The sequence below is a fragment of the Balearica regulorum genome, chromosome W (genome assembly GCF_011004875.1).
Source record: "Balearica regulorum gibbericeps isolate bBalReg1 chromosome W, bBalReg1.pri, whole genome shotgun sequence".
NCBI classification, from domain to species: Eukaryota; Metazoa; Chordata; class Aves; order Gruiformes; family Gruidae; genus Balearica; species Balearica regulorum.
In genome coordinates this window covers 7,872,376-7,944,464 of record NC_046219.1, presented here as the reverse complement: position 1 = coordinate 7,944,464, position 72,089 = coordinate 7,872,376, and the positions used below count along the sequence as shown (strand labels likewise).

The following is a 72,089-nucleotide window of genomic DNA, read 5'->3' as shown; positions in this document are numbered from 1 at the left end:
GCGAAAGCCTGTGGAGCAGGGCCCACAGGGGAGGGGAAGCCTCCAAGGTTGAGATTTCTCTTACTACCGTGGCGGGACAGGCCCGCACCGAGAGAAATCCCTGAGGGAGCTCTAACACAGGTTGGGGTCCCTCTGACTAAGTGCTTGTGATAGTGCACAATCACAACCACTGAGTCCCTGGGAGATGGGTACTTTTCCGAGTAAGAAACCAAACCCACGAAAAACACCACTGGGATGTATTTTAGAACATTGGAAAGATCTGGGAAGAATTGATCCTTTGACTCGGAAACAGCTGATTGAGTATTGTAATCACTGGTGGCCACTGTATACTTTAGAGAATGGGGAAAAGTGGCCGGAAAACGGGACGTTGCAGTATAGCACAATTTTGCAATTGATGCTATTTTGTAAAAGGGAAGGTAAATGGAATGAAATGGCATATGTAGATTTGTTTTTCACGCTGCGAAATCATCCGGAATGGCAAAGGCAATGTGAATTGGTTTCAGCTAGTTCTGTGGTAATGGCATTAAAGGGGCAGGAACCTGATAAAAATTTGAAAAAAGGTTGCTCAGCTTGTGATATTGGTAAACAGTGTTTTAAATGTGAATTTGAAGATGATGATGTTGAATTATTGGTTGCACCTCGTAGAAGGCTAGGAAATGATCAAGGGGATCAAAATCAGGAGGGTAATAATGCTTCCGCCCCTCCTGTGGAAGGGGAGGCGGAAGGATTCAGCCTGGTTGCTGGGAGGACAAGGGGAAGAGGGGGAGGAGATGGATTAACTCCCCTCCAGGCCCCTCTTCAACAGGCAGTTGGTAATGAGGGTCCGGTAATGGTAAAAGTTCCCTTCTCAATAACTGATTTAAGAGCACGGAAAGAAACTGCGGGCACTTATCGGGATGATCCCGAAAGGGTTGCCAAAGTAGTAGAAACAATAATCAGAACCCAAAACCCCGATTGGGAGGATTTCAAAGTAATATTAGATACTTTGTTGGAAGACACTGAAAAGAAAACGGTATTAAATACGGCCAGAAAACAAGTAGAGGGTGTTGGTGCAATGGGGTGAAAAGAGAACTGGCCTTTCTTGAAACTGATAAAATTTAAGCTGGGAAAACACTGGGTAACACATCAATTTTTATACATGCCCGAATGTCCGTTGCCCTTATTGGGATGAGATTTATTAAGCAAATTAGATGCACAAATAATTTTTAAAGATGGAGAAATCAGATTACTAATACCAGAATCAAAAGCCATAGAGGCGAGAGTATTTATGTTACAGGATTCCTCCAAGGAGGAACAGATTCCAGACGCGGTGGACAATGCAGTTACCCCCCTGGTATGGGCAAGTGGAGTTCCAGGACGATCCAAACTGGCAGAACCGGTAAAGGTGACTTTAAAACCTGGAGCCAAGCCAGTAAGACAAAAACAGTATCCTATTAAGTGGGAGGCTCGAAAGGGATTAGAGGAATTAATTACAAAATTTTTAGAGTATGGGCTGTTAGTAGAATGTGAATCAGAATACAATACCCCTATATTACCAGTAAGGCAATCAGGAGGCAAGGAATACAGATTGGTTCAGGATCTGAGGGCCGTAAATCAAATAGTTCAAGGTATACACCCAGTAGTGGCTAATCCATACACTTTACTGACATCTTTGAAAGAGGAACATAAATGGTTTACTGTACTGGATTTAAAGGATGCCTTCTTTTGCATACCTCTGGATACAAAAAGTCGAAGCATATTTGCTTTTGAATGGGAAAGTCCTGCTACAGGATGAAAGACGCAACTAACGTGGACTGTGCTTCCACAAGGATTTAAAAATAGCCCTACAATATTTGGAAATCAATTGGCAAAAGAGTTAGAAATGTGGAAGAAACAGAATCAAGGAGAAGGTATGCTATTACAGTATGTGGATGACATCCTGATAGCAGCAGAAAGCAAAGAAACATGTTTTGAAATGACCACCAGTTTATTGAATTTCCTGGGCCAGGGAGGATATAGAGTCTCCAGAAACAAGGCCCAGATAGGAAAAGAAGCAGTGATTTATTTGGGATTCGAGATATCTCAAGGACAGAGACAATTGGGAAACGAAAGAAAAGAAGCCATTTGTCAGATCCCCGAACCTAACAGTCCAAAGGAACTGAGAGCCTTTCTGGGAATGATTGGGTGGTGTCGACTCTGGATTCTAAACTATGGACTGTATGTGAAACCCCTATATGAAGCCCTGAAGGAATCCAAAGACCAATACCTGACTTGGACACCTGAATGCCACAAATCATTTAAAGAACTCAAAAAGGCATTAATGATGGCCCCTGCATTGGGTTTACCTGATCTAACCAAACCTTTTGAGCTGTTTGTGCACGAAAGGCAACATCTGGCCCTTGGAGTGCTGGCACAAAGGCTGGGATCCTGGAAGCGACTGGTGGGGTACTTCTCCAAACAACTTGACACCGTGAGTAAAGGATGGCCGGGATGTTTGCGTGCCATGGCAGCAACGGTGCTGCTGATTCAGGAAGCCCGAAAATTGACTATGGGTCAAAAGATAGTGGTATATGTACCGCATATGGTAATAACTGTCTTAGAACAAAAGGGGGGTCACTGGCTATCCCCTAGCAGAATGTTGAAATACCAGGTTGTCCTATTGGAACAAGATGATGTGGAATTAAAAACCACAGCAATTGTAAATGCAGCAATGTTCCTGTCAACAGAAAATCCTACTGAGAAATTGGAACGTGATTGCCTGCTAACCATTGAACAAGTTTATTCCAGCAGACCGGACCTGAAGGACGAACGTTTGAAGGATCCTGATCTGGAACTGTTTATGGATGGAAGCAGTTTCATGCAAGAAGGAAGGCGAATGGCCGGGTATGCTGTTGTCACCACCGACAAGATATCGGAGTCAGGGACACTACCTGCAAATACATCAGCGCAGAAAGCATAACTGGTGGCGTTAAAGCAGGCTTTACGGATGGCCGAAGGGAAAAGGGTAAACATATGGACGGATTCCAAATATGCATTTGGTGTGATCCACGCTCATGGAGCTATCTGGAAAGAGAGAGAAGTGTTATCAGCCCAAGGATCACCAATAAGGCATAAGGAGGAAGTTCTTCAACTCCTGCAAGATGTGCAGAAACCGAAGGAAGTGGCTGTAATGCATTGCAAGGCTCATCAATTTGGTCAGACAGCTGTAAATGTAGGTAATCGATCGGCGGATAAAACTGCAAAGGAGGCTGCTGAACAAGGTATCCTTGCACTAGTACCAGTAAAACAGATGAAAATTCCAAATTTAAAAGCAAGATGCAGCAAACTAGATGAACAATTGGCAGAGCACTTAAAAGCATCTCAGAGTATGGAAGGATGGTGGGTAACACCAGAAAATCAGGTAATAGTAACTCCACAAGTTATGATAGAACTTGCAAAAGAGAAACATGAGCAGACACATTGGGGTGTAGATGCTATGGTTACAAGTTTAAGAACATCTGTAATGTGTCTAGGATAGGAAAATATGAGTGGAAGTATTGAAAAGTTATTTCAAAACTTCCAAAGGGGGGAAATGTAACCGTAGGATAGGGGCCGTGAAACAGAAACTATAGAATCAGGTTGAGATAATTAGTTTGTAACCAAGGTAATAGGTAATGAAGCTAACTGACCATGGCCAGGTACAATGCTGCTATGTTCCATGTACAGTCCCTACCAAACTGAACAATAGGCTTGGAGATATTAATCTTATGAAGTAAGTTGTTATGGACAGGTGCACCTACAACAAGGATACTGCGCATGCCTGCATGAAGGGGGTCATCCAGCGGACACGGGTGCAAGACCACTGATGACCACCAGAGACCCCTTGAGGACCACCGACTCAAATCACTGAGCATGCGTGACGGGGAGGAGAATATGGAAATGGATTCCAAGAAATGATTATCATAGGACTGCCCTTCCTGAGAAAAACGATGAATATGTATGTTTTGATCCTACATAACCTGTGTGTTGGTGATCACCTGGCATGCACGTTGGGTGGAGCTATCCCCCGTGCATCCAGCGCTGCAATAAAGGATGCCTGCCTTTTAACACTACATTGGTGTTACGAGGTTTATTCCCGGGTTTCGGTGACACTATGATTCTATGATTCTATGATTTCACAGCTGTCATTCTTTTCTCCCCAGGTAGCTGAAGTTGAATCCGAGCTAAAGGACATTTTTCTGCTGTACCCGTTACGCCTATTGTAGTTATAGCTTTTCTTGAGAGTTTAATTCCCAATTTCTCCGCCTGTTGCTTATTCAAAACGCTAATTTGGGCTCCTGTAACAATTAAAAATTGTGAACTTAGCCGTCTTGGACCCACAGGAATATGGATGCAAGGTTCCCTGTCAGCGGACCATTGGCAGGAATTCACCATGCAAAGTGGGCGGCCCGAACCCCAAACCGCGGCTTCTAGGTTTTTAACTCTTGCAACTCCTCTCGCAGAGATGTGAAAGGGTTAAGGTTCCTTTCCCGGGCGGGCGTGGTTGCCGGCGCCTCCTTTTGTTCCTTAATCTTCCCCTCTAGCAATTCCACCAGTTTCCGGATCTGAGCCGTGGGTTGCCCATGCAGCATTGTTCGGGGTACTCCTAGTGCTAATGCCTTTCGCCAAAGGCTATTTCTTTCTGAATCATAAGTCCGGTCCGACCTGCCCCGGAAAGGCTCCGGTTCCCGGCGCGGAGGCTGCTCAGGGTGGGGTTTGCGATCGGCTCGTCGGACCCTCCTGTTCCCCTCGGCGCCACCCCCGGGATCAGTCCATCCCATCTCGCGCCCATAAATCGCTATATTGTGTAACGTCTCCGCCCAAGTCAAAAAGTGCGCGGGGGGGAGGGGGTTCTGAGGGTATTGCCGATTTTGCTCAATGGCTCTCTGAATCCTTTCTCTCAGGGATTGAACACGTATTTTCAAAGCGTCCGGCAATCCCCTAATAAGAGGTCTCAGGTGCCTAGGGTGTACTGGTGCAGCCATCGGTATCCCTTGCTGCCCTCTTTCATACATTGCCTGAATACAAGCGGCTTTTTGCACTCCTTTGGCTAGCTCCGACAATCCCTTTATTTTAATGGTAATAGGTTCCCCCGCCCGCTCTTTGGGGTCCACACCCCCAGCCCAATAAGCCACTCGGGATGTTAATGGCTGGTTGCCCTGCGGTCCATTATTCAGAAACACTCCCAGACCCCAAAACCCTCTCGCTTCGTCATCGCTCAACAGTATCTATCTGATCACTCCCCGTTAGAGAGACTCTCCACAAATACTCCGTTTCCATCTCTCCAGGTTTTCGGGAGAACTTTGCTTGCAATTTGCTGAGCTCGGGTCCTGACCAGGGAATGGTGCGGACTGTGGTTCGGGGGTTCCCACTTTGCGGACCCGTGTGCCTCTCTGTTTTAATAAGAGGTCGCATGTCCCTTTCCTCCAATTCCTCCATTTCCTCGGAGCTATTTTCATCAGGGTCTCCCCAGATATCCCCATCCCAGTCCTCGGGATCTGCACCCGCAATTAATTTTCGGATTTGGAAAATACTGGGGGAGGGCTTTTTCGCTCGTGCTAGCATTAGTTCAATTTTTTGTTGCAACAGACGTGTCTGCTCTCTTTCTCTTTGCAATTCTCCTTTCAAACAATCTATTTCTAGCTGTTTCTTCAGATTGTCCATGGCTAATCTTTCACAATCATTATTTTGTTCCTGTGCTTGAATCAAGCAGGCGCCTAGGATGGCACACATAGTTCCTTTACTTTTGCCATTTTGACTATTTCTGTGGCATTGTCCTGTCTTCTCCATGACCACTATTCTCCTTTGCCCAATCTAAACCTGGGGGAGAAGGATTACAGCTGTGCTTCCGTAATAACTCCTCTATAGACATCCTGCCGACTACGCCAATTTAAAATGTCACAGAACTGTAACCGATGTGTTTTGTTTTTTTTTTTAACTATGGTGATGGGATAGGTTGTGTATAGTCTTTGTAACCAGGGTGATGGGACCCAGGTGATGAGATTATTAGCAATAGTAAGGTAATGGTCAAATGATTGCGTTGTTAGTAACCAGTCTTGCTGCTATGGTCCCTGTACAGCCCCAACCTAACAGGTAACTAATAAAAACATTTTAAGAATGAGAACCTGAGAGCTTGGTGGTACCATGGAGCTGATAAATTGTGTAGTTGGTACATGAGCCAAGTAATATTTCATTTTCTGTCAAAATCATGTCCTTTGAGGGAACTTTTTTCATTATAATCTAATTATAATACCAAACACAGCTCCATTCTAAAAGCTACCCGCCTCCAAGGTACGACCACCCCTCACTGGGCATGGTCTCTGAATTTCTTTAAGTCTATAGCTTTAAAAGCAAAGCGAGAAAGTTTTACACCAATCATAACAAAGTAACTATGTAACTATGTGATGTAATTGTAACTATGTGTGTTTTGAGAATATAAATATGTGTATGTTTGTAGGCTAGGTGGGCATGTTAGGAGGAGAGATCCCCCATGCACCCCAGCACTGAATAAACCAATGTTGGCTTTCTAAACTGCATTTCTGTTTGGAAAGTTTTTATTGCAGTTTGAGCAGTAACAGGACCTCACAAACTCCATTTATACCCAATTCCAATCTGACCTGTGGACATATATGTTCACGTAGGCCTCCTATTGGCTGAAGACCTCAGCTTTGTCACCTGTCAACTGAAATGGCCACTGCCCTGCAGGCATAATTCAAACTGCGGCGGAAAGGTTTTCCTGCAGGCTTTGTTGGGGCAGGTGCATCTGCCATACATATCAACTAAAGAGTACCTGTCATATATATGAACTGTCATGTATATGTATCTGTCATATTGTGCTGGTTTTGGCTGGGATGATAGTTAACATTCTTCATAGTAGCTAGTATGGGGCTATGTTTTGGACTTGTGCTGAAAACAGTGTTGATAATATGGAGATGTTTTTGTTATTGTTGAGCAGTGCTTACACAGAGTCAAGGCCTTTTCTGCTTCTCACATCACTCCACCAGCAAGTAGGCTGGGGGTGCACAAGAAGTTGGGAGGGGACACAGCCAGGACAGCTGACCCCAACTGACCAAAGAGATATTCCATACCATATGACGTCATGCTCAGCATATAAGGGGCTGGGGGAAGAAGAAGGAAGTGGGGGAGGACATTCCGAGTGATGGTGTTTGTCTTCCCAAGTAACTGTTATGTGTGATGGAGTCCTACTTTCCTGGAGATGGCTGAACAGCTGCCTGCCTCTGGGAAGTAGTGAATGAATTCCTTGTTTTGCTTTGATTGCACGTGCAGCTTTTGCTTTACTTATTAAACTATCTTTATCTCAACCCATGAGTTTTCTCACTTTTACTCTTCCGATTCTCTCCCCCATCCCGCTGGGGGGAGTGGGCAAGCAACTGTGTGGTGCTCAGCTGCCAGCTGAGGTTAAACCATGACACATATATATGAACTAAAGAGGGCCCAAAGAGTTGTGGTGAATGGAGTGAAATCCAGCTGACGGCCGGTCACAAGTGGTGTTCCCCAGGGCTCAGTACTGGGGCCAGTTCTCCTTAATATCTTTATCAACGATCTGGATGAGGGGATTGAGTGCACCCTCAGTAAGTTTGCAGATGACACCAAGTTGGGTGGGAGTGTTGATCTGCTTGAGGGTAGGAAGGCTCTGCAGAGGGATCTGGGCAGGCTGGATCGATGGGCCGAGGCCAACTGTATGAGGTTCAACAAGGCTAAGTGCTGGGTCCTGCACTTGGGTCACAACAACTCCAGGCAATGCTACAGGCTTGGGGAAGACTGGCTGGAAAGCTGCCCAGAGGAAAAGGACCTGGGGATGTTGGTCGATAGCTGGCTGAATATGAGCTGGCAGTGTGCCCAGGTGGCCAAGAAGGCCAACAGCATCCTGGCTTGTATCAGGAATAGTGTGGCCAGCAGGACTAGGGATGAGATTGTGCCCCTGTACTTGGCTCTGGTGAGGCTGCACCTCGAGTACTGTGTTCACTTTTGGGCCCCTCACTACAAGAAGGACACTGAGGTGCTGGAGCAGGTCCAAAGAAGGGCAACAAAGCTGGTGAAGGGTCTGGAGAGCAAGTCTTATGAGGAGCAGCTGAGGGAACTGGGGTTGTTTAGCCTGGAGAAGAGGAGGCTGAGGGGAGACCTTATTGCTCTCTACAACTACCTGAAAGGAGATTATAGCGAGGTGGATGTTGGTCTCTTCTCCCAAGTAAAAAGTGATAGGACAAGAGGAAATGGCCTCCAGTTGCTCCAGGGGAGGTTTAGATTGGATATTAGGAGAAATTTCTTCACTGAAAGGGTTGTCAAGCATTGGAACAGGCTGCCCGGGGAAGTAGTTGAGTCACCATCCCTGGAGGTATTTAAAAGATGTGTAGACGTGGTGCTTAGGGACATGGTTTATTTGTGAACTTGGCAGTGTTAGGTTAACAGTTGGACTTTATGATCTGAAAGGTCTTTTCCAACCTAAATGATTCTATGAATCTATAAATTACATGTCCTGCACAGCACATTTACCACTAAAATAAACATTTTAGGCCTAGTCAATCATCCTCAAGACAAAATGGTACATTTTCAGGAATTGTTGACAAAACTACTAAAAACCAAGCAAATATGCTTTAACACAAAAGTTATCTAGCAGAAAACCAAAGAAATTCCAGAATTATGTCTGTTTGTTCAAAATTGTTTTGTCTCCTAAATCATATCACACACCATGTTCCCCACTGGCAATCTTTATTCTGGCATTTGTTTTTTTTTATTATATAAGTTGTCAACCCTGATAACAATCTTTTAATAAATTTGTGATGTAAATATAAAAAAAACACATTAATAGCTTGCACAACACAAAATAATGCAGGTTAAATAAATAACCTAAAGCACAGTATGCTTTCAGTTTCAAAATGACAACATGTTGGCTGCTTGTGTTTTCAGTCCCATGGGTGGGGAGCTTGAAAGGCTTTATAAAACTGGCTTATGCCTTTTCACCACCATCCTTAGTCCAATAACTCCAGCTGCAGTATTACCAAGGTTATGTCATGTACATGTCTGTGTGTAAGTGAATAAACATAGGAAAGGTCTTTCTTCACTCTCCATTCTTTTCATACAAAAAATCATTTGGTGCCATTAATTATGTTTATCCTCATTTAATCTTGTCACCTAAAATGAGGTCTTAAACTTTTTTAAAGCTTTGGTGCCAGAAAAAATACCTAAATACATGTTTGGACATATAAATAGTGGTCCGACAGCTCTAAAATATCAACATGTCTTCAGCTTCAAAGGACAGGTAGAATATTTGGTTATTTTCTACTGAAAACTACCATCTAAAAATGCAAACTTTCATATAATGGATCAAAATCACTTAATATGAAACCTAACAAAACCAAACATATTAAAAACTTTTGCACTTATGCATAGGTCAAATGCTTGATCCTAAAAATATTCAATCTGATTAACAAGAGTAGTCCCATCACATCATCTAGTATCTTCCTCAGATAAATAACATTATTCACTTTACTTATTTTTCACCTTACTTAATTTTCAGGATCTGCCCCAACACATCCTCCCTTACTGTAGTTCTGCTGAAAACCATGGAGATAGTTGTGAAAATGGTGGGAAAATGAAATGTATTTACCCTATCTCCATATCCTGGGATTCAAAAACACCTCAAGGGATTTTCAATCAGAAGAAATATGGTTCATAGAATCATGGAATGGTTTGGGTTGGAAGGGACCTTAAAGATCATCTAGTTCCAACCCCCCTGCCATGGGCAGGGACACCCTCCACTAGACCAGGTTGCCCAAAGCCCCATCCAACCTGGCCTTAAACACTTCCAGGGAGGGGGCCTCCACAACCTCTCTGGGCAACCTGTTCCAGTGCCTCACCACCCTCACAGTAAAGAATTTCTTTCTAACATCTAATCTAAATCGACCCTCCTTCAGCTTGAACCCATTACCCCTTGTCCTGTCACTACACTCCCTGATAAACAGTCCCTCACCATCTTTCCTGGAGGCTCCCTTCAGGTACTGGAAGGCCGCAATTAGGTCTCCCCAGAGCCTTCTCTTCTCCAACAATCTGAACAATCCCAACTCTCTCAGCCTGTCCTCATAGGAGAGGTGCTCCAGCCCTCTGATCAGCTTTGTGGCCCTCCTCTGGACTCGGTCCAACAGCTCCATGTCTCTCCTGTACTGGGGACCCCAGAGCTGGATGCAGTACTCCAGGTGGGGGGGTCTCACCAGATCGGAGTAGAGGGGCAGGATCACCTCCCTCGACCTGCTGGTCACACCTCTTTTGATGCAGCCCAGGATACAATCAGTTTTCTGGGCTGCAAGCGCACACTGCCAGCTCATGTCGAGCTTCTCATCAATCAATACCCCCAAGTCCTTCTCCTCGGGGCTGCTTTCAATCCATTCCTCACCCAGCCTATAGTCGTGCTTGGGATTGCGCCGACCCACATGCAGGACCTTGCACTTGGCCTTCTTGAACTTCATGCAGTTCGCATGGGCCCACCTTTCAAGCCTGTCAAGGTCCCTCTGGATGGCATCCCTTCCCTCCAGTGTGTCGACCACACCACACTGCTTAGTGTCGTCAGCAAACTTGCTGAGGGTGCACTCGATCCCACTGTCCATGCCACCGACAAAGATGTTACACAGTGCCGGTCCCAATCGACACCCTGAGGAACACCACTGATCTCCACTTGGACATTGAGCTGTTGACTGCAACTCTTTGAGGGCAACCATCCAGCCAATTCCTTATCCACCCAGTGGTCCATCCATCGAATCCATGTCTCCCCAGTTTAGAGACAAGGATGTCGTGCAGGACAGTGTCAAATGCCTTGCACAAGTCCAGGTAGATGATGTCAGTTGCCCTTCCCTTATCCACCAACGCTGTAAGCCCATCCTAGAAGGCCACCGAGTTTGTCAGGCATGATTTGCCCTTAGTGAAGCCATGGTGGCTGTCACCAATCACCTCCTTATTTTCCATGTGCCTGAGCATACTTTCCAGGAGAATCTGCTCCATGATCTTGCCAGGCACGGAGGTGAGACTGACCGGCCTGTAGTTCCCTGGGTCTTCCTTTTTTCCCCTTTTTAAAAATGGGGGTTATGTTTCCCTTTTTCCAGTCAGCGGGAACTTCACTGGACTGCCACGACTTCTCAGATATGATGGAGAGAGGCTTAGCACCTTCATCCGCCAGTTCCCTCAAGACCTGCGGATGCATCTCATCAGGTCCCATGGACTTGTGCACCTTCAGGTTCCTTAGATATTCTCAAACCTGATCTTCTCCTACAGTGGGCAGTTCTTCATTCTCCCAGGCCCTGCCTTTGCCTTCTGCGACTTGGGTGGTGTGGCTAGAGCACTTGCCAGTGAAGACTGAGGCAAAAAATTCCTTGAGTACCTCAGCCTTCTCCATATCCTGGGCTACCAGGTCTCCTGTTTCCTTCTGGAAGGGGCCCACATTTTCCCTAGTCTTCCTTTTATCACTGATGTACCTATAGAAGTTTTTCTTGTTGTCCTTAACATCCCTGGCCAGATTTAATTCTATCAGGGCTTTGGCTTTCCTAACCTGATCCCTGGCTGCTTGGACAATTTCGCTGTATTCCTCCCAGGCTACTTGTCCTTGCTTCCACTCTCTGTAGGCTTTCTTTTTACGTTTGACTTTGTCCAGGAGCTCCTTGCTCATCCATGCAGGCCTCCAGGCATTTTTGCCTGATTTCCTCTTTGTTGGAATGCATTACTCCTGAACTTGGAGGAGGTGATCCTTAATATTAACCAGTTTGCTTGGGCCCAGCTTTCTTGTTGTAAGCTTGACTTCTTCACCTTTTCTCACTGCCACCACACAGGAAAATAAATGCATTCTATGCCAAAATTAATCAAAATCAGCAATCTGTTGACAGTAGTGCTCTAGCTTCTTCTTTCACTGCTTCATCAGTCACAACTAAATCATGATGCCTGGTGAGGCACCGGAGAAGACATGGCAGTGTGTCAATATCTGTAACTGAAGTATTGTTGTTGCCTGGTAAATTATTAGCAGAGGGGATCGCTGACTGAGCAGTAATTCCCCAGATGTATGGAGCCATTAGGGCACATTACTTTCAACGCCCATTGGCTCCAGAAGACTGTAACAACAGCTTAACCTTAGCAAGGGTATAACATTTGTTCTGGACTATCCATGTCCAGGTCCAGAATGTATTCATGTGCAGCTTTTGGCTGTTTCTCAGCATGTGGCTGGGGAACTATCACTGAATAGACAAGTTATTAATGCAGTTCCCCAGGGAACCTGTGGCCCTAGGACAAGTCACAATTTTTAATCAATGACTTGGAAAAAAACAAAGTCATTACAGATAATATTTCCAACAGTCACAAAGACTGATGGAAGGCCAAATAAGAGATTATAAAATAATCATTAAAATATAATTTTAATGTCTGGAAGCTAGACACAGACTAAATGTAAAGTCACACAGTTTCCAAGTGATGACTGATGATTGGTCTCCTCTGTGCCCATTAGCACCCCCATGTGATTATTTATTATCATTTTTGGGCTGCAAACAACAGCCAATATTGAGCTATATGTATTCATATAGTTATGGAAGGTGTGACTGACAGAAGACAGGTATTCCAACTCCTATAGATTCACTGAGTGAATAGGCTTTATGCAGAACCGGAATACAATGCTACTCAGCTAGAAAGAGCTCAAGCAGTGATTTATTTGGGGGCAGTCATTAACAGGTCACACTAAGGTCATGCTTGAAGACATCAGTGCCTGGCCAGTCAATTAGGATGTGGAATGATCAGTTATTCAAAGCAAGGCTGTTTGTGTATAATTTCCCTATAGTTTTATTTTCCTTAACCTGTTGATCTTGGAGGTATACAAAATGAGAGTCCCTTATCATGTAGTCAGGTCATACTGTTTGCCAGACACAAAGTAGAAGAGAACGATTTTAGGTTTGGCCTTAGAATAAGCAGAGATTGTATGGCTGTCTCATTTACAATACCTGTAATTGAATCATCTATCAGGGATTTAACAAATGAATACTTGAATTTCACCTTAGCATGGCTGAAGCTAAGGGCATTTCCATGGTATCTGCTGAATACTCAGACATTCCATTTCTCAGACTGTGATGATGCATATTTTGCAGTGCCTAACACCATAAAACATGGCTCCAGCATTTCCATCTAGCTTTGAGTTGACTCAAGAGTTAGCAATGCAAGGAAACGCATTTTCGCATTTTACAAGGTATCTGTATTTAAAAAAAAATAAAATCTTCTGGTGACATCATTGAGCCTTTGCTTGCAGTACAGTAATAGAGAATATTCCTGCTCGTCCTGGGAAGCATGTAATAGTACATCTAAAACCAAAGAATATAAGTGTACAATAGCTAGAAAAATATGGTTTGGGTACCAATAAAAGAGACACAGTTCCAAGGGCAAACTTGTCATATTTCGATAGATTGTAATGTGTCAATATATTTTAACTAAACACAAAGAAGGCTCACAGGCAACTTGACCATACTGTGTAAATACTTGCATGAACCACGGCAATAGGATAATAGAGAGCTTGTCAGTCCATCAGACAAATATATGACAAGATCAAAAAGCTGGAGGCTATTTGTGAGGCAGTTCAAACTGGTAATAAAATGTTATTGTTTTAAATGAATGTGCTGGTTTTGGCTGGGATAGAGTTAATTTTCTTCATAGTAGCTAGTATGGGGCTATGTTTTGGATTTGTGCTGGAAACAGTGTTGATAATACAGGGATGTTTTAGTTACTGCTGAGCAGAGCTTACAGAGTCAAGGCCTTTTCTGCTTCTCACATCACCCCACAAGTGAGTGCCGACTGGGGCAAAACCATGACAGTCCTTTTTGGCACCCAACACGTGGCTCGAAGGGCTCGAGACAACTACGGGTTTGATTGGAATGTGCGTGCTAGATCAAATTTATAGCTGTTATTGATGTTTAGCTTGCTTGACTTACTGTATAGTAGAGTTACATTCTATCTTGAAATGAACGTGGCCACTGTGACTTTTGTGTTATATTCAAGTGCTACATACTTCTGGAAGGAGGCTACCTGTGTTTCTGCAATTTTTAATTATTATAGCTGTGTCAAACCAGTTGTAACTGCTAATGCCCATAAAACATATAGATGAGCTATCTATATAGGCACAGAACATATTGTAGCTTCTCAACACTGCATGGCTTAGTACCTCATAGCTAAAAAAGCAATAAAATTAGAACTTCAATGTGAGTATGTGCTAGCTCCAGTTACACTGGGTCATGCAAATATCCTTCCAATCCTACAGAGCATTTGTGGAAAAATTAAGATAAAATTTATATGGAATACACTGACTCGATGAAAACTAACATTGCTAGTAAATATTTCCACTACTAACAGAGATTTTGTGGATGCTAAGAAAAGTCCTGGCTCCAAAAAGTTAAAACGCAAGCCAGTGGAACATGATTCTATTCATCCTATTTCAACATCCATTCATCCCTCAGGATTTCGCAAAATGTAAATAAGAAAAGCCAAGTTACAGCAGTATACTTAAATTCACCATATATGGGCCCTATCTCCATTGGAATGATTGAGTCATCTGCAATTCCACAAAAGGGTTGTGTGTGTACTCATAAACCCACTATACAACTGCTTTGATGCCATTTGCTGTAAGAATGTTTCTTACTCTTACATTTCATCAAGCATCAGGGTTTCTCCTCTCTGTTTCCATATTTGTGTATTTGAAGTTGCAGAATTGCAGTGAACTTTACTTTAAATCCAGTCTTCTGCGTCCATCAAATATTTTATTGGCAAATAGTAAATTTATTTTGTTTGTAATACTGTGACTCAGTTTCTGTTCTCCAGATCCGATGAGAAGGTGTGCTGATCCTAGCACATGGAGAAGCAACACTGGAGAACCAGTTACAGGTATAACAGAGAATGCTACTTTTCATTTAAGAACAGCATCTTTTATAAGGTCATGGGCTGGTTTTGTTCTTTGTTTTTTTAAAATACTGGTTGATTATTGGAAAGTTTCAAGGAACAAAAGGGAAAATTTGGATGTAGAGAACATGCTGACTGACAGAGCTCTGAGCACTAGGAACAGAATGGAAGATACACTGTTTATTTTTCCTTATACTCCTACACTTGCATAGTCTATCCTTCCAGCAGTCCCAATATGTCTTGGACCTGGAACCAGCTGTGCTGCCTGGGAGGCTTAGTGTTGCATACTGGCACCATTGTACTCTGCCTAGTGCCATGTCAGCAGAATCCAACCTTACAGTTTCCATCTCTTTTGTAGTTCCCATATCTTTTGGGGTTCCCACCTCATTGCAGTCAAAGACTGAGTAAAGACTACATAGTTCAGATTGACTTCATTTTCTCTTGATTTAGGTTAAGTAAAAGCACCTTCCTGCTCCCAAACATTTTAAATTACCCTTTCCCCTCAAAAAGAAACAGTTTGAACAAATACATTTCATCAGCTATGATGCTGCATGTAATTAAATGTAAGCCTCCAACATATCAGCCTCAGTCCCCTAGTGTTGGTCCAAAGCACCAGGTAATGAATGTGGCATGTCCTCAAAGTCAAAATGAGGCTATTTCAGACATGACTAAAAAAGCCCTGTAACCTGTACACAGAATATCTCCTATTAATGTATAAATAAGTACATCACATTCCAGTGCATTTTAGCAGATTACTACTGCATCAGAGTACTAAAATAGCAGTGGTAGGGTACTAAAAATAGCAATGCTTTGTAGTAGGCTTGTAACAAAGTCTGTAGCACACTATATGTCTAAATATGCAGTATTTCAAATGATATCTGAAAAGTTACTGTGATAGCTCAAAAGGGGGTGCTACAGCACTGAATTTTATACTGCAATGAAGCATAGTGTAACTTTTACTTTTTGAAATTTCAGTACAGATTCTGGCTTCAACATTTCTGTTTCTCCACTGTAATTTCCTCAACAAGCCTTAAGGAGCTTGGAGATTTCTCTCTCAGGACTTACAGCCAGCATACGTTCACAGGGCAACATTTTCAAAACAAGGTATTGCTACAGCAAATCCTAGACTGCAATTTGCATAGCCTTGGTAAGTGATACACAGAACCATATTATAAAAGGAAAGTTTCCATTTATTGAATCAAATAAATCAAAGAGAATTTCAAGAGAAATCTCCAAGAAAGGTTCAAGCTCCTTAAGGCTTGTTGAGGAAATTACAATTACAATTGTACCGTAACCAAATTTGTGATGGAAAGGGTATATTGTCAACAGTAACCCAATGATCCAAAAAGTAAGATCACAGCCAGCTTTCTGAAATATCATGTTCAAGGTTATCAAATCACAGTGGTAAAGCCAAATTTCTGTATAAGCCCCAAATCAGTATCCTGCCTAAGCACCCCTATAACAGCAGGGCCTCATTGCAAACTACTTTCAATCCTGTCTCACATTGCAACTAACCCACTTCTACACATGCAGTCCTCTTCAACCAGTATAGCTACTTCATGAAGTTCACACCTTCATAATACAAAAAGGAATGGGGAGACTGAATCACATACAGTTCTCAAAAAAAAACCCCCAAAACCAAAAACACACCCACAAAAAACCCCAAGCCAAACAACAAAAAAACCCCAAACAAACCCTTCCCCCCCAAACATTGTCACTGCTTCCAATTAGCTAAGCACCAAGCAGCAACAACAGCTTACATGGTATAAATAATCATATGATCATAGCCAGAGATGTTTGATCACTAGTGTAATGCATTTTACATCTTGCATGTGTAACTAAGTCAAAAGATGAATCAGTAGTGGAACCAGCAGGCTTGGACAGTTATGCATCCCTTTGTGCTCTTCTAAACTTGTGGGAGGCAGGGAAAGGAATGATGCTTGATTGCTTTTATAAAGCCCTTGAGAACTATGATCTGGAAGGCTGATATAGCCTCTAAAATATTTTTTGCCTTTATGCTCTTTATAGATCTCTATTCATATCTCTCTATAAAGAGCATAAAGGCAAAATTTCTTATAAGCAGAGGATGACAGAGGCCATAAAACAAGATCACTTCAAAAGACATGTACTACTCTTTTCCAATTGCAGTTATGAGCTACTATTGGAATAGAGTTACACATCTGACAGAAGAACAGAAAGTTCTTAAAAAAAAGAAGTAGGATTTCTATGTTTTATTATCTACTGAATTACTACATTCCTTACAATTATAAATTACCCCAGGTAAAAATGATCAAAGGGAATCTGATTTATTAGAATGAATTAACTTATGCAATACTTGGCTACCATCTTTAATCTAGCCATAAAAACACAATAAATGTCCATTTCTAATACATTCAGTGCAATGCAATGACTCAGGTCTAACACTTTCTTCCATCAAAAGCTTGTAAAGTATACTTTAAACTAATAAATTCAGCTTTGTCGCACTTCGGTTGAACAAAGCAAGTATTGTAAGTCCTGTTATAAAATTAAAAGAGTGAAGAACAGAATATTTCAGTGACTTACTGTGTGTTCCACATTATCTGAGAAATGGCACTATAAAGCAATCTCCAGCTCTTCCAGGCCTACACCATAAACATACAGCTGTCATCTTTCCATCCTCTTTGGAGATTAAGCAACAGAACAAACATATCACAGCTCTAAGGAACTTTAACAGATTAAAGGATCTCCTTGCTGATACAAATGAAATTTAGACAGATCAAATAACATCTTATAATTAACATCATAAATATCCAGTTGACATCTTTTGTAGAGGCTGGCCCCTCTTCTCTGCATCCTGATTAACTCTTTAATAACATATCTTCCCAAAATCTCCTCTGACAAGAGGAGAATTAAAGTGGGCACACCAAAATAAACCAAAGAGCACCTCATGTTTGTTCCTGGTTAATATATATATATCTCTATCTCATCTCTTTATTCTGTATTATGTTTCATTCCGAAATACAGATAATTTTGCTTGAGGCTGACCTGGAACATGGGTTAGTATGATTTACAGCACAATTCAGACAAGTCTAGTCTATTACTAGATATATAGTCTAGACTACATTAGGCAGGATGACTGGGATGCATGAGAATTGAATACTTGTGAGGAAAAATGCCAAGCTAGTAGAAAGACAAGTATTTAACAGCTCAGAAGACTTACTAAACAAGTCTTAGTAAAATAATAGTATCCCCTTAAAATTGAACAAAGCAGAGGAGCAATTATGGAAAATGCTAGGTCACCACAGTAATACACAAATCTGATGAAAGCAGATGATTATAAATTTGTTCAATGTTCACATTTCATGTGGTCCAACACATTGGCTTTGAACTTCTAAATCCAGTAATCTGAATCAACCCTTTAAAATATTACTTTAAAATTAAAAGCTTTCTTTAGCCTCTATCTTTAAAAAGAAATGTAAGAGAGAAAAACATGGAGTCTTCCCCAGGTCTGAAAATGAAGCAGCACACTTAAGGAAAGACTAATACTAACACTCATGTCCGCCTGTTTTCTTAAAACAAGTAGACAAACAAGCCATGTACACAAAAGAGTTTGAATTTAAAAGACTATCACTTTTTTAGTCAATTTTCAATCATCCCCTCTAAAAATAATTTCTCTTTATTTCTATTTCCTGCTTTAGTGAGTAATTATTTGGCACTAGATTAACGGAAAAAATGTAACTAATAGAAAAATAACTGTAAGCTGAAACTTTCCAGAAGAAAATATATAAACAGCTAAAACCACATTTTTGCTGTCAGTGTCCTCCTGTATTAAGCTCAACAATCATAAAACTGCCATGACAATTTTTTAATTTTTTTATTCCCCCTCTTGGATAGTAAGAGTTCATGGTTTCAGAAAACATTGTGAAAACTGAAGTTCATAGCTTCTCAACTGTAATATTTACTTCTACAATACAGAATCAAAGTTAGAGCTGTGCCTCCTCAAGCTAGGGGGGAAAGAGGCTGCCTCCACATATTGTCAGACAGGTTTATTAAGCTGTTTTATAATGAAGAGAGTACAGAAGAAAACCCCATAATAAACATGCTCGGATCCTGCAATAGGACTTACCTACAAATGAAGCATTCTTGAATTTGAAGTAAAAATCAGTACCGCATGCAGAGATATTTTTGAGAAGTTTAAAATTAAACACAATTGAAAGTGTATTTCTCTTACACACAAAAAATTCCCTTTTATACAGTGCTTTTAGTTTCCAATATTATTTTAATTACACTTTTCAACATATAAAAATAAACCTAAAGGTACACGCTGAAAACTTTTTTTTCTGTTTACATATTAGCAAACAAGATTAAGTTTTAGATTCTCTTTAGGTAATAACACTAACAATATCTACAAATTTCAACTGTCCACACTCCATTCTCCGGTGAGAAAACTACATCTCTCTGAACTGAGTGCCTACTGATTTACATTATTTTAGCCATTTACATATCTCAGCATTTGTATCACTAAGTCCAATTCTCACTTTAAAATTATGACACCACCAAAGGCAATAATCCATTGCTATAAAACTGAAAATATCACCAAGTGGCAGACAGGACCCGTAATATGCCCCAATTTGCAATACTTTGTTGTTCAGAATTCACGTCTTTAAAATTATTTGATTTATCATTATAATGCAATTTTCAAACTAACAAAAAAAATTCATTACAAACTAACAAAAAGACAAGTGATGCAGAGATGCTTCAGATCTAAAAGTAGAAGATACACACATCACTATGGCATTACTGCTTGCAACAGTCATACACATGAATGAAAAAAATAACTGATCACAGTAATAAGGACTAGTATGCAGTATACAAGAATTTGTATCATACAAAGCAGCCTTTACTTATTATCTCTTCCTTAGACCAAAGAAAAAAAATCACAGAAATCCCTAAATCTAAGAACTATTACAAAATACCAGTTCAAGCTAAGGGCAACACAGATAAACTACCATGTAAAAAATAGATTTGCAGAGTTTCAAATTAATTTCAGGTATTGACTTAGATGTAACTGGGATGGAGAACACTATAAGCAACGACAAGCATGCTTCAGACTGCAAAATTTACCTTCTTAGCAGCAAACGCACTCAAATTGCCAACTCATTTCAGAATCCAAGCTGTATGTAGGTTGTCACTGTTAGCCAGCTAATTTAAAGCTAGTTCAGATGTATCTATCTGAAATTGCAATCAAAGAAATTAGCAGGCGACTAATGAGTAGGCAGAACCCATGTCTCACTGATTTCTCAGGCATTGTTCAGATGTTTCTAGTTTCCAACTTCAGTGCTTTTTTCCCCTCTTAGTTCTAATTCCGAAATCTGAAAACCAAGATTTTTTTTTTTTTTTTTTACACACCATACTACTAACAGTGTTTGTAAACAAAATTTCATCCTCATTTGGGTCTAAGTCACAGCCACCTCAATTTTGAGCTTGGAATCCTGCTTCATCCACCAGCAGTTGTCTTCTGCTACCTTCCTCTTTTAAAATCCAAATAAAAATCCTATCTGTTTTCCAGAAACACTGTTGTGAAATAATTGTGGTCACTAATGGAAGCTTCCACATAAGTGCTTTATGTGGTCTTAGCAAAATGGTACCATATCATCACTTTTCTGAGCAATCACGAGTCATAACATTTTCAAATAAAAACTGATTCAAATGAAATTACATTTAAAACAAAACAGCCATCATAAACTACACTGTTCTCAAAACCTCCACTCAATTCCATCTCATTTATAAAGTGCAAAACCAAACAACCTGACATGGCAGCACAACATTCAAACTTATTAACAATGAAGGCAATGAACTTCCAGTGGAAGATGTACACATTTAATGGATGACGCACACAATCCTGGCAGGGCAAGCAGGAACTTCATTACTGTGCTATGCTACTGGTTTAAAAATGAGCTACCCTCTGCAGAGAAAGGCATTTTAAAGAATAATACTTCTCTAGTGGTGGCTTTTTAGGAAGAGGGGAACCATAAAACACCTAATATGAATAGATATAACTTAACTACTTCACAGATCTGCACAGTATTTACAAAGCAAAACCAGAAAATACAGCATTTGTAAGAAAATATGACTTGGGGTGGGGAGGAAACGTATGTGTTAGGTGGATTTTCTTTTCTTTTTCCCTGTTTACCTTTTTTTAAAAAAACCCACAACTTTTTGTAAGGGAATGTAGTGGGTTGACCCTGGCTGGGGGCCAGGTGCCCACCAGAGCTGCTCTATCACTCCCCTCACTCACTAGACAGGGGAGAAAAAGTATAACAAAAAGCTTGTGGGTTGAGATAAGGACAGGGAGAGATCACTCACTAATTATCATCACGAGCAAAACAGACTGAACTGAGAGAGGGAATTCATCTTATTTATTACTAAGCAAAACAGAGTAGAGGAATGAGAAATAAAATCAAATCTTAAAACACCTCCCTCCACCCCTCCCATCTTCCCGGGCTCAACTTCACTCCTGGCTTCAACCTCCACCCCCCTCAGCGGCACAGGGGGACGGGGAGTGGGGGTTACGGTCAGTTCATCACACGGTGTTTCTGCCGCTTCTTCCTCCTCAGGGGGAGGACTCCTCTCATCGTTCCCCTGCTCCAGCATGGAGTCCCTCTCACAGGAGACAGTCCTTCACGAACTGTTCCAGCATGGGTCTCTCCCACAGGGTGCAGACCTTCAGGAGCAGACTGCTCCAGCATGGGTCCCCCCACAAGTCCTGCCAGCAAACCTGCTCTGGCGTGGGATCCTCTCTCCACGGGTCCACAGGTCCTGCCAGGAGCTTGCTCCAGCGCGGGCTTCCCACAGGGTCACAGGCTCCTTCAGGTGTCTCCATCTGCTCCAAGGTGGGGTCCTCCACAGGCTGCAGGTGGAATCTCTACACCCCCTCATCCTTCCTCCATGGGCTGCAGGGGGACAGCCTGCTTCACCATGGTCTTCACCACGGGCTGCAGGGGAATCTTGCTCCGGCGCCTGGAGCACCTCCTCCCCCTCCTTCTGCACTGACCTTGGTGTCTGCAGAGTTTCTTACATCTTCTCACTCCTCTCTCTGGCTGCAAAAGCTCTCTCTAACTTGTTTTTTCCCTTCTTAAATATGTTATCACAGAGGCGCTGATTGGCTTGGCCTTGGCCAGCGGCGGGTCCGTCTTGGAGCTGGCTGGCATTGGCTCTATCAGACATAGGGGAAGCTTCTAGCAGCTTCTCACAGAAGCCACCCCTGTAGCTCCCTCCCCTCCCCGCCCCCCCCGCTACCAAAACCTTGCCACACAAACCCAACACAGGGAACCATTAATTCACATACAATATAACAATGTGCTGCATATGGACTTACACATGTGATAAGTTAGCTAGTAAGGCTACCATCCTTAACTATTAATTTTCAAAGGCATGTTTCTTAGCCAACTGTACACAATCCTTTACGTATTCTGTAACTGCTATATAATAGAGCTATGCAATTTCAGGATAACAAAACTCAGGAAATCAAACTAATCTAAGCTGAAACATGATATAGTGCAAGAATTCTAATTTCTCCCAAAGAAGAAACTTAGCTTTTCAAAGATATTATAAATAATACATGTATATTTTCACTTGTATCCACATTTCAAATCAAAGCAGCTGCCTGAATAAGACCAGATGAACTAAAAGTATGTATCAGCAAAAACTTCACTCTAAAATATTTAATTTTATTAGTGAAATGGTACGAAAGATAACTAGTATACAAAGAATCTCTTTGCTCTATGCTACTTACACATCATAAATAAGACAGTTGTTGCAAGACACAGTCCTTCACAGTCTTTCTATAAGCATACAGATTTGTCATTTTTTTATCAGAATAAGCTGTTTACCAGCCAAAAGCATGTGGATTAAACATCACAAAAATGACTGTCTATACCTTACATGGTAAAGCATTTTCTATAGTCTTAAATGTACACAGTGGCAGGAACATAAAATCCTAAAAAAAAAGTGATTAAGCAGCTTCACAATCAAACTGGGTTTCATTACCTTAGGAGTTGGGCAAATTTTTCATTTCCTGTAATATGCTTTTCTTTTTTTTTTTTATTTTTTCCTTTTTTTTTTTTATTTTTAAGAATTAACTATGCAAAGGAAAAGAAAAACAAATTGAAAGAAAATAGCTAATATGCTATTAAGGGTTTTTTAACTGAAAGAAATAACTCTTCCCATGAGGTAAGGCAATTAAGTCATTTGATTGTATTAAGTTGTATTAAAAATAATCTACTTGATTTTACGTATAAATTTTAAAGGTATGACTCTTAAGATATCTCACAATGATGAAACTGATTAAATTAGTTCAGAGAGCACAAGCCATGTTGTTTTACCTTGACCAAAATATTTGCTTTGTCATTCTCTTCTTACATGCTTTCTCTTTAAAGAATGAAAAAAGAATCTCTACCATCTAACTCCCATGTAAATTAGAACTTCTTTTTCCCAAATTATTTATCCCCTCAGCTTTGCATATGATTCCTTTTATATCACCCAACAGGTATGAGAGATGATGATGGAAAGGTAACAATTAAGGCCATCCAAATATAGATTAAATGTCTAAAGGGCTGTCTTTGATGCAGGTGATCAGAAAATGCTTTGTATTAAGCTACTACTTTTGTACAGTGGTGGTCCCCAAAATGCATCTTTGCTTTCACCTATAAATCTCTTCTAAAAATAAAAAATAAAAGTAAAAATGGAGCTTTAGTATTTTAACAAGTGAATCAAACAATTGTTCTGACAAATCACTTGCATTCTTGTCTACAGTATGATGGTGGCAAAATAGCAATAGAGATCATGTGAGATTTAGCTGAAAATGAGTAATAGCACATATACATTTCTAGAAAATACCACATTGTTTTAAGAAGGCACTAAAGCTTCTGCTTGTGCGCCTATATTTTTTTAAACAAATAAGAAAAAAAATATTTTCATAATGGCACCTGTACAATTTGCAGCTGAACAGACACACTGCAATACGGCTCAAAACAAAGCTGTAAGTTCTAATAATATCATATAGATGTGCTCACTTCTGGAAGGACAAAAGAAAACATCAAAACAAAACAACCCTAAAATAACCCAGTAAGCTAACCTATTATCTATAACATGGCAATGCTCCTTTTAGGAACAGAAAAGTAGCATGCATTTTTCAAATACTTTAAAAGAAATATTCATTTTAGGGATATTAGTAATAAATTGTTTTAAATAAAACCCAAGAATCTCAAGCACTGAGCAAATGAAAAAACAAACTAGTCAGTGGGCATTTAACATAAGAACCATAAAACTGTGTTTATGTTTAAAAACTCTTTTTCTATAGTTTTCATTTACAACAAAATAAAGTGTGTATATTTATGCACCATTTCCAAGCACATCAAACAGTACACATTGAAGTTTTTGTGGGGTTTTTTTTTTAACCCGCAAAGTAAAACAATACAAAATTCATCAACAAGCAGTATTTTAAACAACTTTCAATGCATATCTTCAGCTTTTTTTGGATAATACAGGTTTACATCTTTCAATCTCTACTTATTTGTAACAGCTTATGGCAAATCTTAAGATAAATCATTTTACAAATAAGTACAGCCATCATGGAAATGCATGGATTTTCAGAGAGGAATAGTTCTGATGGCATCTGCCTTTTCATGGTATAACTACTGGTCCGTGCTCTCTTGCTTTACAGCAAGAAATCAACAAAGCTATCACAAGAATTGTGATATTATGTTCGGGTTGATTGCTTTGACATTTTCTTCCTCATTCCGGGAAACAGAAAGCTTTGGATTTCATTCCTTAGTTGAGTCAGAGGTCCATTCTTCACTTTAAACCTTTTCCATTTTAATTGTGAGGTTTTCATCGTTTGGTTGACAGTTCCCATTCTGTTGTAGTTTGACTTCATCTGTCCTTTGTGTATCTCTATTGCCTACTTCTCTGTCAGTTTCTGAATTTGGATCCTCTTTAGTGTGATCTTTGTCCTACCAAAGATAAAATTATTTTACAAAAAAACCCCATCCTCTTAGCATTACATGATATGACTTCCAACCAACTCCTGGTATTTTGATTGCCTCAATTTTTACATGCCTATCTTGTCTCAGAAATTTTCAGAATAGAGGTATCAGCTTTTTTTTTTTTTTTTTAAAGCTTTCTTTTCAATTGGCTGAAGTTAGGCACTCATAACAACCTGTCACCCAATAAATCATTGCCATAAAGTCATCTGTCTTTATCATAAATATTCAGGTAAAAGAGAACAAGCAGCATCATGGGACCTATGAGAAACAGCTCCAGAAATTAAGACTTCACCATATTTTCTAAATAAAACAGGATTACTATTTTTCTTTCATATTTCTTGTCAGGTAACTGAAAAATTTTAAGAGTTCTTGGGTAAGACAATTACTTAAGCATGTGCACAGAGTCACCTAAATCAACTGTTTTATAACAGTTGAATAATTCTGAGTACCACAAACTATTCTTTAAAGGCATGCTGCTTTTCAAATTCTAAGATTTGACGATGTTTCTTTTCTTAATCACACTACCTTCTATTTTGCAAGGGAAAAATCCCGTACTACTCTTCCTCAAATCTTCAACTTTACTCTTGTAGAGTCCAATATGCAGCCCAGGACCAAAGCAACCAGGGAGAGGCTGAACTGCAGAGTGAAACTTTATTAAAAATCTTTTCAGCTTGGTAGACTGTGCTGGTTTTTTGCTGGGGTAGAGTTAATTTTCTTCACAGTAGCTTGTATGGGCTATGTTTTGGATTTGTGCTGAAAACACAAATTTTGGATTTGTGCAGCAGTGACCCGACCTGAGCTGGCTTTGGTGCCCAGTAACTCCACACAACACACCACCTCTCCTGTCCTGAGTGACCACCATAACAGATGGAGCCCAAAGTCATGGGCTAAATGAACTCAATGGACATTTTTGGACATTTCACAGACATTTTACAGGGGTGGTCCATAGACTAAGGGAATGATATCTGTGTATTATATCAAAGGATGGGAAGCAGGGGGGTGGTTAATGAGGTTGTAGTGGATAGTGTGGGACCTGAGCATGATGTAAATGGTATGGAATAAGGGGTGGAGAATGCGCTGGTTTTGGCTGGGATAGAGTTAATTTTCTTCATTGTAGCTAGTATGGAGCTATGTTTTGGATTTGTCCTGAAAATAGTGTTGATAATACAGGGATGTTTTTGTTATTGTTGAGCAGCACTTACACAGAGTCAAGGCCTTTTCTGCTTCTCACACTGCCTCATCAGCGAGTAGGCTGGGGGTGCACAAGAAGTTGGGAGGGGATACAGCTGGGACAGGTGACCCCAACTGACCAAAGGGATATTCCATACCATATGATGTCATGCTCAGCAATAAAAAGGTGGGGGAAGAAGGAGGAAGGGGGGACATACATAGTAATGGTGTTTGTCTTCCCAAGTAACCATTACACATGATGGAGCCCTGCTTTCCTGGAGATGGCTGAACACCTGCCCGTCAATGGGAAGTAGTGAATTAATTCCTTGGTTTGCTTTGCTTATGTGCACGTGGCTTTTGCTTTACCTATTAAGCTGTCTTTATCTCAACCAACGAGTTTTCTCACTTTTACTCTTTGATTCTCTCCCCCATCCTGCCAGGGGAAAACGAACGAGCAGCTGTGTGGTGCTTAGCTGTCAGCTGGGGTTAAAACCATGATACAGCCAAACTAACCCTGAACCCTGCTGCTTAGTTATACAATCTGCTTTCTGCCTGCTCATACAGATAGGCAGCCAGCCAACTCTTTACATATGGCACAGAACAGAAAAGAGAGCGAAACTAAACCAAAGTGTTTCTGTAACCTATTCACACAAGCTCCTATAGGTCCAGTAAAGTTCAAACACAGACTTCTCAAACTGGCCTACTAACATCAACTGGAGAATGACTTTCATGTCTCTCACTGGCAAAACCTAAACCCAATTGGTAATAATTTGTTAAGGAAAACAGGGGAAAAAAAGAAGGGTGAGGAAAAGAAAGAAAAAGAAGGGATGGAATTCCAATAATCATTCCACTTGCATCACTCCACTGCTTATCACTTGGTCACACAGCTTACCTTCAAAGTAGTGGTGCTTTTGTCAGATTTCTCCTTTCCCTCTTTTTCTTTACCATTTTTTTTCTTGGAGGTGGAGCGTTCCCTTTCTCTTCTTTCATGACTTCCATTATTTGTATCCTTTTCTCTTTTTTTTTCTTTCTTGTTTCTGTTTAAGAAAATTTTTACTCAAGTCAGAATTTGATCCAACAGCAACAAATGTACTACCAATGCATACATTAAGTGTACTGTACAGTAAATTGTATGGTACAGTAACTAGGAATGTTGGTATCCTGGTTTGCTTCCCTTCAGAAAGGTTCAGTCACCTTCAAACCATTAACTGCAAACTAAACTCTCATCTGGGAGGTTTAAAAAAACCCCAACAAACCCAAAAACCCCCCAACCCCCCAAAAAAAACCCCAAAACCCAAACATAACAAAAACCCCTTCATAAAGACAAGGGGATTTTTTGACTGAAGAGAACTAAAGAAGTATGTGTTCAGTATACATGGTATTTGCAAAGAGAAAACCAAATGAATCTGTATCCGACGAAGGGCTTTTATTGATTTGAAGCAAATTTGTATCGCTAACAGATTTAAAACTCTGTAGTTGAAAGCATACCAAAGATCAAATCCATGAAGTTTTTGTTTTGCTTTAAATTAGAACTGAATCATACTGACCAACTGAAATTATCTGAGATGACTAGTAAAGGCAGTAAATCAATTAAAATACTTCCCAAATTGTTTTCAATATATCTATTTGCATTTGCCTTCTAGTGTTCTGTTTATTGAAAAAACAAACCTTTTCCTTCGAAAATAAAATTATTATTAAAGAGCTTCTTGCATAACAAAAAAAAAAATCCAGAAGAAACACAAATTGAGTTAGCTCCTTTCATAACACTGATCTCTATGTCACATTTCAATTTAACAAAAATACTATAACTTTTTCCCCCTTTTACTGCTCATTAACTTTTATGTTTACATCAAACTGACCTTCTCGGAGAAGGAGTTTGTGAAGACTTTCTTTTTGTTGTTTTAGATGTTTTAGGAGACTTGGAGGGACTTCTACTCTTCTTTTTACACATTTCTCTGGAGGACCAAGAAATTCAAGATCACCAAAGAAGAAAAATAATAATATGCAGGAACTGCATAAAACCAGAAAGCTCTTAAAATGATCTGACACAACTAAGTAAATATCCCCGAATTTAGCATTATATATCACCAATAATACATGAACTGCACAAAGCAAAAAAAAATAAAAAAATCATATGTTTCAGTTTGATGGGAAAGGAGAGAATGGAAGTGGGAAGTAGGAAAAAAAAGTTGTGCTCTTTCAGATTTTAGCTTTATGTTTATCCTCACATGCTTGTACTTATACCTGATAACAATGGAAACACACTGAATTCACTAATCCTGTATTAAGTAAGAGTTTTTTCAGTCAGGAAAAGAATCCAATTGAATGAAAAGCCACATTAAGACAAAAGGCATAACTTGAGCAATACAAACTTCAAAACTTAACATTACAAGCTTAAGATCACTGGAATTTCAGTTCAGTGTGACTGAAGATTAATTCTTGAATACATGAGCTAGCATTCCTATTGGTTTAGAAGCAAACAGTGAAAAATGAAGCTCAAGCTGTTGTCAAAATCAAAATGAGTAAGTTAATATCTATTGTTTCCCTAGCAGTCCATGCTCAGCAAACCTATATCATTCTATAACGCATTGAAGAGCTCTTAGTATTTTACAAAACAGCTGTTTTACACAGATGTATGGAATTTGCTGAAGTTGCTGTTATGGAGTCTGATCTCGAATAGAACAGAACATTAAATGACTGGTTGCAAACATACTGAGGCATATGTTAAAGTAAAAACTGAGCAAGTAAAGCTTCATTCAACATAAACGTAGAACCTATTTCTGTCAAAGTAAGATGACTCTTTCCTATCACCTCTTCATAGAGCAGGAAAAGCAGACAGGAAGAACCACCAAAGAAAAACAGGGAAGTTAAAAACTGACAGGGCACTTTAAGATACAGCACAAAAGCTACACTTATGCATACCAGCTTTTGAAATTCACACATAATGTCTTTTTTATTTAGAAAGGCCAAGAAAACAACAGTTATTAGATAAATTACAAAAGGATATATTAAGATATACCTAGTATCACTATCTGGATTCATACTCTGACAACATCATCTAGCCTGACCTCCTGAAGCTGCACAGGACCAAAGTTCATAACTATTTTGTTCAGCAAGATCTGAAGTTTGATTCGATCTTTGGTAAACAGTGGCCTCAAAATCATGGACCCCCCCCCCCCCCCCCAATCATTGATTAGCTGTTCACTGGTTAACATATACCTCATTTTGAACATCCTCATATTTATCATCACCTTTTTTCAAATGAGGATATTGGAAATGAATAATTATTCTGACAGTGCTCCCACTTGGTCTACATTGAGTACATCCCCACTTTATTTTGCTTTCCTGCATACATATCTGTAAGCAACCAAGTGCCATAGTAATTGTGTTCAAACTAGAAATTGTTTATTCATGAAATTCAATTTTCAGTTTCTGCTTTTCATATTTCAAGTTGAAGAACTACAGTTGTGTCTGACAGCATTCCTATCTCTGTTACATTTGTCTACACAAAGATTTTTGTGCACCTGTTTTTATTAACACTCTTAAGCAACACTAACACAGTAAAATTTAAGAAAAGGGAGTTTGAAAACTTTGATAGTGATCCCGTGTTTGTAAATCATACACAGAACTAACATTCTTGTCCCAAAGGAAAAATCCCACAGGCTCATGACTGGAGGCAACGTCCTATTGATTTAAATAAAGTTAACTAGGAACAGCTCAGAGATTTGCCTTAGACCAACACTGGGTCTAGCATCTTTTAATTCTGAGACAGACAGAAGCTTTGGGGCAGAGAGATTTCTCAACACCTGTCTCCCAACTAGCAGTACTTGGAAGAAAGGTGGCAGTGTGAACTAACTTCCTGGAAAGAGAGGTAGCTTTCAGCCTCTTCATATTCTGTTTGCCCCTAATTAAGGCACAAAGTTTGGTTTGGACCCTGATGGAATTTGAGCCTTGCTAAAGCCAACAGAAATTGCCAGTGGAATATATGGGGTCCCTCTGCCTTCTTTAGGTTAAAAAAAGCACAAAAAATTAAGAAAAAATCCCAGACAGACAATATTTAATGGGCAAGACTGACTGGACTTGATAGTACCACCTTCAGGTTCCTTCATTATGAAGGAAGATACCACTTCAGCCATCAAGAAGTCTTCTCTTTGGACAAAGTCCCTACCTTTCTCTTATGTAAGCTACACATTACTGTATTGGGTTTGCATGGCAAGGTTTTGGTAGCAGGGGGGCTACAGGGGTGGCTTCTGTGAGAAGCTGCTAGAAGCTTCTCCTATGTCCAAGAGAGCCAGTGCCAGCTGGCTCCAAGATGAACCCACCGCTGGCCAAAGCTGAGCCAATCAGCGACAGTGGTAGCACCTCTGTGATAATGTATTTAAGAAGGGGGAAAAAAAAAAAACCTGCTGTGCAACAGCAGCTAGAAGAGAGGGGTGAGAATATGTGAGAGAAACAACTCTGCAGACACCAAGGTCAGTGAAGAAGGAGGGGGAGGAGGTGCACCAGGCACTGGAGCAGAGATTCCCCTGCAGCCCATGGTAAAGACCATGGTGAGGCAGGCTGCCCCCCTGCAGCCCATGGAGGTTGATGGTGGAGCAGATATCCACCCTGCAGCCTGTGGAGGACCCCACACTGGAGCAGGTGGATGAGTGAAAGAGGCTGTGACCCTGTGGAGAGAGGAGTCCATGCTGAAGCAGGTTTGCTGGCAGGAGTTGTGACCCCGTGGGGGACTCATGCTGGAGCAGTCTGCTCCTGAAGGACTGCACCCCATGGAAAGGACCCACGTTGGAGAAGTTTGTGGAGGACTGTCTCCCGTGGGAGGGACCCCATGTTGGAGCAGGGGAAGAGTGCGAGGAGGAAGGAGTAGCAGAGACAACATGTGATGAACTGACCACAACCTCCATTCCCCATGTCCCTGTGCCGCTCAGAGGGAGGAGGTAGAGAAATCAGGAGTGAAGTTGAGCCTGGGAAGAAGGGAGGGGTGGGGGGAGGTGTTTTAAGATTTGGTTGTATTTCTCATTACCCTACTGTGATTTGATTGGCAATAAATTAAATTAATTTCCCCCTAGTCAAATCCGTTTTGCCCATGATGATAATTGGTGAGTGATCTCTCCCTGTCCTTATCTCGACCCACAAGCCTTTTGTCTTATTTTTCTCCCCCTGTCCAGCTGAGAAGGGGGAGTGATAGAACAGCTTGGTGGGCACCTGGTATTCAGCCAAAGTCAACCCACCGCAATTACTTATCTAATTCAACACTCCTGAGGCATACAGGCAGAAAATGTTATGTTTTCAAAGTTGACAGAACTATCTCTACTCTGTGCACGTATTCAACCCATGAAATAACGTTAACAATGCATTAAAACAGGAAGCTGCATATGCTTAAAGAAGCCACAGTATTTTGCCCATAAACCTCCAAAACAACATGGATATTTCATATAACCCAAATAGAATGTTCAGAAACCATTACAGCCTTTTTTGCATTATATGAACCATGAACTCCTGAATTTTGAGAGATATGGAAATTTTGCTTTTGTCCAGGGAAGTGATTATAATATGTAGAACTTTTCCCAATTCATCCAGCATTTCATTCTCTCAAGGTAACAGATAAAATTTGGTACCTAAATTTGATGTGATATTACTGAACTCCGTAATTGCTGATGTATTCAGAAAGGACTTCTTCTACCAAAGCTTCTGAACTCAAGTTAGCTGCAACACTTTTAGAATATGCCTGAATTAGTCCACTTACAGAGCTTATAATCAACCTCACAGCCTCCTTTTGCTGTACTGAATTCATCCAGACTTCCATCCAGTTTACCCTCCATCAGAGGCAAAAACAACAGCTAGATTAACCTTGACTGCTTTCCTGTTTACTATCAGCATGGTTAAGGAATGTTAATTTTTACTTGTATCTGGCCATCTAACCAGCAAAACAAGGTATCCTTATCTTCCAACTGAGATACATTCACTTTCTGAATAGCTAGCCAGCCAAGTGACATGCTTACTTCCTGCTGTTCAGCCATCCAGCCAAGAAAATTCATCGCTTGCCATCCTTAAGTTGGCCAAGTGGCAAATACTACCACCCAACTGTTCATAAGCCAAACAAATTGCTCTACAGACTGACATTGTACAGTATTGTCCTGGTTTTTGGCTGGGATAGAGTTAATTTTCACAAGAAGCTGGGAGGGGACACAGCCAGGATAGCTGACCCAAACTAGCCAAAGGGATATTCGATACCATGACTCATACTCAGTATATAAGGGGGGCTGGCTGGGGAGGAGAGGTCACTGCTCTGGGACAGGCTGGGCATCAGGCTCTGGGTGGTGAGCAAATTGCATTGTGTATCACCCGCTTTGTATATTCTTTTATTAGTATTGTTATTTCCCTCTCCCTTTGCTGTCCCAGTAAACTGTCCTTATCCCAACCCACAAGTTTTACCTCTGTCTTCCTATTCTCCTCCCCATCCCACAGGTGGGGGAGAGGGGGGAAGGAGTAAGCAAGCCACCACATGGTGCTTAGCTGCCAGCTGGGGCTAAACCATGATAAGTATGTAAGTAACCAAGGAAATATGTAACAGTGACTCAAACTTTCATCAGGACGAAGATGATGTTTGATGTCCCTCTGTCATAACTTTTGGATGGCTCCAACACAGAGAAATGGCATAAGAACCATCTACTTACTGTCCTCAAGGACTATACTATATAGTTATGTGAAAGGCAAGCACCAGCTGCCCAACAAGAAACTATTTTCTATCAAGCATCATACAGAGCTCTTTGTAATAGATTTTATTTTATAGGGAAATCTACAAAACAGAATAAAAATTGAATTATTAAGTGACATGGCGATATTGATACATAAAAAATTAGGATGTGTATTTTTCATGGTGCATCACTGTACTGACAAGTCCAAAAGAGCATGAAAAAATTCTAAACAAACCTGCTGGAGCTACGAGATCTTCTTGAAGAGCTATAGCTTCTTGGGGGTGTTCTGGATCTCTTCTCTTTCTTCTTTTTATCATCTCTCTCTCGCTCCTTCTTCTTATCTTCATCTTTTTCCTCTTCTTTGTCTCTGTCCTTCTCTTTGTCCCCTCCTTTGTGCTTATCTCCCTCCTTGTCCTTAATCTTCTCTCTGTCCTTCTCCCCCTCTTTCTCAATATCATCTTTTTCCTTGTTCTGGTCTACCTCTTCCCTGTCTTTTTCCTTCTCCTTATCTTTGTCCTTATCCTTATCCCTGTCTCTATGCCTGTCCTTATCTCTGACTCTCTCTTGATCTTTGTTTCGCTCTTTCTCTCTCTCCTGGTCCTTCTTGTCCTTATCCCTGTTTCTCTCTTTATTTCGCTCTCTTTCCCTTTCTTTGTCTCTGTCCCGGTCTCTCTCCTTCTCTTTGTCTCGATCTTTCTCTTTCTCCTTTTCTTTGGCCTTTTCTTTTTCTTTGACCTTTTCTTTGTCTCTTTTCTTGTCCCTGTGAAAAGCCAAACAAAAATCCATTAATTCATCTTTGAATTTTCCAATAAAAATTACAACTAGCTCTTTTGCATATATTCATTGTTCAAGAGAAAATATGTGGTTTTGTTGAAAAATAGTAATTATTCAAAATTTTAATTTTCCACCCCTGTTCACCATGAGAGAGGCTATATAGCTAGGAAAAAATTGGAAAACAAACTGGGGAGGGGGGGGCAAAATCAAATCAAACTCTGATCTTCAAAATGATGTGATTACACTTTGAAAGAACATGTCTTTTCATCTCACAGCTACGTTACTATACGTACATAAATTTTCTACATTTTGTCAGGAGTGAGACAAACTCTACAATTTGTAAATCCTTTCTTTACTAAAAGTGTGTCCATGTAAAATGGACTGCAGATTAACCACCCCACATGAATAATGACAGCTGACTGGATGCAAGTCTTTATTCTACAGTGTTCTCTCACATTAATATCCTGGAACTGCTTGGAAGTCCAACATCAATTAATATGTAGAAACAAAAAAACAGAGATCAAATTTCACCAACTTCCCTCAAAAGGCAAATATAAGGTCAAAACTCAACCAAGACAATTCAATCATCTGTAATATCATTAGGAATTTGAAAATTATTGAAAAATTGTTAAGACAGTAAAAACAGAAGCAAGGTAACAGCACAAGTCAGCTTCTTTGGGATAGGCAGAACGATACATGTTCATAAAAACAGTGAGGAAAATTCCAATGTATGTTCTAGTAGTCAAGCTAAATAAAACTTTATTAGAGCACAGCTTTGCCTAGAAGATTACATTTTGGTAAAGGATTATTTGGAAGCACGAGACTCTGAACCATCTTTCCTTTCTAGCAAAGACAAGAGAGACACATGACTCCTAGACCTGCCTCTAGGACATATGAAAATGAACGATTGTTCATAGAGAGAAACAGGAGAAAGCACAAGAGAAGTTGATCAGCAGGCCTTTTCATGTCCAAAAAAACCAGATTGACAGAAGTTGCTGTGTCTATTAGTACTGGTACCTATTCTAGGATTTTTAAAGATTTTCAAAGAGACTCCTTCAGACATGAAAGGCCCTATACACAGCCCCTACTTTTCTTCATTGGAACAAGTGTTTGGCTACTAATAAATACTAGGCTTGTTTCATGGTCTGTGACCTGAAGGCTTTGGTTCCCATGAGGTTTTGGCAAATACCTCTTTAGATGTCTCACAGAAGGAATGTAAGATCATAAAGATGAAACAGCACACAATCCCTGCAATAGCAAGGGGTCTCACAATGACCCAGGAAGTACCTTCCAGTTATTTTATCACAGAGATTTCATTGGACTTGCCCCTTCCAGTGAGCAGATATCTCAAGAAACTCCAGACAACAGTAACAGAGTCAAAAGGATCCATCAACAAAGCCCAGCTATGTAGCCTACTCTTAACTGTTCCCACCGACGTCCACATATCCGCAGTTCTCTTTCCCACAAAACTTCTCCCCTCAGAAAACAAGAGACAACTGCACAACCTAAGTATGAAGCTCTCTTTAAATGAGTCAGGGGAATTACAGAGATGAAACAGAAAGAAAAGTACCAAGGCTTCTGTTCATGAAGCTACTTTCATAGGCACTTTTGTTTTGTGAATATTCACTATTTCATCCCTTGGAAAATTACATTATCGTCCAAGGAGATAAAGGAATTATCTTGTTGGAATTTCATGGTTCAATAATTAGACAATCAGACTTTTAAAAATTAATAGACTAGGTAACATACAGATGTATTAGATCCTGAAATATAAATATGCCACATAACAGACAGATGCATTTGTGCCTACAGCAGCATATGGCCAATACCCAAAGACAAAAATAAAAGCTTGTGCACAAAAACTTTATACATATTCTCAGAATGCGGGATCAAGTTCATCCTGAATCCAACCTTCACAACAGATACAGATTGAAGAAACATCATCCACTTTTTTGTGTGTTGCACAGGCTACACGGAACATATCTAATCTGTTGGTAAAGTGACCTATTTTCAATCAGCTTGCATGTTGGTATAAATGTAGACTAGACTTCGGTATCAGAGTTTAGGTACCTCAGTGATGTGGTTTAACCCCCATAGGCACCATATGAGTTACTATGAAGAAAATTAACTATATCCCAGGCTGTGAGAAATCAACATAAGAGGTTAAAAACGCTGGTGTCTGCTTATCTCTTATATAAACATTGTGGATGAAGATCCACAAGGTTGGCACGAGAAGCAGCTGAAGGAAGGAGTCTTATGGTGGCAGGATGGTCCTGTTTTGGCTAAAGAATGCACAATAAGCAGATAAACAGTTTCAACACAGAATCTTGAAGACCACGTGTCCTGGTTCTGCCTAGGATAGAGTTAATTTTCCCAAGGAACCAGGACAGGTGAGCCAAGCTGGCCAGGGGACTATTCCATACCATGTGACCATCATGCTCACCATGAAAGGGGGCTAGTCGAGGAGGGGCGGGTTCGGTGTGGCTCCAGGACGGGCTGAGCGTTTGGTCGGGTCCTGGGATTGTAAATTGCTTTCTGTTATCACCCATTGTGAATATTCTGTTATCAGTACTGTTGTTGTTGTTTCCCACTCCCTTGCCATCCCAGTAAACTGCCCTTATCCCAACCCACTTTGCCTTTGTTTTTCCCATTCTCCTCCCCATCCCACCAGGGGAGGGCTGAGCGAGCAGTGGCGTGGTGCTCAGCTGCCGGCTGGGGCTAAACCACATGAGTCCTTTTTGGCACCCAACGTGGGGCAAGAAGGGTTGTGATAACAACAAGTCTGACCCAAGTGTGTGAAAACAAAGTTGTTAAAAGCATTTATAATGTTATTTAAACAGTCACTGGTCATAATGATGTTATGTTTCGTCACATGGCTCTGGTTTGTAAACCCGTGTTTACTCTATGTAATTCCTGCGGCGCTGTTTATCACCTCTGGGAGAGGGGTTCGTGTTCTCATGTTGTTGTATTGTGTGATATCAACTTATGATAAGATATCATCGACAGTCATGAGTCTAAGCTAGTATTGGTATGTAGCATTTCTGTCATGCCTGTAACTCAGTCAACATCTCTCAGAATTGATTAATAATTGGACCCAATCTATGGGGAAGATGGCGGGGGGAAACCTTCTCCCACTCTTTCACCTCCCCTTTTCCCTTTTGGTTGGTTACAACAGTTTTTGAGAATTTTGAATACCCTTGGAATGTCCAGGCCAGTATATTCCTATTGCTAGGTCTCCTGAATGTTTTCCCACTCCTGTTCAGGGTTAGCAAAAATTGTTTCAAGAGTACCACCCAGGGATCTTCCCCAAGGCTGAATAATCAGGGCTGGCATGGAACGTGGGAGAGTATGGGCAGGTGTCTAGAGACCTTCTCACCCCCAATGGTTTTGAGCTTTGCTCCCAAACAACTACAGGACCCTGATAAAGTAGCAGAATATTTGAAAGGAAAATGCTGTGGGTATTCCAAGGAGACACAACTGACTGCACTGTGCTGGGCCCTGGCCACAATCTACCAAACACTGCTTGACAGTAAACAGGACCATCAGGGAGGAGAGAGAGAGAACAGACCCTCAGGCACTACAGCTACCCAAACCCCCGCAACAGGCATTGTAGTCGAACCAAAAGATCAACCCATACCAGTATCAGTTGCCCCTATACACAAAAAGAAATACACAAGGAAATCGGTTCGATTAGTAAAGGATGATGATGAACCAGGACCATCACGAGAACAGGAAGAAGAGCCAGAACCAGAAGTGATCACTCGATCCCTGTCCCTGAGTGAGCTGCGAGATATGCAGAAAGATTTCAGCTGCCTTCCAGGGGAGCATATTATTACCTGGCTGCTCCGCTGCTGGGATAACGGGGCCAGTAGCCTGGAATTGGAGGGCAGGGAGGCCAAGCAGCTAGGATCCTTGTCTAGGGAAGGGGGCATTGACAAAGCAATTGGGAAGAAGGCACAGGCCCTTAGCCTCTGGAGGCGCCTCCTGTCAAGTGTGAGGGAAAGGTATCCTTTCAGTGAAGATGTCGTATGTCGGCCAGGCAAGTGGACCACTATGGAGAGAGGTATTCAATATCTGAGGGAATTAGCTGTGCGGGAGATGGTTTATTATGATCCGGACAACATGCAGTTATCCACAGACCCTAATGAAGTCCAATGTACCCAATTCATGTGGCAAAAGTTTGTATGGAACGTACCATCATCGTATGCCTCCTCACTGGCAGTAATCGACTGGAAAAGTGAAAAGGCACCAACAGTGGACGAAGTGGCTGGCCGACTCTAGCAATATGAAGAAAGTCTCTCTTCCTCCCTTGTCTCAGCTGTGGAGAAACTGTCCCAGGACGTCCAGCAACTCAAAGAGGATATATCTTACTCCCCACCTGTACAGACCCGCATTTCAGCTGTTAGGAGTAAGCGTTTTTCTGCTCCGGAGAGGGGATATAGAGCATACACACCACGAGGTATCCTGTGGTTTTTCCTGCGTGACCACGGAGAAGACATGAGGAAATGGGATGGGAAGCCCACCTCAACCCTGCGGGCACGCGTACATGAGCTACAAGGCAAGACAGCTGTAAAAAGGGACCCTTCCAGAAAGAATGCTGCTCCAGTTTCCACCGGGCAGCCCCCCAGACCAAGTGAAAGGCCTGATCGCACTTCTGATCCTCTCAAAGGGACTTCTAAGTCCTTTTTGCAAGAAGGGAGTAGCAAATATGATGAGCAGGATTAGAGGGGCCCTGCCTCCAGCCAGGTGGAGGAAAGGGACAACACGGTTTATTGGACTGTGTGGATCCGATGGCCTGGCACGTCAGACCCACAGGAGTACAAGGCCCTAGTGGACATCAGTGCACAGTGTAATTTAATGCCATCCAGCTATGAAGGGGTGGAACCCATCTGTATTTCTGGAGTGACAGGGGGATCCCAACAGTTGACTCTGCTGGAGGCTGAAGTGAGTCTAACTGGGAATGACTGGGAAAAGCACCCCATTGTGACTGGCCCAGAGGCTCCGTGCATCCTGGGCATAGACTACCTCCAGAGAGGGTATTTCAAAGACCCAAAAGGGTACCAATGGGCTTTTGGAATAGCTGTCTTGGAGATGGAGGAAATTGAACCATTGTCTAGTTTGCCTGGTCTCTCGGAGGACCCTTCTGTTGTAGGGTTGCTGAAGGTTGAAGAGCAACAGGTGCCAATCGCTACCACAACCGTGCACCAGCAGCAATATCACACCAAATGACACTCCCTGGCTCCCATCCACAAGCTAATTCATCAACTGGAGGGTCAGGGAGTGATCAGCAGAACCCACTCACCCTTTAACAGTCCCATATGGCCAGTGCGGAAGTCCAATGGAGAGTGGAGGCTGACAGTAGACTATCATGGCCTGAATGAAGTCACACCGCCCATGAGTGCTGCCGTGCCAGACATGCTGGAACTTCAATATGAACTGGAGTCAAAGGCAGCCAAGTGGTACGCCACAATTGATATCGCTAATGCATTTTTCTCGATCCCTTTGGCAGCGGAGTGCAGGCCACAGTTTGCCTTCACTTGGAGGGGCGTCCAGTACACCTGGAATCGACTGCCCCAGGGGTGGAAACACAGCCCCACCATTTGCCATGGACTGATCCAGGCTGCACTGGAAAAGGGTGAAGCCCCAGAGCACCTGCAATACATTGACGACATCATCGTATGGGGCACCTCAGCAGAGGAAGTTTCTGAGAAAGGGAAGAAAATAATCCAAATCCTGCTGCAGGCTGGCTTTGCCATAAACCGAAGTAAGGTCAAGGGACCTGCACAGGACAGCCAGTTTTTAGGAATAAGATGGCAAGACGGGCGTCATCAGGTCCCAACGGATGTTATCAACAAAAAGGAAACACAGGCTTTCTTAAGTGTTGTGGGTTTCTGGCGAATGCACATTCTGAATTACAGTCTGATAGTAAGCCCTCTCTACCATGTAACCCGGAAGAAGAATGATTTCAAATGGGGCCATGAGCAACGACAAGGCTTTCGAACAAATTAAACAAGAAATAGTTCATGCCGTAGCTCTTGGGCCAGTCCGAGCAGGACCAGATGTAAAAAAACGTGCTCTACACTGCAGCCAGGGAGAATGGCCCTACCTGGAGTCTCTGGCAGAAAGCACCAGGGGAGACTCGAGGTCAACCCCTGGGGTTTTGGAGTCGGGGATACAGAGGATCCGAGGCCCGCTACACTCCAATGGAAAAGAGAGATTGGCAGCATATGAAGGGGTTTGATGTGCTTCAGAAGTGATTGGCACTGAAGCACAGCTCCTCTTGGCACCCCGACTGCCAGTGCTGGGCTGGATGTTCAAAGAGAGGATCCCCTCTACACACCATGCAACTGATGCTACATGGAGTAAGTGGGTTGCACTGATCAAATAGCGGGCTCGATTAGGAAACCCCAGTCGTCCAGGAATTCTGGAAGTGATCACAGACTGGCCAGAAGGCAAAGATTTTGAAATGTCGCCAGAGGAGGAGGTGACACATGCTGAAGAGCCCCCACTGTATAATAAACTGCCAGAGAATGAGAAGCCATATGCCCTGTTCACTGATGTGTCCTGTCGCATTGTGGGAAAACATCGAAGGTGGAAGGCCACTGTATGGAGTCCTACACGGCGAGTTGCAGAAGCTGCTGAAGGAGAAGGTGAATCGAGCCAGTTTGCAGAGGTGAAAGCCATCCAGCTGGCTTTAGATATTGCTGAAAGAGAAAAGTGGCCGATGCTCGACCTCTGTACTGACTCCATGGATGGTGACAAACGCCCTGTGGGGGTGGTTGCAGCAATGGAAACAGAGCAACTGGCAGCACAGAGGGAAACTCATCTGGGCTGCCCCACTCTAGCAAGATATTGCTGCACAGCTGGAGAAGCTAGTTGTAAAAGTACGTCATGTAGATGCCCACATACCCAAGAGTCGGGCCACTGAGGAACATCCAAACAACCAGCAGGTGGATCAGGCTGCTCAGATTGAAGTGGCTCAGGTGGATTTGGACTGGCAACATAAGGGTGAATTATTTCTAGCTTGTTGGGCCCATCACACCTCAGGCCATCAAGGAAGAGATGCAACCTATAGATGGGCCCGTGATCGAGGGGTGGACTTGACCATGGATGCCATCTCACAGGTCATCCATCAATGTGAAACATGAACTGTAATCAAGCAAGCCAAGCAGGTAAAGCCTCTGTGGTATGGAGGATGATGGCTGAAATATAAATATGGGGAAGCACGGCAGACTGATTACATCACAGTCCCACAAACCCGCCAAGGCAAGCGTTACGTTCTTACAATGGTGGAAGCAACCACTGGGTGGCTGGAAACATACCCTGTGCCCCATGCCACTGCCCAGAACACTATCCTGGGTCTTGAAAAGCAAGTCCTGTGGCGACATGGCACCCCAGAAAGAATTGAGTCAGACAACGGGACTCATTTTTGGAACAACCTCATAGACACCTGGGCCAAAGAGCATGGCATTGAGTGGGTGTATCACATCCCCTACCATGCACCAGCCTGTGAGTAAATCGAACAATGCAATGGACTGCTAAAGACTACCCTGAGAGCAATGGGTGGTGGGACCCTCAAACACTGGGACACACATTTAGCAAAGGCCACCTGGTTAGTTAACACTAGGAGATCTGCCAATCAAGCTGGCCCTGCCCAATCAAAACTTCCACGCCCTGTAGAAGGGGATAAAGCTCCTGTAGTGCGCATGAAAAATATGTTGGGGAAGACAGTCTGGGTTATCCCTGCTTCAGGCAAAGGCAAGCCCATCTGCAGGACTGCTTTTGCTCAGGGACCAGGGTGCACTTGGTGGGTGATGAGAAAGGATGGGGAAGTCCGGTGTGTACCCCAAGGGGATCTGATTCTGGGTGAAAATAGCCAATAAATTAAATTGCATGATGTTAATAGCTATATACTGTATCAATGGTATGACCATAAGAATCACCCAAAACTAATGAAGGATGGACTCTGATGAAACTGAGCCAAGTGCCACGATGATGGAACTAGAACTGACTTCAGCAACTGGTGCCCAGGAACTTCATTGAAAATCACATCTTTGACGCCCAGACTATGGGCATGGACCATGCCAGATACACCAGCCGTGAAAACTCCAGATGCAGCGTGCAACAATCCAGCAGCACGCACCATTGCTCCTGCCCTGAGAGACTGTCATGACAGATGGAGCCCAAAGCCATGGACTAAATGAACTCGATGGACATTTTAGAGGGATGGCCCATAGAGTAAGGGAATGATATCTGTGAATAATCTGGGCATGACGTATATTGGCTAGGATAGAGTTAATTTTCACAAGGAGCCAGGACAGGTGAGCCAAGCTGTCCAGGGGGCTATTCCATGCCATATGACCGTCATGCTCACCATAAAAGGGGGCTAGTCGGTGTTGGTTGGTCGTTGGATCACTAAATTGCTTTCTGTTATCACCCATTGTTACTATCTGTTATCAGCACTGTTGTTGATTGTTTCCCTCTCCCTTGCCATCCCAGTAAACTGCCCTTATCCCAACCCTCCAGGCTTTGCCTTTGTTTTTCCCATTCTCCTCCCCCTCCTGCTGGGGGAGGGGTGAGAGGGCGGTGTGTGGTGCTCAGCTGCCAGCTGGGGCTAAACCACGGGCTAAACCACGTCACCACAGTGCCCAGAGAGAGACCTTTTGCTCAATTATCCGTGAAATTAATATTAAAGTTGACACCCCTAAGTATGATAATGAGCTTAAAGAAGTACATGCTAAACATATATGACTACAGTACTCGACTCTCCACCCAAATCACGTTAAACGTCACCCCAGGGAGGAGAACAACTGAGGTTAGGGTATAAAGGATATTGATACCCACAGGGGGAGAGAAGAAATTGAAGACCCCAAAGAGGCAGTTGACAGGCTGTGCTCCTTCTCCTCCACCCAAGACAGGGATGCCTTCTTGGTAAGCATTGTGCCTTCACCTTTTGGTGAAGAATACCCAGGATAGCACTTTGCTAGCACTATCAGCATATATTAGCACTACTGCAGTAAGTGCATTTATGAATGGCAATTCCAAAGTTTTTATATTTGTCACTTTCATAAACTTTCTATCAGTTTCAACTTTGCGAAACTGTCTCAGTGAAAGTCCTTTAGGGGGCTCTCACAGGCAAACGTTGACTCTGATAAGTGGCTACACACATAATCCTTTAGACATAAACTGTTGACCAAGTCTGGGACTAAGACTGGACCTAGCCACACCTAGGCTCCTCTCTGAGAAGGAGTTCAGAAAGCAAGGGGGTCCTTTCTGAACCTCGTGACTCAACGGGAGGGCCTCCCTCAGCCACACATCAGATTCATACCCTTGTATGAGACACAGCCAAAACCAGTACACTCAGCATAAAAATTTACTTTCTATTCTTTTGTCCCACAAACAAAGCCTAGGGACAGGCTAAAGCATTTAGAGATTCCATCCTTTGCCATCACCTAAAAGGTTTGTTACATTTTTTTCAAAAATTTTGTACTGTGTACTAAGAACAACAGTATCATTTCTTAGGAATGGAACTCACCGAGAATGAGAGCGACTTCTTGATTTCCTCCTTTCCCTAGATCTAGACCGTTTTTTCAGGGGACTTCTGGATCTGCGTCTGTCCTTGTGTCTGGAGAACGATCTGTTGCCAGATCTACTTCTATATGAACAACACCAGAAGAAAAATACTTTAATGTTGAAATTTCTTAAAAATTAATTGAACACTGCCAAGTTCAACCACTAAACCATATCCCTAAGCACCACATCTATGCATCTTTTAAATACCTCCAGGGATGGTGACTCAACCACTTCCCTGGGCAGCCTGTTCCAATGCTTGACAACCCTTTCAGTGAAGAAATTTTTCCTAATATCCAATCTAAACCTCCCCTGGAGCAACTGGAGGCCATTTCCTCTTGTCCTATCACTTTTTACTTGGGAGAAGAGACCAACATCCACCTCGCTATAATCTCCTTTCAGGTAGTTGTAGAGAGCAATAAGGTCTCCCCTCAGCCTCCTCTTCTCCAGGCTAAACAACCCCAGTTCCCTCAGCTGCTCCTCATAAGACTTGCTCTCCAGACCCTTCACCAGCTTTGTTGCCCTTCTTTGGACCTGCTCCAGCACCTCAGTGTCCTTCTTGTAGTGAGGGGCCCAAAAGTGAACACAGTACTCGAGGTGCAGCCTCACCAGAGCCAAGTACAGGGGCACAATCTCATCCCTAGTCCTGCTGGCCACACTATTTCTGATACAAGCCAGGATGCTGTTGGCCTTCTTGGCCACCTGGGCACACTGCCAGCTCATATTCAGCCAGCTATCGACCAACATCCCCAGGTCCTTTTCCTCTGGGCAGCTTTCCAGCCAGTCTTCCCCAAGCCTGTAGCATTGCCTGGAGTTGTTGTGACCCAAGTGCAGGACCCAGCACTTAGCTTTGTTGAACCTCATACAGTTGGCCTCGGCCCATCGATCCAGCCTGCCCAGATCCCTCTGCAGAGCCTTCCTACCCTCAAGCAGATCAACACTCCCACCCAACTTGGTGTCATCTGCAAACTTACTGAGGGTGCACTCAATCCCCTCATCCAGATCGTTGATAAAGATATTAAGGAGAACTGGCCCCAGTACTGAGCCCTGAGGAACACCATTTGTGACGGGCTGTCAACTGGATTTATCTTCATTCACCACAACTCTTTGTGCCCAGCATTAAGAAGGTACCCAATGTTTTGATGACATTGGATAACATGTACTGTGTAACACTATTACAGAACTGAAGCCTGCACTTAGATCATATTTGTTTGGTAATATAACCAATGTGGTGTGTCCCTCTGTCCAGCTTTTCTGTATGTAAAAGAATTCTAATCGCCCTGTGAAAAGACAATGGATGAAAGAATGCAACAGTGCTGTCACTGACAACACTCACCTTTTTAATATGTAAACTATCAAATACATTTTTAATTTTTTTTTTTTGATACTTAATGTAGCCAAATATCTTTAGATTGATTATGTAATGATCAGAAGACATTCCTGACATTGAACCATTTCAGGAAGCATTTGTAAGTCTCACATAGCATGACTCATTCTTGGGAAAAAATCTTAATGGGTAAACTTTAAGGGTGATCAATTAATTTTATTTCCTCCTATATTTCAAAGCTTGTTTCAGAACTGAACAAATTAACAAAGCAAACAAACTCTTAAGAATGAAAAACTGCCCCTAAAGTCTTTTTCTTCTGGCTTTTAAAAATATAGCTTTACATTTACAGTATAGTAATGAAAATACTGCATTTGTTAACTAGATATTTAGAAATTCAGGACAGCAGGAACTTTCTACTAGCAAAACCAACCAGCCTATCTGTTCAGAGTGTTAACAGTAAACTAAATGTTCCATCCACAAAACACAGATAACTATTTCTTTTTAAAATACAGAGGTCACAGAATGAAATTATGCTACATGGCACAAAACGTACCATGAAACCGTAGAAATGGTTATGCTACATGGCACAAAAAGTACCTTCTAGTGTGTTTTACCTGAAAGTAATCCTGAAAACATTTAGCATTTAGAGGGAAAGAATATCTGTTCAGAGACAAAGTTCCTATTTACTCTGATCTGGTCAGAGTAAGTTACTCATCTTCTCTACAGGGATACTTATCTCATAACTCAGTAAGAAATCTCAGTAACCACCACCACAAAAAAAAAAAAATCCCCAAACCAGTATGATCTCTTAGTCCAAAATAAAAAACATACCTACCTGTGTTTTGAGTGTGATCTTTTCCTTCTAGTTCGGGATTTTGAGCTAGACCTGGATTCTGAACGAGAATGGGAACGAGATCGACCACCTTTTCTTTCACTGCTCTTTCCAGACTCTGAGAGGAAAAAACCACTTTGCAGTGTAAGCTCAGAACATTTAAAGATCCCAGTTAACAATCTGGCACAAGTGGAATGTACCACACATATAGTGCAAGGGGCCTACGCTTTGCACATCTTCCTTCTTTGCACATATCCTTCAGAAACATCCAAGAAAGTCATTGCATATACTCGTTGAGTGCAGCCATCCTGCAGCAGTACACATAAACCAGATAATTATAAACAGCTAGCTCTGTTAGGAATGGGATTTATGTTGCTGCCACAACGCACAAGATTACAACGTGTTCTCCTCTGGTATATTATGTAATATAACTATTTTTTAATTATTTTTAATAACCTCAGAAGAATAAATTTAGAGGGCATAAATTTGAAAACAAGCCTAAAAAGTAAATAATAATTAGTACTTTCTATACTTTTAGATATTCCAACAACTGTACAAATAAATACTGAAGTTCTACTCCTCAAACACTGTTTTGGAGGAGGAAGGGATGGAGAGAAGGGGGTGAAATGTTTGATCCAAAGGCCAAGAAGTCAACAGAAAGCTTACCAGTGACCTCAGCAGACTTTGGTTCAGACTCTAAAAGATTATTATTCTGCTGCTTAACACTGAGGAAATGTTAGAACTATTTTTCCCCCAATCCTAAACAGAAAATACTCCCCCCCCCCCCCCCCCCCCCCAAAAAATGCAACAATCAACCCTCAAAACCCTCCACTATCTAACCTAAGTCAATGTCTGGGTTTCTTAGTAAGAATGATGACAAAATTTTGCTGATGAAAAGAAAAAGAAGGATTTCAACTGCAAGTTTAACAAGTTGAGAATTTTTTTATGCTGTGGTCTTGCAATCAGTTTAAGTGAGCATAAATTAGCACTGAAATGTCTGTCTAACCACTCAACCCACCAACATCTTCCTCCTTGATCTGGCATTTCAGTGTTAACAGGGATCAGGGAACCAATCTGGATACAAAAAAACTCCATTACAATATCTTGAGGTTTATCCCAGATTCATTCTCTGATCCCATTTGCTGAGGATGCACATAGTCTTGAGCCAGCATGAAAAAGAGTATAGCAGTGACAAAATTAATTTATTGAAGGAAAGCATAATATTGCTTTCAGCAGCATGTAACCCCATCTGATCATGAAACTATGGCATTAATGGGTGCTAGAGAACAAAACAAAATATAAAGCATTTTTTTAAAGTTCACAAGTATTTTGAACTTTAAAAGCACCAACATTAAGTATTAATTTAGTATTGACTTCGTATTTTTGAAAACATTCAGTGAACATGTATCTGAAAATAAGATAAGATGAAATAAAAAGTCAGCTTCATTCCACTGCTTTGTTGCATGAAGACAATTTTGATTATTTTCTTTTGTTTTCCCACACACATGTTGTTCACCTTTGAGTACCCTTTTCCTGTGTTTGAAAGTGCTCTTAAAAGCATGTGCCAAGGTACACACAGAACATGTCTATTAGGTAATGAAGATAATATACCTACCTGGTTCAATAGCAGCAGATATAAAAGACTGGGCTTCCCTTACTCTCTTCATCACTTCTTCCAGTTCCTTGGCAGCAGCTTGTGGTGTCATTTCAGGAGGCTTCACTATTGCATTATTGGAGTGATTTATTCTAAATTAAGGAAAAATAAAACCTTTAACTCCCAAACACTTGAAAAGGGAAAATGAAAAACAAATAATAAAACACATCAACTTCCATGTATGACTAAAAACTTCAAATTTCAGCAAAACTACAAATTTTTCCTAACACTCATCTAAGTATCTGAAATGTCTATCTTTTATTGCTTTCAAATATTACCACTTTTAAAAAATTGTGGCACAATATTTCTGTGTTAAAATATTTTCTAGTAGAAATCTAGAAATCTGTTTATTTCAGATCAAATCTCTACATTAAGGCCTACTAATTACATATACATCATATATAAAGCTTAATTAGTACCAAGGACTTTGCAGATTCTCTCTGTTATGGCTTTCACTAACTCAAGATTACACGTAGAAATATTTTACTTGATGCTATCCATATTCTTCTTGGAGAAAGTTATGCCCAACCTTGAAATTAGTTCGTAAAAGTGTTCCAGTTTAGTAACAATAGGTCCTTATATTGAAAAAATATTCATCACAGTAGTTTCCTGCACATCAGAGTCATAAATGTATAAGGATACTAAGAAATCTCTCATTCAATATTCATATGGATAATTAATTTCTTACTTCAGTGGCCTGTCTCCAAACATAACTCCATTAAAGGCAAGAGCTCGAGGTACAGAATTTTGGTCTGCAAATTCCACAAAAGCAAATCGTGTTGGTTGCGTCTCATCACCTGCCATTCGCACAAATTTGACTTCTCCAACTTGCTTAAAGAATTCAAGCAGCTGATCTGCTGTTGTAGTCTAGAAAGAGTCGAAGAGCTCAGCTGAAGTAAAATATATAATGAAAACCACTTATCCAACATATCAGGTAATCTAAGAGCTACAGATTTTGGAAAGATGTCTCACCATTATTACACAGGTGACGTGAATTTTAAGAGAGAAAGGTATTTTTTCTTCCATTAATCTAAATAATATATTACAGTTTAAAATAGTGCAACCACAAGCCCTGAAGTCCTATATCTAGGTTAAAAAAGCACTTGCACAGGATTTTGCACTTTTCAGGCAACTCATTTGAAATAACTGATGAGGAATTTCCTTATACACCTATTCCAAGCTATTGATTGTGAATTTTGATCAACTAAAAAAAAAATCCAAACAGTATTACAAGACTTCACTTTTGTCTGGTTTTCTACTAGCTTCCAGCTTGTTTGATTTTATTGCGATCAATAGTACTTTTACACTCTAGTAGCTACATCGGCAGTCAAAAAAACCTAAAATCAAATACTTATATTGCCATCAGTCAAAAGCAAATTGTTTTTCAATTAATTCAATCAATTGCTGAAAAAACCAAATTTCTGACAGACCTAACTTTCCTGTCAGAGAAACTCAAAGGTATTTATGCTAATTTCAAAAATTCCACTAGGAGAAATCATTCCTTCTTACTGTATTTAAGCAACTGGACAGTGTTGTGGGGGACAGCTACCATGATCTCATGACTTCTGAGGCATTGTTCAACTAATACAACCCAGTTGGACATTTGATCAACACACACAATCATAAGTATGTTTTTTTAATTCAGCTACACTGTTTTTTCTCTGGTATCCTACTAGAATGATTTCCACAGTCTGGTCTGATCTGATTGGCAAAGGAGCATTAAGAATTTGAAATATCACTAGTAACCAAAAAGAGTATTTTTTGTTTGTTTAAATTCCTATTGGCATCAACTAACGAAAACTCTTAACATTTCAGAATATAATTAATAAATTACAATTCTCCATCTTCCATCAGCATTACCAATAAAAAAAAAAGCTACCTGTGAATTCAAGTTTCCAACGTAGACTGTTCTTCTGATTTCATCAATTTTGGATGGGTCCACATTCCCCATAATTGGTGGCTGTGGTATTTCTCCCAGTGCTGTAATGTTAGGGTCCAATGCTGCTGCTGGTATAGCCCCCAAAGTGCCAAGTGAAACACCGAGCTGGAATACACAAAAATAGAATATGCTTTGCAACCAAACACTAGTGGGAGATACTTCATTTGTTAATACTTGCCTACCTTGTGTATTTCTATAAAAATAAATCTAATGAATATAGGCAGGACTTCAAACGGTAAGGTCCCAGATGAGTACTGTATTGGGTTTATGTGGCAAGGTTTTGGTAGTAGAGGAGGGGGTTACAGGGGTGGCTTCTGTGAGAAGATGCCAGAAGATGTCCCCATGTTGGACAGAGCCAGTTCCAGTCAGCTCCAAGATGAACCTGTTATTGGCCAAGGCTGAGCCAGTCAGAAATGGTGGTAGCACCTCTATGATAACATATTTAAGAAGGAGAGGAAAAAACTTGCTGTGCAACAGCAGCTGGGAGAGAGGAGTGAGATGTGAGAGAAACAACTGTGCAGACACCAAGGTCAGTGCAGAAGGATGAGGTGCTCCAGGTGCCGGAGCAGAGATTCCCCTGCAGCCCATGGTGAAGACCATGGTGAAGACCATGGTGAGGCAGGCTGCCCCCCTGCAGTCCATGGAGGTTAATGGTGGAACAGATATCCACCTGTGGAGGACCCCATCCCAGAGCAGGTGGATGCATCCGAATGAGGCTGTGACCCCATGGGAAGCCCACACTGGAGCAGGCTCCTGGCAGGACCTGTGGACCCATGGAGAGAGGAGCCCACACCAGAGCAGGTTTGCTGGCAGGACTTGTGGACCCCATGGGGGACCCACGCTGGAGCAGTCTGTTCCTGAAGGACTGCACCCCATGGAAAGGACACGTGGAAAGGATCCATGCTGGAGCAGTTCATGAAGAACTACAGCTCATGGGAGACTCATGCTGGAGAAGTTTGTGGAGGTCTGTCTCCAGTGGAAGGGATCCCACGCTGGAGCAGGGGAAGAGTGTGAGGAGGAAGGAGCAGCAGAAAGAACATGTGATGAACTGACTACAACCCCTTTTTTTTAAAGAATAAAAATCTACCCATAAATAACTTTCTATAGTTAAGATTTTCTGTGTGCTATCAGTTACCATCTTCTCAAATAGGTCTGGCCAGGGATGCAGTATATCAATCAGAAATCATACAGGTTTGAATTTCTAATGCTTACAGTCATTCAAATTGAGAAAAATGCCTTCAAACACTGTTAATATTCTTATATTTTTGTATAAACAAGTATTATAAGTGGATGAGGAATTGCTGAGGTCTTGCCCAGCAAGGGAAGAAGGGAATCTGCAGTGCCCAGGGCTAATTTGTTCCATAACAGACATCAGTCAGTCAAAGGGAGAGATAAGATACCTTTTGGACAAACATGTCTATCATGGTTTAACCCCAAGTTTTTGAGAAAACTTCTGCTGTGTGGCCCCATATGATGATGTCGTCAATGTATTGCAGGTGTTCTGGAGCTTCACCCTGTTCCAGTGCAATCTGGATCAGTTCATGGCCAATAATAGGGTTGTGTTTCCAGCCCTGGGGCAGTCGATTCCAGGTGTACTGGTACTCTGGGTGGTATTCTTAAATAGTTGTTTAACCCTAAACAAGACCTGAACCACATTCAGGAGACCTAACAGTAGAAGCATGCTGGTCTGAAGATCTCAGGGATATTCAAAATTCTCAAGAGCTGTTGTAAGAGCTGCTGTAACTAGCCTGAAGGAGAAAGGGAAGGTGAAGGTGTTCCCCCCTATGTCCCCCATAGATTGCTACAATCTCCGGATGCAGCATGCAGCAATCCGCCATCACACACCATCTCTCCTGCCCTGAAAGACTTGACAGATGGAGCCCAAAGTCATGGACTAAAGGAACTCAATGGACATTTTGTAGAAATTTATGAACATTTTACAGACATTTCACAGGGGTGGTCCATTGACTAAGAGAATGATATCTGTATGTATATATCAAAAGAAAAATGGTGGTGATTAATTGCAGTGTATTGGAAAGTGTGGGACCTGGACATGACATATATGGTATAGAATAAGAGGTAGATACTATCCTGGTTTCGGCAGGGATAGAGTTAATTTTCTTCCTAGCAGCTGGTGTAGTGCTGTGTTTTGGATTTAGGATGAGAATAATGTTGATAACACACTGATGTTTTTAGTTGTTGCCAAGCAGTCAAGGACTTTTCAGCTTCTCATAGTGGCGTGCCAATGAGAAGGCGGGGGGTGTCCAAGAAGCTGGGAGGGGACACAGCCAGGGCAGCTGACCCAAATTGACCAAAGGGATATTCCATACCATATGACGTCATGTTCTGTATATAACTGGGGGTCAGCCGGGAGGCGGGTCAGCTTGGGAACTTGCTGAACATCAGCTTCGGGTGGTGAGAATTGTGCTGTTCATCACTTGTTTTGTATATTAATTTATTTTTTAATTTTTTTTTGTCCTATTAAATTGTCTTTATCTCAACCCAAGAGTTTTATTTTCCTTTTCCATTTTCAATTCTCTCCCTCATCCCACTGGGAGGGGGAAGTGAGCGAACAGTTGTGTGGTCGTTTTAGCTGCCTGCCGGGTTAAACCACTACAAACTCCAGCCATAACTAAGCACCATGCAGTCACTCGCTACCCCCTCCCCCCTCAAGAGGATGGGGAGGAGAATGGAAGAAAATAGCAGCAGCATCTAGCTCCTATGCTTTTTGTAGCGATAACATTGTTAGTCTAACAGTCAAAAACCTGGTCATGGAGATATCAAGTAAAACCACCCTAATGCTGCATTTTAATATTCCAAAGAACTGTGTCAATTTAACTATTATGTTTTAACAAATTTTTAGAAGGTGGATAGCATTGCCATTGGATCAAATTAATGAGTCTAGGGAAGGACACAACCAAAACCAGTATTTACCACTATTTTGCAAAACAAGAATCTGAAAGAAACACCCAGGAAAGGTAGGGCATGGACATCTTATGATCTACCCTCAAAAGAAGCACCACAGCTAAATCCTCACTGATTTAGCATATAAGAGAACAACATCCATGGATCAGATAGTTCTTGTTCTCTAAACACAGAAAGGCTACTGAGTACAGAGGAAAACCAGAAATCAAATAGGAACTGAATTTTACTTACTGTAGTCAAAGAGGTTGGTGCAGGTATAGGAAGCAACCCTGCACCAGGCATCAGGCTTGTCATAGTAGGAGCAGGTGCCAATAGAGAAAGGGCTTTGGCTTCATCTGGGATTTTACCTGAAGAAGCAAATGAAAGCATTACACAGAGTTGGAACACTACACAGATGTTACTCTTTCTATGATTTTACAATTATCCTTGTGTTTTAAAAAATAATAAAAAAAGAATGAATCTATCTACCAGATCTGTAGAAAGAAACAAATATGAACTTAAGTATTTCCTTTTACCCTACTCTACTAGGAAAACCAAAAGTGATCAAAACTTCAAAGACTAGCAATATCATTAATGGATTATTATTTTAAAAACTAAATAATGTATACAATTATTTAACACTTTGAGCTATGGGTCACCTGTACTGGAAACTTAATGTTCATGAACCAAACGATATCAAGCATGGACGCTTTCCCAGGGCGGTGTTTTCACGGTGATCGAAAGTTGTTTTACACATGACAACCGTTCGTGTTGGCTGCATCACTAATAGCACACAGAACATCAGATACAGAAAAGAAGAACATTTTTTAAAGTTTAATCCCCAGAAATGGCAAATAACCAAATCAGTAAAAAAAACCAAACAAACAAAAAAAAAGAAAAAAGTATGTGCTAACTGAAATTAGTGCACTTTTTCCCCCTCTGGTTTACCTACTTTTGATGTAAAAATAAATAAAAATAAAATGAAAACTACTGTGACTCCACACAAGACATATTACAAGTAAAATTGGGAGTAGAGGAGGGGAGGGCAGAAAAATTCAGATTGGTACTGTCTTACGTTCTAGGTTACCTCAGTTTATCTGAAACTTTGATAAATTAACTTTAAATTTACTGACATTGAAGCAAATCATAACCGATCAGCTAAGCCAGCTATATTTTCCTAAAATATGTATTTCCTACAATTTCAACCATATTATGTTCCACGTCATGCTAAAAGTTTAAGTAATATCTAATCTGAACTAAATGCAGGTTTCATTCAAAGTTAGTTACAATTAGACTGCTAAAAGAACCCCAGAAAATCTTCAGAAATCAAAAGATGTAATAGTTAATTATGAATACAATTAAATGTATGTATTAAATTTGAAATACAAAGGGATTTAAATTGGTACAAACATTAAAAACTTAACTGAAAAAATACAGAAAAGAAGTTCTAATTATACTAGGTATCTATGATCTATTAAAAATTACTGGCATAACTGTATACATGCTATCCAACTGAGTCCTTTGGTATTATCCCATGCACTTTATTAAAGTAAATGCTTTTATTCAACCATTGTTTTAAAAGTCAAGATATATACAAATACTGTGCCAGTGGCTTTTACTGCTTTGGTTCAAACAGTATATGTTTTAACTATAAAACCTCTAACTTCAGGATTTAAAAATTAATATATAAATATTGCTATCAAAAAGCAAAATATGAGATAAGTTTCAAAACACTGTGCAATTTTAGCTATACAAGTTCCAATAAACCCCAAAGGAATCATACTACTTTAAAAAAAATAAGCAGACAACAAAAGTGTTGCAAACCTGTTCTACAGATCTGCAGCAAGGACTGGGTTACGGTTGGATATGACCAAAGGACAAAAGAAATCTAAATGAAAATTAATTTATATGTAGCATGGGTGGAATAGGATGAGGCTTTGGGCAACGTGGTCTAGTGGAGGGTGTTCCTGCCCGCAGCAGGGGGGTTGGAACTAGATGATCTTTGAGGTCCCTTCCAACCCAAACCATTCTATGATTCTATGAATAGAAAAGATAAAATAACAGTACTCTTTTTTTCTCATGCCTCCTATTTAGATTTTATTTACATTAAGTTTTGAGGCACCTTGCTCTTTAACATATAACAAACCACTTGATTTTGCTATCTAAAGGAGAAAAATAGGAAATTAGAACTTAAGAATTAACTCTGCAATTATGTCTTCCAGGGCTTTTTAAAAAAAATGCATGAATCTGAGTCATCGTCACAATATTCAGCACTCTTTACAGGTCTCATTTTGAAGTCGGGCATGCAATGAGAGGTGTACCTGAATTGCCTGACTGCACACAAGAATCAGGTAGGTACTTGGCTGTACATCCTGCCTACTATGTAGCTAACTAACAGGCTTCCAAATATACAGTTCCAGCAACTGCGTGTGCAAATTAGGCATACAATTATATACCAATTCTTCTGAAAATCAAAATACTTGAGTGTGTTCAAATGATCGATGAACCAGACCTTATCCTGAACAAGTCAGCATCTTGCAATAAACTGGATACTCATAGAGGTGAGACAATCGCACATAAGAGGTTAAAAACACTGGTGTCCGCTTATCTCTTATACAAACATTGTGGATGGAGATCCACAAGGCTGGCATGAGAAGCAGCCAAAGGAGGGAGACTTACAGCAGCAGGATGGTCCCCTTTTTGGCTAGAGAATGCGGAATAAACAGGTAGACCATTTCTACACAGAATCTTGAAGGCCACGGTACCCAGAGTGAGACCTTTTGCTTGATTATCCGTGAAATGAATGTTAAAGTTGACACCCCTAAGTATGATAATGAGCTTAAAGAAGTACATGCTAAACATATATGACTATAGTACTCGACTCTCCACCCAAATCACATTAAATGTCACCCTGGAAGGAGAACAACTGAGGTTAGGGTATAAAGGATATTGAGGAAGTTACCCCCATGGGGGGAAGAGAAGAAATTGAAGACCCTGAAGAGGCACTTGACAGGCTGTGCTCCTCCTCTTCCACCCAAGATAGGGATGCCTTCTTGGTAAGCATTGTGCCTTCACCTTTTGGTGAAGAATACCCAGGATAGCACTTTGCTGGCATTATAATTATAATCATATATTAGCACTACTGCAGTAAGTGCATTTATCAACGGCAATTCCAAACTTTTTATATGTGTTGCTTTCATAAACTTTCTATTAGTTTCAACTTTGCAAAACTGCCTCAGTGAAAGTCCTTTAGGGGGCTCTGACAGGCAAACATTGATACGTCGCTACACATATAATCCTTTAGACATAAACCGTTGACCAAGTCTGGGACTAAGACTGGACCTAGCCGCACCTAGGCTCCTCTCTGAGAAGGAGTTTAGAAAGCAAGGGGGTCCTTTCTGAACCTCGTGACTCAACAGGAGGGCCTCCCTCAGCCACACATCAGATGCTCACCCCTTTATGCGACAACAAGTTTCTACAGGATCAAGTAAATCCAGTGGCAGAAATGGCTCCTGAAGTGGTGCATCTGCATTCTAATTTAGATCCTTGGTCAGTAATATACAAAGGCATATGCCTAATTTAAGTATGCGCTTATATGTGGCCAATTCAATATACACTTAACCAGATAAACTTAAGAGAGGCTTAAGATATTTAGCCCTTTTAAATAGGAACTGAGTTATGCACCTAACTAAACAGACAGGGACTCAAGTTCAGAAATGTACATCTTACTGAAATAATTGGAATTATTCAGTTGCTCAAACATTGCCTAAGGAATCCACTGAACACTTTCAGTTAAGTAAACTATTATAGCAGTTCAAAAAATGACTAACATGCATATCTAAATTATAATGTTAGCGTTATTTCCAGAATACTTTGGTCCCTCAACAATGTAATGTTTTATTTGAAAACAAAAATCTAGTTGGTCAGTTCCATGCCACAAAGATAGATCTGCTCCTTTATTTTATTCAAGAATGAGGAATCTGAATCCTGAAAATTTGTCTGTATTTTCAGAGATACTGTCTTTTCAAAAGATCCCCCTCTACTTTTTAAGATCACTTCAAACTTTTTAACAGTCCTATAGAAAAACACCTGAAATATCTTGCAAATTTACTTCCCTGTTCTTTAGACAGTTTTGAAAAACAAATTAATATGTGAGGCCAAATAACCTCATGAGTTACAGCCTTTAAGTTTTGGAATGTTATCTCCATGAATTTATTTATAAAAGGAAGACAAGTCCACAAAAATACAACAAAACATGTGGGTAATGGCATAACAACTTAGACACTTTAGTTTAAGAATAACTGTTTCTGTTTTTAAACTTAAGGTATTTAAAAGCTGAATGGAAACAAGGTAAAAATATTTATTTTCCAATAAGGGAAACAGACAAAATAAATATGCCACATCTATACCACATTCTTAGAAATATTTCTTAGAAGCTTAGTAAATTACAAATTCTATAATCATTTATTTATTCTTCGCTTTGCAAAGGAATCTAGAAGCAAACGTAGATTAGCTCTGCATTGCCTAGAGATACCTTATGCTTCTTCAGAAATGTACAGTTGTCCTAAATATCAGTTATGGTTGTTACTTTTTTGTATCAAAGTGCTTAAGAGCCCTTGTCGACCTAGTCCATACCAGAGTCTATTTTGCTAAATGCTGAACAGAAGTATCTGTGTTAAGCTGGTACTAATCACAGTATTTTTATCCCTCTCCATGTGCTCAGAAGAAATTTATTTCCTACTCTTTGTATTGAAACTACATGGTTAATTCTCCCCTCCCCCCACAACTGCTTCAGCAACAAGTATGTTTGTTTTAAAAATACTTTCTGTTCACATCTACTCGAAAGAGAATTAAAGGAATTTTTATTTTCCTACTATTTTAAATCAATGCAAAACGCACACTTACAAATAACATAATTTCTGTGTGATCCAATTCACGATTCTTATTGGATTTAGCAGCAGAGATTAAAGAGATTACAACTACTGGTAATTACCTCAACTGGCACAGCTAAATCCAACAGAAATCACAAAGCAAAGCTCTTCCCAGCTGCAGTTCACAGCCTGGTGCATTACCAGTGAAACCAATTGGTCCCAATGCAGCTGGCTGGGAAGAGCACACCACCTGGTCCAATACTTCTGTTTCAGGGCTTTCATTTCACAAGGAAGAACAAACATCATTTAGGGATGAGAACCTTCTCAATCACTCCAGCATGAACTGCCAGGGCTTCTGAGATTGAGAGATGACACTTTTTTCTTTTTTTTTTTTTTTTTTAAAACTTATCCTGGTTTCAGCAGGGATAGAGTTAATTTTCTTTCTAGCAGCTGGTATAGTGCTGTGTTTTGGATTTAGGATGAGAATAATGTTGATAACACACTGATGTTTTTAGTTGTTGCCAAGCAGTCAAGGACTTTTCAGCTTCTCATAGTGGCCTGCCAACGAGAAGGCGGGGGATACCCAAGAAGCTGGGAGGGGACACAGCCAGGGCAGCTGACCCAAACTGACCAAAGGGATATTCCATACCATATGATGTCATGCTCCTTTATATAACTGGGGGGTTGGCCAGGAGGTGGGTCAGCTTGGGAACTTGCTGAACATCAGCTTCGGGTGGTGAGAAATTGTTCTGTTCATCACTTGTTCTGTATATTATTATCTTCCTTTTCTGTCCTATTAAACTGTCTTCTGTCTTTATCTCAACCCACGAGTTTTACAATTTTTTTTCATTTTCGATTCTCTCTCCCATCCCACTGGGGGGGTGAGTGAATGGCTACGTGGTTTTTTTAGCTGTCTGCTGGGTTAAACCATGACAAAACTCTTCTTAAAATAATCACCACTGGAGCATGTAAAAGTGCAATACACACATATATACATGCACAGTTTTCAATCTTCCCACTAATTACAGTGTTAAAAGACAATGTGCCTCACATAACACGTTCCAACCAAAACCTCAGGCTGCATTTGTACTTATGAGTGGTAAACAGTTTTTTCTAAAAATTACAAGAAACAAAAGGATGAAATCTTACTGCCGCTGACCTCACTGAAGCAAGGTTTAATCACAAGCAAACAAATATTTCATGACATTCCATATTCATGAAAGTTCAATATCAGAAATAATTATTTTAAACTCTTCATATTAGACATAAATAGAAAGTCTTCTTTTAAACAGACCATGCAACCTAAAATAAAACTACTCTAATGAGAAGAGGAAAAATAGCAGAGAAAGATCATGATTTTACTTTGTAAAGTCAATTTCTCCAGAAAGTAGAGTTTCAACTGTCCTCTTCCAACATAAGCTCATAAAGCATAATATATGAAAGAATGCATCTTAAAACTGACGTATTTTTCAATATTCCAGTCTGGCACAATGTGCTCATCTGTTGAATTTAGATGCTTAAATGTATTCCAAACTAAATTTATCCATAATTCACAGCATAAAACTTAGTTAATCATATTCCAAATTCTGTGTATACCATCCACAAGCAGCTTCAGGTCAACTTCAAAATGAAACACTGTGAACCCTTTACAAAACATCATTTTTTTCAGAACTGAATTACCAGGTCACAAGTACAAGGGAAAGAGATTTAACAAGAAAAAAAAAAAAAAAAAAAGAGAAAAAATAGAAAAAAGAAAAAAGAAAATAAAAGAAACAAAGGAAATCAAAATAAAATAAAAACAGAGACAGGGCGTCCGTCTTCAGCAGGCCAGACTTCGATTTCATTTCCCCCATGAAGGTTTCACTTGGCAGCAGGTTTAGTGGCATGGCAAACAATGCCTAACTCAGGCAAGTGTAACAGGTCTGCCTTGGCCAGTCTAGTCATCTAATAATGCACAAATATCACACAGAGAAAACATACAAAACCAAATTAATAGTCAAAATCCATCTACAAGACAATGTGGACATAAAATTTAGAATGATTAGGGTGGCATCTTTGTTTATCTTTCAATCTTTGCGTTCTCAAAGTATAACATTTAAAGAAAAACCTATTGATACACACAAAAGACTCATATTTTGGCAACTCAATAATGTTATTTCATTTACAATTACATTTTTGTTAAATTGTTTATTAAATGTCACAAAATTATCATTGTTTTCATTGTATAGTGATTCCCTCATACTCCCTTGATTTACCACTGTTTAAATACACTCCAAATTTCAGATTTTATTCTGTTTTTTAAAAACAGGTTTTCAGAGTTCCATTTTACCTCTCCTCTATGTTTGATTCGGCGCATGAAACGTTGTATTACTGGCACTGTTGGCCATGGATATAATTTAACCTTCCAGTAGAATATAGCCATTGCTATTTATCGAATACATATATAAAATTATACATTTTTAAAGCCCGTGATACACTCCACTGACTCCATTAACAATGATATATAGTGAATCAAAAATGTTGCACTGTGGTCTCCAAAGCCATGCTTATTCCACAGAATAAATTCCTCAGAAAGTTAAACCTATATGAATTCACATCTTTACAAACTAAAATTAGTGATTTGGTTAGAAAGTTATATGGAAACAGCATTCTGACTTTAAAAAAAATTTGACCTCACAACCCAATCACTTGTTCATCTAATTACGCATAACTCTCTGTGGGGTCCAGAATGATCTAGAACAGTGACAATTTTTCTGTAATGCATGAAATGCTTAATAAGTCAGTTACAAACAGAGTTGGAACAAGATTTCTCAGAACTTTGATTTTATTCTCCTTCCACTCATTGTCTACCATCAAGAGACATAGGAAAATGTAGCTTTACCTGCCTGCTGCCATATCACATCAGGCAGTGATTTCATCACAAGAAAAACACCAGGAAGTGTTGTGCATTCATTAGGCAGCAATCTTTCCTCTCTGGCAGTACTGAACCAGTGTTAAGGTCTTTTCAATATTTTCAATATGCCCATATTAACAAGGCTACAAGAACAGACAGTATATTGTAGGTCATTTTGGAGCCTATGAAATTTTGGAGACTTGTCAGTTTGCTAGGAACACCCCAGACCATTATTACAGCAGCACTATTCTCATACTATCCAGATCATGATGTGGCAAACATGCCAAAAAACGGTACTCTGAGACCACTGTTAAACTCCAAGAAGTCAACAGTATTTTTTGAACCAAAACCTGACTCTTACAGTTAATAGGAGGTATTTCTGGACTTGCTGCAGTTTATGGATCAATCATTCTAAATATCGTTGTTCATAGCAAAACAGCTACCATGTTCACAGTGAAGTTAGCTTCACTCCACCAGCTGGAATGTTTCCACTCCAAAGAGGCAAAAAGTCCAGATCCAAACGGGCAGATGCTCAATTCCCACAACGATCCCAATGAAGTCAATGGGGCTCTGCCTACAGTAGAGCCATGCTTCATAGAATTGTATTCAGATCTGGGATAGTATACTAATAATAACAACTACCTTGTATTCAACACATCTGTAAAAGCATGACCTCAGCTAATTAAAGGAACACTTATAAATTTAGTATTCACCAAGCATTTTATTTTATTAAGAGTTATAAAAATATTTTACACTAGAAGCATTCTGTACAGCTGACTGCATTTTGAAAGAGATATCTAAAATCAAAAAGGAGTACCAGTATGCATAAGAAAGCCTTTTTATTGCACACATATTTTACACAGGAACAAGAAAGAAAAACTGATTTTTTTTTTAATTAAACTAGCAGGTAAATATTTATATTCAAACAGTAATTATCACCACAAATGCAAAATATTTTAGATGAATCTAAAATGGTCAAATGCATATATCACATGTCTACAAGACAAAATTGGGATTCAGTAAAAAAAAAAAAAAAAAGGAAAAATAATTACCATCTTAAAAAACCCAAAAAACCCAAACAAAAAAAACAAACTAAAACAAAAAAAACCCACCACACCAAGGGCAATACATTAAGATCCAAACTGCAATGTTACTGGTGCCAAGAAAGTGCCTAATCTTTTCAGTGCTCCATTGACTTCAGTGAGAACTTTGTGTGGGAATAAGCTTGCCAACACAAACCATATTGAAGGGAATTATTTTACCTTCTTTCCCCCCCCAAATATGTAATAACTATGGAAAACTGAATTATCCTTATTTAAATCAACTAATTTTTTCTAATGCTGAATTTCAATTAAATCTATATAATTGGGTTTCTTCATTCAATTTTCAATTTTGTTTCGAGACTTTTTTTAAAAAGCAATAAAATAAAATAACAAAAGAGCACCACATCCTTATATAAAAAGCTTAAAACAATTAGCAGACAGGACAAAGACCAACATTACGGAAGAATGTCTAAAATACCAACCTTCTGCACAGGGCACAACTATCAAAGCTCTGTCAATAAAAACCGTGTTTGTTAGATGCTGGGCCACACCAACACTTGATGCTTCACGAAACTTAATATAACATACTTTGGAGGAAAAAGCAAGAGGTGTGTTGCTGCAAGATAAAAGGAAAAAAAAACGTGATTAGGCATATTAAATAATTGTATGCATGTATTTTCAACTATTATTTCTTAATTAAAAAAAGTTTTAGACTTCCTTGAAAAGTTACCTAAAAGACAAGAGTATAGAAATTTACTCATTTTTCTACTTACTATGTAACTAAAAAAAGTATAGCATAGCCCCTCCTCCTTTTTAATGGAAACTTACAGAAGCCAAAATCCCAAATTAACAAGGCTGATTTTCTTTACAAATCTTGCTAAACAACATTCACCAGTACATTTCAAATTACTCTTATAAGTAGCACATTTACTTCACACATTTGTAAATACTGTATCATTTATCTTTTATCCTCCAAATAATCCTTGTTTAAGAAAGTCAAACAATAAGCCCAGTCATTTTTAGTGGGTCCTTCAGATATTAGCCCATATTAACCGATACTCTTTCTTAGGCCTTCACAAAAGAAGTTTTGTTAATTCATATTAAGATAAAAGCAGTTCTTGAGAGTTCTTTCAAATGTTAGGTCTTAGTTCACTAATGTAACAAAAATCCTTTTTATCATCTGCCTTAGTTTGGCATAGTGTAGTACAGGATAACACTGGAGGAGGTAGGAGGAATTCACTATTTGGCTAGAATAAGGAAGAAAATTAAAAATATGTATATTGGGTAATTTGCTTTTCCATTAGAAAGTACACCAACAGAAATGTCAGAAAGCACAATATGTAAACTTTGTAATCTTGATCAAAAACAACGAATGCTTTAAAAAATGTAATTCCTGGTCAAGGTTTATACGAGCAGTTTATTTCTTCATATGAAGTAAGTACAGGTGAAGTCTTCAAGGACAGAATATAATAGGATATTGCTGGAACATTAGCAAGTTCCATTTGAAAAAAACATCTGTCTTCTAGCAAAGTAGTAAATCATGGAAAATACACTCAATGAACTGTTTAAGCCTGACCCTCCCTCAACTGAAACAGAAACAGTTGTCAACTTTCTGGAAGTACCAGAAGCAATTCAAGTTTAGCCCAATCCATCTTGTAGTCCCTCAAATTCCAAGCAGGTACTTCCAAAGTTGTTTTATGGAATTAACTAAATGCAAACTCAGAAGTTTTAGACACATTATTTCATCATATTAATTGCATAAATGAACCAAGAACTTAGTCTGAGGCAAGCAGATTGGTATGTTTCTGGTTACCAGAAGGTAACATCTAGGTAAAATATCTAGAGCACCAGCCAACTTCAGAATGGCAATCAGAAACATTTATGATGGAAAATTCTGTGAAAACAGAGACATTGAGGAAGCAAAAATAAACAGGGAGCAGGAGAAACATAAATATGAAAGTCAACCTTATACAATTTAGAAAAACATTGCAAGATGACTACATTTCTTCTGTTTAGTTTGTCTGTAGTGGACAATGTTTTCACAGTTTCAAGTGTTCACATTCAGGAAGGAATGTATAAAATGGCTTTTGAGCCACCTGTAAGGTCTTGGTTCAGAACACTTTCCATCAGAGCTGCAGGATATAACAATGTCTAAGAAACGCTCATGTGTACTAGCTTCCAAGACCATTCCAGAATATTCGGAAGCAAACAGTATTATAGCAGGGCTTTCAATACCTAATGCAGACAGTTTGTGCCTCCCTGCTTTCAAACAATTCATTCTGCAAAAATTCAATTGTTCCTCAATAAAGCTTTTCAATATTTAATCATAGAATCATTAAGGTTGAAAAAGACCTCTAAGATCAAGTCCAACCGTCAACCCAACACCACCATGCCTACTAAACCATGTCCCAAAATGCCATGTCTACAACTGATCAAAAATCCTCTTATAGCCACGTTTGAAGCCTCATTGCTACAAATGTAATTTTGAAGGCTTCTCTGAAACACAGACTTCAACTGGGTGACAAGCGTAATGTAAAAGCATGACTGGGACTAAGAATCTGGTTACAGACGTCACTGGTCTCCTAGTGTGCCGAAAAACAATTCTAAGCTGTATGAGTAGTTGGCATACTGGAGTACATACCCAAGGCAAAAGATCTGCCACACCCTGCAAACCAACTTCAAATTTCAACTGTACCACAAAATGGAAGTGATTTATAAAGACTGGTCTCAGTCTTGTTCAGAACTGTGAGAAAGAGAAGCCATACTTTAACTTCACACAAAAGTCTATTTAAACAGCCAACAGAAAGGTACCAAACTAATACTTTCTTGAACAACACATTTTGTAAGTAACTTCAGGCTGGTAAAAAGAAAACAAAAACCACACAGCAAAGAGACAAAAGTTTCAGAGAATATTTTACAAAGCAGGGAACACAGCATACCCTCTCATGCTCCTGGCATCACCACACAAGTGTGGTTTCTCAGAGATCTTTTGCACACATGGGCTTGCAGGATGCCTCCCTCCTACCTCCTTAATGGCCTCTGCGTATTCCCACTAGAGAAAACTCAATAAGCACCACAAGTTTTGCAAATGACAGCAATTCTCCATTCTCAACATGTGAATTCAGATCTCTAGCCAAATCAAGAGCATGCACAGATATTCAAAACTTCAGGAGTTTTTCCTCAGACTTTGATGACAAAATATCACTGAAGTTGACAGCAAAGCCCCACTAAAGCCACCCTCTTCTACACAGAAGTAGCAAATCCACACCGAGGCCCTGACGTAGTAACAACTCTTAGTACATAAACTAATTCTCTTACGTGGGCTGTGACTGTAATATTATTTTCTGGTCTTTGTTGACTGTTTCACCCTATCTAACCATAATTTTCCAAGTCATTTTCATATACACCTTAAACTTTTCTTTACAATATTTAAGTCTTTAGCTTCAGGAAGAAACCAGATCTCATTTGGTAAAATTAGAAACCTGCAATTCAGTCATCCCATTTTCCTCAAGATGTAAACAAAAGGGAAAATACTATACATGCAACTAAATTAAAAAAAACAACCCAACAACATAGAAATCCTATTCTGTGAAAGGATTTTTACAATCATCCCTTACTTTCATTTCTGAACAGTTGGTAAAAAAAAAAAAAAGCACAAATTCTCTGAATATCCTTCTTCTCAAGGCTACAGCTCTGTTTATGGGACAGGGAAGAAAAGGTGACCAAAATGCTTGGCAATAGTAATGAAATGGAATAAAAGGGGCCTTTGAGCACCGAAAGCCACCTACAGCAGTCTTTAAGAGACAAGTCTTATAAGGAAAGGGTTAAAAATCTCATGAAGTCAAAGTTTCTTGGGCAAGTTTTTGATACCAATTTTAAACCAATACAGCAGACAGTTGCAGCATAAAACATAAACTCAGCTAGTCTCTTTAAGATTTGATAATCAAATACAAATTACTTAAGTGTAAAATGAGTGGATAAAAAAAATACCACTTCTTTTCCCACCTCCACGTAACTTACACTTGTTTACTGCTGTTATTCATCAAATAGGTGCTTTCAATGGAAAGCCTTCTAGAGAGCAGAACAGTATATAGTTGTACAATCAAGACAAATTTAAAATTTTCTTGTAAGAAAATAGGTAAATACAAACAGCCACCAGTAACAAGCATCTCCGACTCACTGAAAGATGATTCATGTTAATGGTTTTTCAATAAAAAGAAATATTGCTTTCTATGCCAATGAAGCCTCACTGACAAGTAGCTAAAGTCAGGATGATGACCATATGGAATCAACTTCTTCAGTGCCAAGAGTTTCCAATGCCCTCAACACTGAACCTGAAAGTGGACTACTTGCAGTTCACACAGGCCTCTTTGAAAAATAACAATAATAATAAAGTAGCACTTACTGCCACCTGCATCAAGTGTGAAAGCTTCTAATACACGAGACAGACACTTCCTCACGGAGAACCAGGCTTTCAGGAACATGACAGGTATGAAATCCATCCTTCTTAAAAGGATGTCTGATTAGTAGTGACTGAAGAAACAAGGGCTTTGACGAATGAAAATAAAACATGAAGTGACCAACTACCAAAGAGCATAGTGTGATTTAACTCAACATTCATAAAAGTCCTCTCAATCAATTCAGTATACAAAATAAAGGACCCTAACAGAAACTGCTACTTTAACCACAGTCTTAAGATATTAATTGCTGGGAAAAGTCACCAGGTTCAAGAAGCTCGCTAGGAATACTGAAGAGTCATCTTAAAGAACCTGCATTTTATTTCATGCATTAAAAAACTGAGGTGGTTTCTCTCTCTTCCCCTCCACATTTTGCATGGTTACAAGAACTTTAGGTGAACTAATCTAACATTAATATGCTTTCTATTTAATGTAATCTGTAAGTAATTATATTCAACAATTGAGACTTCCTGTTAGTTTTTTAAAGAAACTCTCTCTGTTGCACCCTATAAAACCAAGGGACATGTTAATGGCAGGAGACTAGAGAAATGTAGAAAATGGATAAAAAAAACTCTTCTCTCTTACAATGCTAGTTCAGGCAACCACAGCATAGCCCTATACTTTGTTCTACAATCATTGAAGAGCCTATAGGTACCAGATACATCATCCTCATCCCCCATTAAGTCATAAACCTCCTCTTTTTCTTTTTTTTAATTCAAGTCAGCAGTAGGGTGCTGCACAATGAATGATAGTGAAACAGTGTTATCAAAGGAATTTCCTAGAAGGCTAAAATGATCACCTGATCAAATCCACCACTTCTACAAACCTCTTGGATTTCTCTGACAGAGCAAAATATCAGAGGATTAGGAAGAAAAAAAAAAATATCCAAAACTAACATGTAATGCTGCATCTTCCAAGAATGGGAAAAAATATTTCAAAAAGAAATTATCAAGAGCAACGCTCCAAAATGGTCCATGTCCTTGACCAAGTTAATTCACAAATACCAGAATGAGATTTATTTCCTTTCAATTAAAAAAAAGAAAAAAAGTTTTGTTATTAAAAAAATTGAGTATTTAATACAATCAGATTTTATGAATTAGAATTCAGCAGATTAAAGGAAAAAGTAGAAGGCTGACAAACATGACTGACTTGGAAGAGGTGAAGGATAATTTATACTTTTATTTGCAAAGACCATAATGCTGGATTAGAAAAAGGGGAGTTTATATGCTTTATAAAGTGTGTGTATGCATGTACATATACACACATATGTCTATATATTCTGTTTACTGTTGAGCATCAACAGAACTAGAAGTTCATATCGATTAGAAATAAACATGCCCAGCAAAGGCAATGGGATTACAAATATTACAGTAAATCTCTTAACTTGAATGCCTTTTTTTATACATGAGATGATGCATACAGAAGAGAACACAACTTCACTCTGCTCTGCAAACTCATGCTTGACAAAGTAAAAATATTTTGTGTGTACGCTGAATATTTGCAATACAGAATCAGAGAGAAAACAGGTTACAATTCTACACAATGCAATATGCAACTTTATTTCACCACATCGCTTTATCTATAAAAAAGTTAGGATAATACTCTTTTAATATTACACTGTATATTATTCTTGAAACAAGAACTGTTTGCCTTATTTTTTTAAACTATGTGTTTCTGTACAAAGGCTAGCAAATCTCAGTGGAAAACTTTTACTTAGCTTAGCATAACACAAATATTCTGGAATGACTGAAAGCTATGATGTTACTTTCCACTTATTCCTCAGCATGAAATAAATTTAGGAGAGCATATTAATATTTGTTGTTCAGTACTAATATCCATGAGACCTGTAATTCACTAATTCAATTTAATGAATTATGTTTTTCAGCTAGAAACCAGACTGAAAAGTGAGTTTCTTGCTGTTCCATGAAGGTAACAAAAATTCATGCTCTAGAATACATTGGAAATTTGGATTGCTTACAGAAATGTTTTTAAAGCTAAGACTGGGATGACATGAATTTTTGTCTGATGTTGACTCTAATGTAAAAAGCAAACTTCCTTTTTAATTGAATAGAAAGAATTTGTTTTTTTTAAAATACCTAAGCCTTAAATTGTCAAATACCCAAGGAAAAAATAGGCACAGAAAATAATTTTAACAAATTGTGGACATCTATTGTAGCATCTTTTTGCTTGGGATACCTTTGCTACGCGTGCACTTGTCAATGAAACACTATTTTCTGAACTTATGATAATATTATTAAAGTATATTTTCAGAGAGTCAAGATGAAGCATGTTTTTACTGTTTCACAAAAAGGGAATTAGATTAAATAATTTTTTTTCCAAGGTAATAATTTGAAAGTCAGGTCAAGTGTCCAGAACTATTTTGCAAGGAAATGCATATTTCTACAAGTTATGCATAAAAATTGTAAATAAAACCAAGAGTAAAATAAGTAATCACAATCTCACATCCTATCTCTGAAAACTAAATTAATCATTTAGAACTGATGTTTACTGCATTATAACCTTGACATTTCCAAGTCAAACCCTGCTATGGTACTGGATTTTTATATTTTACGTGTATACACAGACTGGCAAAATTTTATACATAGGCACAAACATTATTTGCATACAGATGTCAAGAAAATATCTATTTGCCTTAAAATCTGCTATATAACTAAGTTATATAGTGAAAAATAAGAGCAACAGCTATAACAAAAAATATATTAAATCAGGAGAAAACAAGTGTATTAAGTGTATTGTGGAACAAGTCCAAAGTAAAAACCTAGAAAACTGTACAAAAGTTACCATAAATCTATTAAAGAGTGTTTAAAACTTGGTAAGGCTGTTTTATCTTTACATGAATGGATATCTATTACATATACTTTATATACATATTAAATCACATTTAATTTTTCTGAATGGCCCTCATTCAAACCTAGCCAAGTATAATCTAGTAACAGATAAAAATGGACAAATACCAACTTTTTTGCTATTTAGTTTTCAAAAAAATTGAAATTTTATTCCTCTGTCTTTTTATTAAAATTGAAGTATGGATGTGAATTACTCCCCCTGCCCCTTTCTGCTATTCCTATTTAATTTTCATAAGAAAAAAAAAAGATTTGAAAGATTTGAAAGGTTTGAAAGAGCACGTCTGTCATTCACTTCCTAATATAACAGATGCATTAAGAAAATTTTCTTTTCCTCCCCTGTTCTATTGGCCACCATCTGCTTGGAAGAAACACAGGTTTGCAAAATAACATTCTCTCCCATCTGAGCAAATCCCTCGCATGCAGCTGACATAACGAGGACAGCTACAATTTAGAGAAACGTGTGATGTCCGTTATTAACTTTCATTTACTGCAAACGTCTCATCGGGGGCATTTCTGAGCACAGGGCAGGTACCGTTCCTCTGTTAACAGCTATGCTGACTTCTGTTCGAGCGGCCCTTTCTCAAAGGAGAAAAGAGCCTTTCAAACAAAAAGAGTTGATCCCGCCGGCATGCATCGCCCGGGCGGCGCGGCCTGGCAGACAGCAGGGCGGGGGAGGTCGGGCCTGGGGCGCTCCCACCCGACCTCTCTCCACTTGGGACGAGTCCGAGAGAAGAGAAAGGTGGGCCACAGAAAAGAGGTTTTCAGGAAAAGGGGGGAAACGAGACCTGCGCCGAGGAAGCACTATCGGGGCAGACTGAGAGCACGCTTCTCTCCAGATCTTAGGCTGTGACTCAGTGCCGGCAGTCCCCACCGGGTGGCCGCATCCCTGGCCGCCACCACGAGAACACAAAACTCGCCGTGTTTCTACAAGCCGCTCTAGAGATGTCGCGGCTGCTCCCCTCCTCCGGACCAGGGCCGCCATCTTAGGTCCGGGCGAAGCCCTTTTCCCCTAACGCTCCTGCCTCATACAAAAGGGTGGGACCACGTGACCCCCCTCCCTGTACGGGAGGGTCTGGTACCCCACACTCAATATGGCACATAGGGCCTTCTGCCTCTTCCCTTCCCTCCATCCTCCCAACCCCTCTAGGCCTCTTCCTTATCCCAAGCCTCTATCGCTCCGGAGACCGGCGCAGGCCCTACTTACTCCGGGGGATAGAGGCGCAACTCCTCGATATCTCCCAGGAAGCTGAAGAGAGTCCGCATCTGTTCACTGGTCACTGCCGAGGACAGGTTCGTGACCTGGATGACAGACGTGGGGCCCAAGGGGAAGCCAAGCGGCACACCGATCCCTGCGCTGTTCATCATGACGAGGCCTGCAAGACCGCTCCGCTCGCGGCGGTACCACACACAACCGGAGAGGCGGGCCTGATAACAGAGAGGAGCACGCAGGGCCTGCCAGAGTGTCCTAGCATGCGGGCGCTCTAGCGGCGAACTCGATTGCTCCCTGGATGTATTTCTGGGCGGGCAGCTGTTCTTCCCGTGCTGGCTAGGGCTCACGGGGGAGCGGGCGCTCTCGATCCGCGCATAAGGGACTCCGAGCTCGACTGCGAGGGTTCCCCTGCAAGAGAGAAGAGGAAAACAGATTCTCCTCTCCCTCCGGTTTCCCAAGGAGCCAGGCAGGCCGATGTTGCTAGGGCGGAACCAGCACGGGGCCGCGTCCCCCCCCTCTCCAGGTCTCCCTTCACGCACACACTACCCACCCCGGGCTGCCAGGAAACCGGATCGCGGGGGGGAGGGCACGCGGGAAGGGGCAGTCCCGCCCCGGCGCCCGCATAGCGGAGGAAACGAGCACGACGGCCTGGACGCCACAAACAGTGCCTTGCTAGGGTGACTGAGGTGGTTAGATAGCTCCATCACACGTGGAGAAAATGCAGCTGTGAGCGGGTATGACTAATCCATGCACGAACTGAGCCTGAGTACCTTGTTAACTGGTTTCCTTGTCGTTTAGCAAAGCAAAAGGCGGCTTATTTTAAAACCGGAATACCAAAGAGTCTAGGTACAAAATCCCACCGTTAATAGGTTAGGTTTGGCTCTATTAATCGATTTGGCATGAAATCCACTGAATACTCTGCCAGAAAATTAAAATATGCCCACAAGAAATGGAAGGAAAAATAGATTAATTACCTTAAGCTTAGAGAAGTCTACCTGGAAAATTCAAGATCTTTTGTTATATATTATGCAAAATTAAACTCTGGTATGATTATTCTATCTATAGGAACATTACATAAAGATTTTGTGTGTTTTGACTAGTACATTTAATCCAAAGATGGTTAGCAGAGGTCTAGAAGCTATTACTCTATTACTGCTTTGAACACTTGTGTCGTTTCTCCTTGCATCTCTCAGTGGAGGGTACCAGAAAAATGAGCTCTAAAATTCACACATAGAAAAATTCTGTGCTATCAGAACTGACTGGGATACCCCCTCTCAAGTAAAGCCTTTAATAGTAAATATGAAATTCTGAGCTACTGGTCTCCATCCCAAAACCAAAACAGAAGCAAAAAACTATTTAAATTTTATATTTGTCAGTCCCTACCACAGGAAAAAATGAAAAAAAAAATTTGGATTTCAGAAGAATAGAAAAAAAAAAAAAAAAAAAAGAAACAACGCCAAAAGCCTTGATTCACACAGGCTGCCATTAAAATGACAAAAGCAAACAATGAACCTGGTTTAGCCAAAGTGTTCAAAATTTTAAAGTATTTAAGAGCCACTCCCTCTCCTATAATAAAAAACAGCTGTTGTGTAAAAAGGGTACAAGTCTGATGTGTGGCTGAGGGAGGCCCTCCCGTTGAGTCACGAGGTTCAGAAAGGACCCCCTTGCTTTCTAAACTCCTTCTCAGAGAGGAGCCTAGGTGCGGCTAGGTCCAGTCTTAGTCCCAGACTTGGTCAACGGTTTATGTCTAAAGGGTTACGTGTGTAGCCACTTATCAGAGTCAACGTTTGCCTGTCAGAGCCCCACTAAGGACTTTCACTGAAACAGTTTCGCAAAGTTGAAACAGAAAGTTTATGAAAGTGACAGATATAAAAACTTTGGAATTGCCATTCATAAATGCACTTACTGCAGTAGTGCTAATATATGCTGACAGTGCTATCCTGCAAAGTGCTATCCTGGGTATTCTTCACTGATCCATCTAGGAGTTTCCACACTCTGCCATACAACACATCAAATCCCAATATGTTGGTGTTAGCAGCACTGGCCAATACTTCGGTGCGGGTCAATTTCTTCTCACCTGGGAGCCACAGGACAATTTTTGCTGTGGGGCTGTGTTGGTTTTGCGTGGCAAGGTTTTGGTAGCGGGGCGGCTACAGGGGTGGCTTCTGTGAGAAGCTGCTAGAAGCTTCCCCTGTGTCTGACAGAGCCAATGCCAGTCAGCTCCAAGACGGACCCGCCGCTGGCCAAGGCCAAGCCAATCAGCACCTCTGTGATAACATATTTAAGAAAGAGAAAAACAGTTAGGGAGAGCTTTTGCAGCCAGAGAGAGGAGTGGGAAGATGTAAGAACATCTGCAGACACCAAGGTCAGTGAAGAAGGAGGGGGAGGAGGTGCTCCAGGCGCCGGAGCAAGATTCCCCTGCAGCCCGTGGTGAAGACCATGGTGAAGCAGGCTGTCCCCCTGCAGCCCATGGAGGAAGGATGAGGGGGTGTAGAGATTCCACCTGCAGCCCATGGAGGACCCCACGCCGGAGCAGGTGGAGGCACCTGAAGGAGGCTGTGGCCCCGTGGGAAGCCCGCGCTGGAGCAAGCTCCTGGCAGGACCTGTGGATCCGTGGAGAGAGGAGCCCACGCCAGAGCAGGTTTGCTGACAGGACTTGTGACCCCGTGGGGGACCCACACTGGAGCAGTTTGCTCCTGAAGGTCTGCACCCCGTGGAGGAGACTCACGTTGGAGAAGGCCGTGAAGGACTGTCTCCTGTGAGAGGGACCCCACGCTGGAGCGGGGGAACAATGAGTCCTCCCCCTGAGGATGAAGAAGCAGCAGAAATAATGTGTGATGAACTGACCGTAACCCCCACTCCCCGTCCCCCTGTGCCACTGAGGGGGGCGGAGGTTGAAGCCGGGAGTGAAGTTGAGCCCGGGAAGATGGGAG

General features: G+C 40.6%; 1 protein-coding gene across 4 annotated transcripts; it reads right to left on the bottom strand.

Annotated features, from left to right (window-relative positions):
• Positions 1–22,610: 22,610 nt before the first annotated feature.
• LOC104642593 (uncharacterized) lies at positions 22,611–69,725 on the bottom strand. 4 transcript variants are annotated; one of them, XM_075738958.1, is made up of 13 exons: positions 69,151–69,722; positions 61,105–61,238; positions 52,475–52,598; positions 52,068–52,183; positions 48,852–49,016; positions 47,661–47,839; positions 46,934–47,064; positions 45,322–45,436; positions 43,125–43,244; positions 33,051–33,575; positions 27,977–28,072; positions 27,010–27,154; positions 22,611–24,914 (listed from the first exon to the last, which is right to left on the bottom strand). In XM_075738958.1, exons 4-13 carry the CDS (start codon positions 52,128–52,130, stop codon positions 24,762–24,764), a joined length of 1,692 nt encoding a protein of 563 aa, XP_075595073.1. In that variant the 5' UTR covers positions 52,131–52,183; positions 52,475–52,598; positions 61,105–61,238; positions 69,151–69,722; the 3' UTR covers positions 22,611–24,761. The 4 variants fall into 4 exon arrangements, with proteins under 4 accessions (XP_075595073.1, XP_075595072.1, XP_075595071.1 ...); XM_075738957.1 differs by lacking the exon at positions 52,475–52,598 and having other exon boundaries at positions 22,611–22,900; positions 69,151–69,725; XM_075738956.1 differs by lacking the exon at positions 52,475–52,598 and having other exon boundaries at positions 45,322–45,379; positions 69,151–69,724.
• Positions 69,726–72,089: the final 2,364 nt, after the last annotated feature.

Excerpts from the sequence above, each read along its gene's own strand:
- LOC104642593 (XM_075738955.1), bottom strand. The coding sequence starts at position 69,311 with ATGATGAACAGCGCAGGGATCGGTGTGCCGCTTGGCTTCCCCTTGGGC. Across the intron at positions 47,840-48,851 it reads TTGGAAACTTGAATTCACAG|ACTACAACAGCAGATCAGCT; the intron begins GTAGCTTTTTTT and ends GACTCTTTCTAG. Across the intron at positions 27,155-27,976 it reads CAAACTCCTTCTCCGAGAAG|AAACAAGAAAGAAAAAAAAA; the intron begins GTCAGTTTGATG and ends TTTCTTAAACAG.